The sequence below is a fragment of the Brachycentrus maculatus genome, unplaced genomic scaffold (genome assembly GCF_059751285.1).
Source record: "Brachycentrus maculatus isolate JH-2025_06_01 unplaced genomic scaffold, ASM5975128v1 h1tg000741l, whole genome shotgun sequence".
NCBI lineage: Eukaryota > Metazoa > Arthropoda > Insecta > Trichoptera > Brachycentridae > Brachycentrus > Brachycentrus maculatus.
In genome coordinates this window covers 139,226-211,314 of record NW_028281472.1, presented here as the reverse complement: position 1 = coordinate 211,314, position 72,089 = coordinate 139,226, and positions in this window count along the sequence as shown.

The window sequence follows — 72,089 nt, the reverse complement described above, 5'->3', positions numbered from 1 at the left end:
CTGAAGGTTTTTTTCTCCATTTGAAAAATATTTATTGAATTTAGAAAAAATATTAAACAATACCCTTTCTTCAAAATGCAAAAACAAAACATTCTGCCCTGTAGCGGGTAAATATTAAGTTAAAAATATGCCTCTTTTGCTGGGATATAGTACATTTTCTGGGCATTCGGAAAACATGCACAACTGAAAATTGACGATTTTTGATTTATGACGTTCTTGAAAGGAGTGAGCGATATATAGAACTTCCAAGAATTTGAGTAGTTTGGTTGTGAATGTTACACGTGTATAAAGTGATCACTTTAACCAGAACAAGTATTTGCACACACTCAAAATATTGTAATTTCATATCTTTATGAAATTTAATTCGACATTCAGTTTTTACCATCCACTAATCTTAAAGAAAAAGCCGTTAGCTTCGATACGGGGGATATTATGATTGAGTAATAAGGTGAGTTTGTAATAGAATATATATTGTAACCTACGCAACAATTTCGTCCGTCTCCGTAGTGTAATGGTCAGCATGAGGTCCTGGATTCGATTCCCAGGGGAGGGTCAAATAAATATAAGTGATTTTGTCACTCTAAGATTTCGTAGTCGTACAGGAGAAAGTGACCAAGTGCATTTGTTTACAAACGCGATCATTGACTATTTGATATCTTACTAGCTTAATATTGCCCTGAAAAATATCCCAAAGGATTTTAAACTTAAACATGAAGTATAATGTATTGACTTGTTAAAAATGACTAACTGCATTGATGTTTATTTTCTTGCCAAACAAAAGTGACTTAAATGGCCCTCCTGAACTATTTATATTGTTAGCTGATCACTTTCTCCTGTACGACTACGATTTATTCAATATTTCCCTGGACTGGTACCTGAAGCGGAGTGCTGATCACCTTTCCTTCATGTGTTAACGATCAAGATAACATTGCGTTTATATGATGCAGTGCCGTATGCACCATTGGGGTTCGCGGATAAAAGTTTTTTTTGAGGTCATCTTGCATCCCTTATGTAACTGGGACCATATTAGGTCTATTGTGACCAAATAAGACGATAAGGGTTTGTGAAATGTAACAATTTGTTTAACTTCTTAATACTTTGACTGTTCTAATATTATACTAACTTAACTATACTATATTATACTAGCTAAACTGGCAGTGCACAACGGAGTCCTGGTTCCAACTCTAATGTATGGAAGTGAAACATGGAGTTGGCAAAAGTAGGATGAAAGTAGACTGAATGCAGTCGAAATGCGATCTCTCAGAAGAATAGGCGACAAAACGATGTATGATAGATGGGCGAATAGTGAAATAAGGAAGGAATGCAAAGCTGAGATAAGCATTATCGATAAAATTAAGAAAGGTGCGTTGAGATGGTTTGGACATGTAGAACGGTAAAACAAATTTATGAGGCTAATGTAATTGGGAAAAGAAGCAGAGGAAGACCGAGAAAAACATGGCACTATCAGGTATGCCAAATACTTGAAAGTGGTCAGGTTAGGAGTCGTAACAATCGGCGGGTATGTATGAGGACATGCACGAACGTGGAAGAATGTTTGCAAGGACAGAGTGGTGTGGTGCTCTATTCTCTCTGCCTACGGATGGATGGTTAGTTTTTTCTAATATTATGACGTTATTCACTCTTTCGTCAGCTGCCACGATTTTCTGTCGTTTCATAAACGCAGTAAGTCCGAGAAATAACAGTTTAATGCACACACTCGTATTGGGGTCATGTTTGTGCAGTTAGACTCTAAGTTAGAGCATTACTCAATGGGGTTCTGAGGCATTGTTGCTCGTGAAACGGTGACTTTGTTCAAATTTCGATGTCGCAACTTTGCACACCTATGTAAACACGTGTCGCTCACACCGCGACACGAGTGTGTGCGTGCGTCTTGTTTAGAGTCTAACAATGACTCTTTACTTGATACAAGGTGGACCAAAAACAAGTGTCATTTTAACAACAACAAAAAAACTTGCAAAATTACATCTTCTTCAAACCATCATCCGCACCCGTGCTGCATAGGGCACTGCATCATATAAACGAGTGTTATCTTGATCGTGAACTTCTTCCATTTCATGTATCTTCTCAAACATATAAATAATAAAATAAATAAAACCCCTTTCCGCACCCCAATGATGCATAAGGCACTGCGTCATATAAACGCAATGTTATCTTAATCGACTTCTAATGAAACGAATTTCATGTATTTGAATACATGAAATTCGTTTCATTAGAAGATAACACTGAGAGATAACACTGCGTTTATATGATGCAGTGCCCTACGCACCATTGGGGTGCGGATGAGGGTTTTATTATTATTATTATGTATGTAAATATACGTTACTTTTTTATAATAAAAATATATTGTAACAGCCGTCGCTGTTTGTTAGTAAAAATACTTAAGGTTTGTATCACAAGGTTTATTTCACAACACCAGCGCTATACAACTTTATAATAAATAATAATAATAAATTTGGATAACTTATATAGCGTCATTTTCGTAAAAAAATACCTCAAGGGCGCTTCACGGTGAATGAATTGATGAAATGATTTAGCAAACAAATGTGTGACTTTATGTATGATCTTCATTGGTCTCGATCCAGGGAAGAAGTGCGGGTTGCCAACGGTCGTTTTCCAGTACACGTGCTCCAGGCAACCTGGCGGGCATCCATCGGCTGACATCATTCCCCACTCCTTGACATCAATATTGCCATGTTACAATATAAATAAAATTCTGAAGAAAGAATAAAAAAGTGTACTTGTTTTTTTTGGTCACCTAGTTCATTACTTACAAAATTCTCACGTGTACAAAACGATACTACTTTATTTGACAGAATTGTTGAGTAATTTTTAAGAAAATTTAAACATACAACGTAATTTTTTTTATAATACATCATTGTTCTCCGATTCCATTCAAATGATCAATCCAACGATTATTTTAAATTGTTAACATTTCTATTCATTTTTAAAAAGGAAGGAAAAGTGTTGCGTGTGTAGAAAAATAAATTGAAATAAAATAATATCAAAATGCGAATCAAAGGGTCTCTGTTAAATGAAGAGATTTCTCATATTATTTTTGACATCTCATCAAAGATGAAGTCTGGGCATTTACGGGGCTGACGACCGTCATAGGCTGGTTTAAGTGATCACTTTACACACGTGTAACATTCACCAATTCTACCCATTATTGACAACCACACTACTATAATAATGGGTAGAATTGGTGAATGTTACACGTGTGTAAAGTGATCACTTAAACCAGCCTATGACGGTCGTCAGCCCCGTAAATGCCCAGACTTCCATATTCTTCTTCATCTTTGATGAGATGTCAAAAATAATATGAAAATAACTCCTCTAATTGGAGATAATCCTGATTTTGTGAACAAGTATTTGGACACACTCAAAATGTAGTAAGAGATTTTTAATCTAACAAAGATGCCTGCTGTGAACTCATATGTAGCTACTCGGCAGTCCAAATTTGAAACACAGTAAGGGACATTTTTTTTGTAGTAGGTTTTTTATATATATATATATATATATATATATATATATATATATATATATATATATATATATATATATATATATATATATATATATATATATATATATATATATATATATATATATATATATATATATATATATATATATATATATATATATATATATATATATATATATATATATATATATATATATATATATATATATATATATATATATATATATATATATATATATATATATATATATATATATATATATATATATATATACATATATATATACATATATATATACATATATATATATATATATATATATATATATATATATATATATATATATACATATATATCGTGCTTCTCTGCCTGCCCCTGTGGTGGATGGGCGTGATGGCAGCAGTAGCATTTGGAACAATGCTCGTCATTATATTCGGCAACTTGTCGAGACAGTCACGCACTTGCTGCGACAGCTACAGTATTGCCGAGAAGTCGACATCCGTTGCATAACCCAATTATTACATTGTCTCTCGTACAGCACTTAGCCTCTAACTGTAAAGTGCGACCCACAGACGTACAAGGGGTAATGGATCCTATTACCGATGCTATTTGAGACAAACTAAAGAAAGTTTTCTTTTTTAAAGATTTGAGTTAAATTTATTGTTTACCTTGCTTATAATATACAGGGTTTATACATCATTTAGTGGGTTTTTGATTCTTTTGACTAAATTATTCTTAAATATATAATGTGTTTATTTTATATGTGTTTTATAGCCTGTTTCATAGCCTGGTTTAAGTGATCACTTTAGACAAGTGTAACATTCACCAATTCTACCCATTATTGACAACCACACTACTCAAATTCTTGGAAGTTCTATATATATGAACCAATTTTTGAAACATTCTTGAATCACTAGAACTTTACTAGAGACATCTATTAGTGAGATGAAAATAACTCCTGTGATTGGAGATAATCCAGATTATGTGAACAAGTATTTGGACACACTCAAAATGTTGTAAGCATCATGCCGCTTACTGCAGGGGAGTCAGAGAGAATAGAACGCCACACCACTCTGTCTTACGCAAAAAAGTGGACTGCATATGACGTATATGACGGAGAGAGTCGAAATGATTCTTCCACTCTTTCCTTTCAACTGCCTGTTGAATTCAAGGAAAGGTAAGCGTTTCACTTTTTCCTCTGATCCGGGCAATTTAGCTTCCACGCCTGAAAAAGTTCCACATGTTCGATAATAGGAGCGCTACCGTCAGAAGGCGCAATACTAATTGTTATTCAAATAGTAACGGTGAAAAGGTGGTAAGGTGCACTATTTAGCGTTCGGAGATAAAGGCGATTGTCTCATCGCCGATGGAAGTTAGGCCGGGTTTACATTGAGCAAGTAAATGACTTCAAACACATCGCTCACTCCTTTCAAGAACGTCATAAATAAAAAATCGACAATTTTCAGTTGTGCATGTTTTCCGAATGCCCAGAAAATGTACTATATTACAGCAAAAGCAGCGTATTTTTAACTTAATATTTACCAGCTACAGGGCAGAAAATTTTGTTTTTGCATTTTGAAGAAAAGGTAATGCATAATATTTTTTTTAAATATGCTAAATATTTTTCAAATGGAGAAAAAACATTCAGGTTTTATCTTAAAAGTTCTGTTGCACAGTAAAAAGTTCAGTAAGTGGCTTGATATTTATTTTTAATACATTGTATTATATTTTTTTACTTTAAAAACGTTCTCCTGAAAAATCAAGTATTTTGATTTATGACGTTCTTGAGAGGAGTGAGCGACATGGCAACTCCAGTGCTTATTCGGTTCTGCTATCGCGTAAATTTATATTATTAGTATTAGTTTGGTTATTAAAAAAAAAAATTGTAACTTTATTATTTGTGTTCCAGTCTTGTTAACCTTAATCCCACGTCCCAAAATGAGAGATAGAAATTACTCATCGGGAATATTATATGTATATATGACTTATGTATGTAATATGTTTTGAAATAAATAAATAAAAAAATTAATAAAAATATCACGACAGTACAGCGGTGTCGCGTTAGTGCTGACGTTCAATATTCCCAGTCTATACATTCTTCTTCTAACCCCTATCCGCAACCAATGGTGCATAGGGCACTGCATCATATTGACACAGTGTTATCTTGATCGTTACTAACATGAAGGCAAGGTGATCCAAGGACTCCTGCGCTTCAGGGACCAGTCCAAGGTAATATAAAATAGATATTAGAGTATAAAATCAGTAATATTTTTAACCCCCTCCCCCACTGGGAATCGAACACGAAAACTCCAGCACGGTAGCTAAACACGTTAACCATTACACCACACCATCTTGTACCAAAAATTCGTATTAATTCAATTTCGATTCTATTAAATTTATTTATTTCAATTAATATATACGTTACAAACTTTTAAAATATTTAATCGTATACATTAAATTAAAATATATGCAAGAACTATTGCTTAAGGTGTAAAAGAATCCCGCTTCGGAAAACTCCTTCAGACACATGGAACAGATCAATATCCAATGAGATATTGTTCAACATAGCGGTAGCTCTTCCTACAGGCATAACCATCGGCAGGTTGGTCCTGTGTATAGGAATTTGAATGTTTCAATATGTATCATTTCAATAGATCTCTCTTAATGATTGTTTTTCATTTGAGTATGCGAATTTGGGGTAATTTTTCAAATGAAGTAATTCAAAATAAAATAAGGGTGTCCTAACAGATGTGACGTTCTTACGAATTTTTCTATGTACGCATTCGTTGCTCGCGAATAAGACATGTAGGTAAAATCAGGTATTTTTTTTGTTTTAAATACACTAAAAATATCTCAAATAATCTGAACCTTTTATCATTATCAACATATCCCTCAGGGTGGAGACTGACCGGAGCATTTTGTCGTAACCTAACGTCGTAACATCGCTCGCGGCGAGCATCAGCGACCATCCCAAACTATGGATGGAGCGCTCGGCTCGCTGTACTGACTATACGAATGCTCGTATCGTAACGTAACACGTTACAACGAAATGGCTCCGGTCAACCACCACCCTGAGGGCGTTTGTCCACTACACGGAATCACACATAATTTTACAGTCCGGCACGTCAGTTAGCGTTTTAAAACGACGATTTTACGGTCGAATTTACGCACATTGCGTTCACGCACCGATCAAAGAGCTCCGATCCGAAGAAAGATGGACAAAGGCAAAGCCACTCCAAGCCAATCGTCGTTTTAAAACGCTAATTGACGTGCCGGACAGTAAAATTACACGGAATTCCGGGTAGTGGACAAGCGCCCTTAGGGATCGAAAAACTAATGTTTGTATAAGGGAAAATACCAAGGGAATTCAAGTGACTGGGCAGGTCATGTGGCACGTATGTATGTCTGAGGATAGATGGACCAAGCAGGTGCTCGACTGGACGCCTTTTGCTGGGATATAGTACATTTTCTGGGCATTCCGGAAACATGCACAACTGAAAATTGACGACTTTGATTTATGACGTTCGTGAAAGGAGTGAGCGATTTGTGTAACGTTCCCCATTCTGTCCATTGTAATTAACTAATTAACAACAATCTATAACGCCGCTTTTCTGCAGGGATAGGCAGAGGGATAAGAACGTCACACCAATCAGTCTTTGCAAACATCTTTTCCACATTCAAGCATCTTCTTATATATCCCTGAAGTTTATTTCGACTCGTGACCTGACCACATTGAAGTATTTGAAATACTTGATCATGTCAAGTTTTTCTCTGTCTTCCTCCGCTTCTATTACCGACCACGTTCACCTTTTCATAATTTCTAGTTCATGTATTTTTTAAACTAATATTTATCATTCATTCATTTCACGTGCCAAAACCATCTCAACTGAACTTTATTATTTTATTATAACGTTTATCTCAGCCTTAAATTCATTCCTTACATCACCATTGGAACATCTATCATACACGGTTTTGCCGCACTGAGAGATCGCATTCCGACTGCATGCAGTCTACTTTCATCCTTTTTTGCCAACACCATGCTTCTTTGCCATAAATTAGCCCTTTTTAATTATAAAAATATTTTAATTAAAATAACATTCCGCTGCGCGCATCACCGCGAGCCAGCGCACATTTCAACGGCTCGGGTGAGTCATACGCAGAGATATATTTTAATAAGAAATAAAATGTGGGACAAAACGATTATTAAATACGTTGGGAATTTAATAACAGAAGAGAATAATATTTATGAAACTTTTTGTAGTAAAGTGTGTTCGTATTGTTGATGTTTTCCGATGAATCACTATATGTCAAAAGCAGGCACATCCAAAAAAGTTAAAACGTGCAAAAAAAAATAAAGTATTGAATTTTAGTATTCTCAAAATGCAGGTACATTTAATACAAAAATAAACTAATAATAATAAATCCCTTACCGCAACCCAATGGTGCATAGGGCACTGCTTCATATAAACGCAGTGTTATCTCGATCGATTACACATGAAGGAAAGGTGATCAGCCCTCCACTTCAGGTACCAGTCCAGTGTAATATTGAATAAATATTAGAGTGAAAAATTCACTTATATTTATTAAACCCCCCTGGGAATCGAACCCGGGACCTTCAGAACGGTAGCCGAGCATGCTGACCATTACACTACGGAGGCGGACGAAATAAAACGTAACAAAAATAAAGCAGTCGAAATGCGATCTCTCAGAAGATGTGCGACAAAACGATGTATGATTGATGTTCGAGTAGTGAAATACGGAAGGAATGCAAAGCTGAGACAAGCATTATCGATAAAATTAAGAAAGGTGTGCTGAGATGGTTTGGACATGTAGAACGAATGAGTGAGGAAAGAACGGTAAAACAAATTTATGAGGCGAATGTAATTGGAAAAAAAGAGCAGAGGAAGACCGAGAAAAACATGGCACGATCAGGTATGCCAAACACTTGAAAGTGGTCAGGTTAGGTCGGCTGTCCAAATTTAAAACACAGTAAGGGACATTTTTTTGTAGTACGTTTTTTTTTGCATTTTTGGACTAAGTAGAGTCTACTTAGTCCAAAAAGTTTTAAATTTGGACAGCCGAGGTGTCGTAATAACGCAAGTCGCACTATGATTGACGACCATACATACTACTTTAATTTTTGTAATGTGTATAAAATAATCACTAAAACCAGCCCATGACAGGTTCCAAGCTCTGTAAATTCTCAGACTACAATAACCTCCAACATACCTCATTATAAAAGATTACTAACGTTACAAAATATGTATTTTAAGCCGTAATATGGAGAACCAAAGGCCGCGTAGATAAAACGGCGTTCTATGCGCCGGATTATTAGCGATATTACAGTCCATAGAGTTCAGGAGACAAAGGGTTTATGGCTGAACAACGGTCTGATGTCTGCCGCTATTGTCCAGAGGATAATGGAGTGCGAACAACCCTTTCATCCACGATATAACGAAGTACATAATTAACCCTTTCGTGTATATTAAAAAAAATGTAATCAATATCTATTTGCAACTTATTTTTTGACATCTCATCAAAGATGAAGAAGAATATGGAAGTCTGGGCATTTACGGGGCTGTCGACCATCATAGGCTGGTTTGAGTGATCACTTTACACGCGTGTCTAGTGAAATTCTAGGGATTCAAGCACTATGTTTTGAAAATTGAACCATAAATAAGTATATAGACGTTTTAAATGGTGTAGTTGTCAATCATGGGTGGAATTGAATGTTACACGTGTGTAAAATGATCACTTAAACCAGAAATTTTTTTATTTATTTATTCTAATAAACTCAATGACACATCTCTCACTCCTTTCAACAACGTCATACAATAAATGAAAAAACTAGATTTTTCAGGAGATCGTTTATAAAGTTTAAAAATATAATAAAATGTATTAAAAATAAATATCAAGCGACTTATTGAACATTTTACTGTGCAACAGACCTTTTGAGGTAAAACCTGAAGGTTTTTTCTCCATTTGAAAAATATTTCAAATATTTAAAATAATTATTAAAATATACCTTTTCTTCAAAATGCAAAAACGACACTCTCTGTCCTTTAGCGGGTAAATAAAATATGCCGCTTTTGTTGGGATATAGTACATGTTCTGGACATTCCGAAAACATGCACAACTGAACATTGACGATTTTCGATATATGACGTTGTTGAAAGGAGTGAGCGATATGTTCTTGTAATAGAAGAGGAATATAAATTAAATAAAAGTGGTCATATCCCACCCGGGCAAGTCTGCATTGTGCTTTTAGACTGCTAAAGACAACGTCGGTACAAAGGAAGTCTCTTCAAGCTAAATATAACGCATTAGAGCTACATACATTCATTATACGTTAAGTAACACTATGAAATAACGCGTGATGATAAATTAGTAACTCACCTCTTAACCTTTTGGCGTAGGATTCCATATGTCGCTCACTCCTTTCAAGAACGTCATAAATCAAAAGTCGTCAATTTTCAGTTGTGCGTGTTTTCAGAATGCCAAAAAAAATGTACTATATCCCAGCAAAAGCGGAATATTTTTAACTTAATATTTACCCGCTACAGGGCATAAAGTGTTGTTTTTGCATTTTAAAGAAGAGGTATTGTTCAATTATTTTTTGAAATATACTAAATATATTTCAAATGGAGAAAGAACCTTCAGGTTTCACCTAAAAAGATGTGTTGCACAGTAAAAAGTTCAATAAGTGGCTTGATATTTATTTTTAATACATTTATTATATTTTTAAACTTTAAAAACGTTCTGAAAAATCAATTTTTTGATTTATGACGTTCTTGAAAGGAGTGAGCGATACATAAATTAAACATGAGGGATTTTAAATTTTCTTGTACATTTTTTTTAAAAGAACACAATACCGAAAGGGTTGAGAATTATTATCAGGCACAACACTGTTCCTTAAGTAAACACAAAGCTGGAGATAATACTAATTATTTTATGCAAATTCCACTAAATCGCTTTGAAATTACACTTTATATTAATTATTCAGCTTTTTAAATATTTATTCTTATACTAAGATAAGTCTACTTTCGCAGTGTCATGGCAAGCACGTTAGCCTACCGTTCTGGAGGTCCCGGGTTCGAATTAGTCCCGGGTCGAATAAGTAATTTTTACACTCTAATACATATTTACAACGTTTTGAGTGTGTCCAAATACTTGTTGGCAAATCTAGATTATGTCAAATCTAGATGAAAAAGATTGTAAAAATCTGGGCATTTACGGGGCTTACGACCGTTATAGGCTGTTAGAAGTGATCACTTTACACACGTGTAACATTCACCAATTCTACCCATTATTGACAACCACACTGCTCAAATTCTTGAAATTTATATGAGTATACATTGTTAACATTCGAAACATAGTGCTTGAATTACTAAAATTTCACCAGAGACATCTAAAGTGAAATACAAAAAGCTTTTTTATTGAGTAGAAACACTTTTCATCTGTATGTGAGGTCCATATTCTTCTTCATCTATGTTGAGAAAAAAATTATATAATAATCTGTGCACACTACCGCTCGTGCGATAATACCCTAATACAACTCATAAAAAATGCATAAAATTCATCTTTAAGCGTTTACCGAAATAGATGATTAACATATATGGAGGTCCTCATCAAAATGTTGCATTTCTATTAAGTGTAAATTATTTTAAATAACCAGGAATTCCAGTTTGTAATTTTTTTTACGTTTTAGTGCGATTTAATGATTTCATATTTGTTTAACACAGGATTGGTCACGTTTCGTCGCAACTTTAATTAAGATATTTTATTTATTGTTTCGGCATTAACTTTGTGGTAAGACATGTTACAATGATTAAAGAAAACACTTGTTCTATACTAATTGAGTTTTATTATAGACTACATGTTTCGGAAGTTGAACTTTAGTTATTATACAGACCTGAATGATGGAAGTTTAACTTCTGAAACATGTAGTCTATAATAAAACTCAAGTGGTAAAAAACAAGTGTTTTCTTTAATCATTGTAAGTATAATAATAATACAATAAAACCCTTATCCGCACCCCGATGGTGCATAGGGCACTGTGTCATATAAACGCCGTGTTATCTTCATCGTTTTTAAACATAAAGGAAAGGTGATCAGCCCTCCGCTTCAGGTACCAGTGCATGGTAATATTGAATAAATATTACAGTGAAAAAATCACTTATATTTATTTTACCCCCTTGGGAATCGAACCCGGGACCTCCAGAACGGTAGCCGAGCGTGCTGACCATTACACTACGGAGGCGGACATTAAGTATAAATGATTTTAACTAACCAGGAATTCTAGTTTGTAAAATTGTTACGTTTTGGTGCGATTTAATGATTTCATATTGGTTTAACACAGTTTTGGTCACATTTTATCGGAAATTCAATTAAGATTTTGATAGAGTACAGTAAACAGAACAGATTTGCATTTAAAGGATTTTTTGATATTTTATTATAGGATATTGGAAATGTAGCGTTTAGGTGAAGACCTCTACAAATACAGACTTCCGTAATGATTCCAGATAAACCGTGTTTCTCAACACAACTCACTTCCTCAAAGGATGATAAATCCATAAATATAGTCCGTACAAAGACCTTTGGCATTTGAACCTTTGTCTCACTAAGTTCACGGCCTAATTTCCGACAAAAGAATCCAATATTGTAATCACAACAGACTATAAGGCCTGCTTTATGAAAATTAGAGTTGTTCAAAGGGGGAAGGCGCGAGAACGGAAGGAATTAAAGGTATTTTGTAAGTAAGGGAAGAGGGTGAAATGGAATTCAATTAAGTCCTGTTTTCAGAAGTATGCAAGGTCGCACTCGCTGAGAATTCATATGTCGGCTTTCCTGTTTTATCGCAGAAGATTGTGGAGTTATCATAAGTAATTGTCGAGTATGAAACTTTTCTAAAACGATTTGTAAATAGTATGAGCACATTACACTTTAGGTACCAGTCCAGTGTAATATTGAATAAATATTAGAGTGAAAAAATCACTTATATTTATTAAACCCCCCTGGGAATCGAACCCGGGACCTCCAGAACGGTAGGCGAGCATTACACTACAGAGGCGGACAAAAAAAAAATGTATATATATATATACTACTACTACTACTACTACTACCATCACGCCGTTTCCCCGCAGGGGTAGGCAGAGAGGATGGAACGCCACACTCTTCTGTCCTGACATACACTCCTAGCCTCCTTCACATCCATACATCTAGTCATACATGCCCTCCGATTACGCAGACTTTTGACACCGCCAGATTTTAGGTTCTGATTAATCTGATCGTGCCAAGTCTTTTTCGGTCGTCCACGTTCTGTTTTCCCTCTCACATTCGCCACATATATTTTCTTAGTCATTCTCTCGCTATCCATTCGCTCCACATGTCCATACCACCGCAAAGAGCTCTTTCTAATCTTTTCAATTATTCCTCGTTCAGCCTTACATTCCTTTCTTATATCGTCGTTTTTAATTCTGTCATACAATGATTTTTCACACATTCGTCTGAGGGAGCGCATTTCAACAGCATTCACTCTGCTTTCATCCTTCCTTTGCCAGTTCCATGTTTCGCTTCCATACATTAGTGTCGGTACTAGCACGCCGTTGTGAACCGCTAGCTTGGCTTCCATGGACATATTCTTATTCCCAATCACTCTGTTAAAAGCACCATTTATTCTATTCCCTGCATTCACTCTTCTCTCAATATCCTTATCCACTTTTCCATCCCTTGTGAACATGCTTCCTAGATATAAAAATTCTTGCACCTGTTCTAGGGATTCATTGTGCACGATAATCTTGCATTCTGTCAAATCTTTCTCTCTTTCAAACACCATGACCTTTGACTTACCTTCATTCATTGCCAGATCATTTTCCATACATACATCGTACATTCTTGACACTATTAGTTGCAAGTCCTCCGCGCTGCTCGCTAGCAGTACGGCGTCATCCGCATACAGCAAGCAACTAACAGTTATATTCATCATTTTCGCTCCGACTCCCATACTTTCAATCTCTTTCATACAATGGTCCATATAGAGATTAAACAACCATGGTGACATTACACATCCCTGCTTTACGCCTTTGGATATTGCAAACCATGATGTAATGTCCCCATTCACTCTTATACTAGCTGTGCTGCCCTCGTAGAGGGAAGCAACTGCTTGTATAAGTTTATTGTCTACTCCATATTTTTCCAGCACGCTCCATAATTTTATCCTATCAACCTTATCATACGCTTTCTGCAAATCCACGAAAGCACAGAAGAGTTTCTGATTTTTAGCCAAAAACTTTTCCGTCAGCATTCGTAGTGCAAAAATTTGATCTGTGCAACCTCTTCCACTCATAAAAGCACCTTGCACATCCCAAATCCGTTCTTTCGTCACCATTCTAACTTTTCAATTATAATCTTACTATAGAGTTTACCGACAGAGCTTAGCAGGCTTATCGCCCTATAATTCCCACACTCTGCGCGAGATCCCTTTCCCTTGAATAGAGGCATGATTACTGCCCTTCTCCAATCCAGAGGTGTGTATCCTTCCTCAAGACACAGGTTAAATAGTCTGTGAATCCATGTGAGGGTGGTCAGTCCACCACATTTTACAAACTCTATAGCAATATTATCATACCCAACAGCCTTACCGTTCCGCATTAATTTTAAGGCATTCGTTATTTCTGACATACTTATCTCACATACCATACCGTCACTCACCCTTGCCTCTATGGGTGTCTCGGTGGAGACATTGCCGTTACTTTCATAAATTTCCATAAAGTATTCTTTCCATCTTTCTTTCACTTCACTTTCATTCGTCAATATTTTTCCATCATTTGATTTGATAACTTTCATACCTCCATTTTCAGTCTCATTTTTTGCGTTCTTTACCTCTTTCCAGAAAAGCTTAATGTTTTCTTGAAAGTGGGTTGACATTTTCATACCTTCTTCTCTCTTTAGACGATCTTTCCGTTCTTTTACTCCCATTTTCACTTTTCTCTTACATTCTTTATACCGATCTTTCATTATTTTAAAAAGTTCACTCTTAACATCGTTAACTGCTAACATATTTAGCCAAGCATTCTTCTTCTCAGAGACAAGTCCTTTCATGCCCTCATCCCACCATGCATCTCCTTTTTTTCTACCTTGGATCGCAACTCCACATACACTCTTTGCTGACTCATACATACACGATTTGATGTGCTCCCAGGTATCGTCTACATTCATATCCATAATCCTTACATTCAATCTTTCATTCACTTCCCTTTCATACGACTTACTTACATTCTCGACTTGTAGTTTTTCAACTTTGACTCTAGATGAAACCGGAACAGTTTTGTTCCTGGACCGCCATCCACGGAACAGAATTACTCTCGATACGACGAGGAAATGGTCCGACTCCATTTCAGCCCCTCTAAATACTCTCGTATCGATTGTATTTCTCCTCAATCTCGAGTCAACAACAACATAATCGATTATGGTCCTTTCATTCCCTCTCTCCCACGTATACTGATGGATCCCCTTGTGATCGAAAAAAGTATTCGAAATAAAGAGGTTCCATTCCAGACACAACTCGAGCAGACTATTCCCATTACCATTCGTTCTGTTATCACCAAACATACCTAAGGCTGATTCGAAGCCATCCCTCCGAGTGCCTACCCATCCGTTAAAATCACCTGCTAGAATCACTCTTTCATTCGATCTTCTATTCGTCAGCACTTCTCTTACACTCTCCCAGAACTCTCGTTTCACATCCTCAGAAGATGAGTTCACAGGAGCATACCCTATTACGATAAGGATACTCGTGACTCCAATCTTGAAGGAGATCCACATGAGCCTGGCACTTATACATTTGTATTCTTTCATACACTCTACCATTCTTGGGGATAGTAGCGCCGCGACGCCCTGACTCGCCCGCTCTGTGTCCTGTACTCCAGACCACAGAACAAGCGTGTCATTATGCTCCAACGTGCCACTTCCCCTTTTCATGCATTCGCTTACACACACAATGTCTAGAGCTTTGCTCTTCATACTTTCGCACAACTCATTCATCTTCTTATCCATTCCTCCTCGGATATTCCAAGCGCCTATGCGGCATTCCATCCTCCTCTTTGCACCCCCGCGAGAGACGCTGCATAGTGGGTGGTGAGCCTCACTGCTACGTAACGGCATTCTCTCGCACAACTTTTATTATCCTATTTGCACATACTTAAACTTATAAATTCATTAATTATTTAATTATAGATACACTAATATACAAAGAACATGAACTAATATAAGCTTAAAATTATATCAAAAGTAACCCTAAAAACAAAACTCAAATCATCCACTTATCCCTTAACACACTGTTTATAATATATTGTTTAAGTTTATGGTCTAGCCTAAAACGTTCACTGTTTATTTTCACTTTTTTGTTTATTTAATTTAATTTATGACGGTCATCAGCGGGGTAGGGGCGGGGGTGTGGGGAGGGGGTCCATACTGGGCACACGTGTATCGTCTCCATCCCTCTCGGCGTTCCATTTCTTAAACGTTGTAGCTTCGGATGTAGCAACGGATTGGAGATTGCATCCAAGACTTTGCATCCCTTTCCAAACAAATCTCCGCTTTCGCTGGCGGTATCCCAGATGTACGGATTTGGAAAGGAATTCCGGGGCGCTCATACGCCTCAAATTCTTGGTTGAGAATTATGGAACATATAATCCTTCACTTTACACTACTACCATAAGGAATCTTTACACTTTTACAAATTTATATTGTCACCAAACACAACACTTATAAGTATGTAAAATTTTACGGATCTTGGATGCAAATATCCGCCAGAAATTAATTAACTGATGGAGCGGGCTTACAAAGCAGCCACTCTGTGTGGCGTCCGAGGCCGATATATATATATATATATATATATATATATATATATATATATATATATATATATATATATATATATATATATATATATATATATATATATATATATATATATATATATATATATATATATATATATATATATATATATATATATATATATATATATATATATATATATATATATATATATATATATATATATATATATATATATATATATATATATATTTATATATTTATATATAAAGTCTACCAAACTCAGTAGTATGTCTAATAAATCTAGGAGTTCTGAGAATCTGAGTAGAATTGAATCATGGGTAGAATTGGTGAATGTTACATGTGTGTAAAGTGATCAATAAATCCTTTGCCGGTCGTACATGTATTCTTCTTCAACTATATCAAGATATCAACTAAACATAAAAAAATATATTGTATAAATAAATATATAAGTTGTAAAGTAGTAAATTTTTCTTTTAAGAGAGAAAAATTCTCTCTTGTAAGGAAAATAAGGAAAAAAAATTGTCAATACAAAATAGTATGCTATTTTTTCTGAATATTTAAATTGATGTATATCATAGGGGCGATCAACGTCTAAAGTACACTGCTCTAATGTAACAACGCACGTCTTTCCTGATATTTTACATCGCTCACTCCTTTCAACAACGTCATATATCAAAAATCGTCAATTTTCAGTTGTGCATGTTTTCGGAATGCCTAGAAAATGTTCTATATCCCAGCAAAAGCGGCATATTTTTAACTTAATGTTTACCCGCTACAGAGCACAAAGTGTTATTTTTGCAATGTGAAGAAAAGGTTTATTTTAATATTTTTTTTAAATATTTTTCAAATGGAGAAAAAACCTTCAGGTTTTACCTTAAAAGATCTGTTGCACAGTAAAAAGTTCAATAAGTGGCTTGATATTTATTTTTAAAACATTATATTTTTAAACTTTAAAAACGATCTCCTGAAAAATCAAGTTTTTTGATATATGACGTTGTTGAAAGGAGTGAGCGACATCCCCACCTATTATTGTCTTGAAACTGTGGCCTGACAAGTTTCAAGTATTTCAAGTTCTTGGTCACGTCAAGTTTTCTTCGGTTTTCCAAAAATTTACTCTGCTCCGATTGAATTCAATTTTCCTCAGTCTTTCTATGCATCTATTTCCAGCTACATTCGCCTCAAAAATATATTTTACTTTCGTCACTCATTCGTTCCACGTGTCCAAACCATCCAAACGCGCATTTCTGAATTTTATGTAGTTATTTTTAATTTTTCAAGTTTTCCTATTCTGCTATAACCAACTACATTCGCCTCTTAAATTTATTTTACTGTTTTCCTTCCCACATTCGATTCATACGCCAAAACCATTTCAACACGCATTTCTTAATTTTATCGAGTTCTTCATCATTCTCAAGTTTTTCTCGGTCTTCATATGCTCCGATTACCAACTACAATTGCCCAATATATATATTTTTTATCGTTTTTTTTTTCATTCGTTCCACATACCCAAACCATCTGAACAAACCTATCCTAATTTAATCGTTAAAGCTTATTTCAGCCTTGCACCCTTTCTTTATATGACCATTGTAACATCTACCATACAGTGGAACTTCTCATGTCGAGTACTTCCCATAACGAGTAAAAAATGCAAAAAAGTTGCTCACTTAACGAGCGACATTTCGCATAACGAGTTACAGAGAAAGGGCAAGTTCCTCTTGATTTGATAATAATTTGTGAGCAGGGAATTCCGCGCCAGTCAAAAAAAATGTTTCGCTTAACGAGTAAGATTCTGGAACGAATTATGCTCGTTATGAGAGGTTCCACTGCACATGGTTTTGCCGCACTTAAGAGATGGCATCCCGACTGTACCTCATCCTTCTCTTACCAACTCCATGGCTCACTTTCATACATTAGGGTTGGAACCAGCACTTCGGATACTTTTAATAGTAAAAATAGCCTGACAACATGCTGTTTGACTGACAGCCTACCTAATTTAAAGCCTCTCTGCATGCCACCGGGATGTACAAATGTACATATATGGCTCGTGATGTCAAATAGAAGGAGCGCCCGTTAATTGATAATTTTAATTAAACGCGTGACACCACGGCGAGCCGACAAAGCGACCAATTACAAACTTTGCACGAATTTCGATTCGAAATTGGATTTTTTTTTTAAATTACTTTGTCGTCATGCCAAATTAATTTAATAGATTTGACGTTTATCCCGAAACGGGTTTTAAACCTTTTTCGATCTAGCGCCTAGCTGACCTATTTTTTTTTGACCAAAGTATTTTTTTTATACAATATCGTTTAAAATATTTTTAACCCTTACTGGTACAATGTCGAATCTCATTCGACATCGATTTTTTCCTCTTAGGTCCCACGTCGGATTTTATCCGACATTTTTTTCATCATTAGTAATTATATATTTAAATTCCAAGCTTACATTTTTGACACTCGTATCTATTACAACAGTATGTGGAGCAGAGGACGAAATATTTTTTCCCAATTAGAGTGTTATTGTCTACCTAGATTTTTCTTAAATTCTGGTGGACCGGAAAGGGGTAAGTGGTATTACATAAAGTGAACGATGGATGATAAAGAGAATGTTATAATAACTGTACCACAAAGTCAACAATGCTTTTAATAAACAAATACAATTTCATTTTTTGGCATCTCAACATAGATGAAGAAGAATATGGAAGTCTGGGCATTTAGTCTGGGCTTACGACCGTCATAGGCTTGATTAAGTGATAAATTTACAGAGTGTACATTCACCAATTTTACCTATAATTGACAACCACACTTCTCAATTTTGGGAACTCCTAGATATATTGATCAGACTTGTGACGATACATGTGAGTTCACAATTGCCATCTATGTACGAATAGGGAAAGCTTTTATTAAGAAAATACTCTTTCTATTTGTATGTTAAGTCCGAATTTTAGATTGAATTCACATACTTTAGACCCGCCAGAAAACAGATATTCAATTTTTTTTATGAAGCTTATATTTTCACCGGTTATTTTATTTACAACATTTTATGTTAATAAAATAACTAATAAGAGTGTAATATATTACCATACAAAAAGTTAACAATGCTTTTAATTTACAAAATACATTCCAGTTCTTTTGACAGCGCGTCGGAATTGCGTCAGGCAACGTGCGTCAGGCAAAGTGCGTCGAGAAAAGTGTGCCAAGCAAAGTGCGTCAGGAATAGTGTGTCAGGCAAAGAGCGTCAGGCAAAATGATTCAAGCAAATTGTGACAGAAAAAGTGCGTCAGGCAAAATACGTCGGGCAAAGTACAACAAGCAAAGTGTGTCACGCAAATGCGTCAGTCAAAGTGCGTCAGTCAAAGTGTGTCAGGCAAATGCAACAGGCAAAGTGCGCCAGGCAAAATGCGTCAGTCAAAGTGCATCAGGCAAAGTGCGTCAGGCATATTGCGTCAGGCAAAGTGCGGCAGGCAATGTGTGTTAGGCAAAATGCGTTAGGCATATTGCGTTAGTCAAAGTGCGTCAGGCATATTGCGTCAGGCAAAGTGCGTCAGGCAAAGTACGTCAGGCATATTGCGTCAGGCAAAGTGCGCCAGGCAATGTGTGTTAGGCAGAATGCGTTAGGCATACTGCGTCAGGCAAAGTGCATCAGGCAAAGTGCGTCAGTCGCTTCACAGGAATGCGACCATAAGAAAACATAAAACTAATGGTATTACATAACATAAGTATAAAAATATTCAAATATACCTACCGAATGGATAGAAATTTAGATTCTTCACACTCCACATGGGCCGATTTCCAGTTGGATAAACAAGAATAATGAAAAGGTAACACAACTATAATGGCTGTTTTCAGAGGGGCATGATAATTTCATTTAATAAGCGGCTCAGAAATATATTGACGCAAGTAATCGTTTTTTTTTTCAAAATTAATTATAAACATTTGATAAGGCTTAAGGACCAAGAGAAGAATAAAAAGGATATCCACTATATGTCTATAGAAAATTTGTTATTCTTCTTCTTCTTCTTCTTCTTCTTCTTCTTCTTCTTCTTCTTCTTCTTCTTCTGCTTCTTCTTCTTCTTCTTCCTCTTCTTCTTCTTCTTCTTATAGTCCTTGCGGCCTGTTTTTAAGAGGGATTAGCCTCCTGCGACATCGATTCCCAGCTATCGACCCATCTCTTAGGTGGTCTGCCCGGGAGTCCTCTACCATGGGGTTGGCCGTACAGTGCGATGTGGGGGAGTCTGGATGGTTCCATTCTCCTCCGTTCCATTATCTTGGATCTCGCATATTTCCCTGATTTGTTATTAATACTTTTATTATTTCATAAGATTTTTAGATATTGAGATGGACATGTGAATCGAATGATAGAAGTAAACATAATAATATAATAATAAAACCCTTATCCGCACCCCAAGGGTGCATAGGGCACTGCGTCATTTAAACGCAGTGTTATCTTGATCGTTTACACATGAAGGAAAGGTGATCAGCCCTCCGCTTGAGGTACCAGTCCAGGGTAATTTTGAATAAATATGACAGTGAAAAAATCACTTATATTTATTTTACCCCCCTTGGGAATCGAACCCGGGACCTCCAGAACGGTAGCCGAGCGTGCTGACCATTAAACTACGGAGGCGGACATGAAGTAAACATAGTAAAATAATATTATTTATTGATCCGGCATAAACTTTGTGGAATGCCATGATTATTTTATTAAAATTAAACACTTGAATTAAACACTTTGCCGTCAAAATAATTCACAACATGGTATAAAAAAAAGTTGTATTTTAGTATACCATATTTCTCCACAATACATTTACAGTGAAGTGACATTTTCTTTATAATGGTTCTCAAACTCTAATCCATAACATCTGTCGTTTTCGAAACTAGTCGTAAATATAAATAAAACTCATTAAAGTGGTATATTTAAGTGTTTAATTTCAATAAAATAGTCAAATAAATTTATGAGGCGAATGTGGTTGGTAATAGAAGCAAAGGAAGATGAAGGAAAACTTGACATGTTCAAGTAATTAATATTTTTAAAAAATCGAGCCTAAGAAAGCGATCCGTAATAGAATGTCGATGAACTGCTCCGTGACTGTTTGCTGTGCTGGTCGGTGTTGTGCAGGCGTCTATGCACCGGCCTAGGTCGGGTCAGAATCGGATCTAGCTGACTAACAGAAACAACTAAGTACCGATCCCTCTCTCTGCCTACACCGGGGCACTTCTAGAAACTTGTATTATTTAGATTGGAAGTGACAGGGACATTGATAGCTACTACATAAATGTAAATTCACAGTTATACAATATATTTTAAAAATTCACAAATAGTTCAAAAATTAAAATTGCTTTGAAAGAGAGGTCTGTCGGGAGGCCTAGATGCTTGTGTATCAGATTTGAGAATGCAGTTGGGACATCTTTCAAATAAGAAAATATTTTTTAAAATACGTTATTTCGCTCTCGACTTGTATCGCTATAGTCCTGAGTGCAGGACTTACCAGGCAGTTTTTTGATTCTATGTGAAACCCTCCTGTTCAGGATTTTTCATTCCCACGGTCAATCTGATATATATATACAATAATAATATTCTAGTAACATGTCCGCCTCCTTAGGATAGTGATTAGCAAGTTTGACTGTCATACATTAAGTCCGGGATCGATGTGTAAATATATATTGTGTGTGTGTAATTAATTTGACATCTTAACATATATGAAGAAGAATATGGAAGTCTGGGCATTTACGGAGCCTATGATCTGTAATAGGTTGGTGTAAGTGATCACTTTACACACGTGTATCATTCGCTATTCTTCCCATGATTGACAACCACACTACTTAATTTTTTGGAACTCTTTCATATGGTTATATCATTGTCAATAAGTATTTGGAAATACTCAAATTATATAATTATATACATATATATAATTATATATACATATATATATATATATATATATATATATATATATATATATATATATATATATATATATATATATATATATATATATATATATATATATATAAATATATATATTAATACGGCTTGACCTGTCATAGTTTTTTATTACTACAATGGCAGCTGGTGTCTTCAACATCAACACACTCACTACTAATCATTGTTCATGGCAGACAGCGTGTTTCTTGATTGCGCAGTGAAAAAATCACAACAATTTAAATGTTCAAATACTCTGGGTTTTCTCCACTAGGGAGTTTTTTTTTATATTTTTGACATCTCAGCATGGATGAAGAAGAATATAGAAGTCTGGGTATTTATAGAGCCTGAGAATAGCACAAGGGATTTCCAGTACGGTAGTCCAGCGCGCTGACACTACAGAGGCGGACTCATCTTATTTCAGCAAAACTTCAAATATTTGGCAATCAAACATTTCAATAAACTCCCTAAAGAAATAAAAAAAATAGATGATATAAAAATCCTTAAGAAAAAAATTAAAGCTCTATACATTTAAGTCCTTAAAAAAATATATAAAAAAAAACTATTATATCTTTTATTATATAACATTAAACCACGAGTGTAAGTCCCTTTCCAAGCACAAGAGCACAGACTCTTTTATGGAGAGGCACAGCGAATCGAAATATAAAAGTTCTCCATATGTATAAATGATTCAAATGTTATTATGTTATAAATAAAAATGTAAATATATTAAATGAATAAAAAAAAATAAAAAAAATCTCTGCATAGAAACTGATTAAAAGTACAATGGGTTGTAGGACGTTTCTCAGTAACGGAACGTCTCCACGGCTGATTTGTAAATTCGAGTATGAAGCAGACGCAGCCGCAGTCACTGTGAATGCGGACTGCGTGTCAGTCCGCGCGCGCTGAACCGCACTTCCGGTGCCGCTCGTTCCTGCCGACTTCCTGTCGGGCCGTGTGGAATCGCTGCACTCTGTTTGGTCATCGAAATAACTGTCAAGTCCTCATCAGAATTCAATCAACGTCAACATATTGGGACCATAAAACCGTTTAATATACATTATATACTCGTAAAACGCGGACTAAGTATACTGAGATAAGAATTACAGATGAAATTGAGAACGGTGTGTTGAGATGGTTTGGTTATGTGGAACGAATGGTATGGGCACATAGGACGCAGAGAACCTGATCATATTGTGAACCAGGCAATCGCCATGGATCTTCCTCGAAAGGCATTTATAGGAAGACCGAAAAATTCATAGATGCTGCAGAAAGATAACATGATACGAAGGCATGGCCTAGGTGACGTTGTCCATGATAGAAAGACCTACAACCTGAGTACGAGAACTAATCCCAACAGTCTACAAAGACGATAAGTTGGGATGGAGCTTGGAAGAGGAAGGCAAAGACTTGACAGACTATAATTCAAACGTAACTTTGTTTTAAAATCACTTTAAATATTTTATTATAACTTAATTATAATGTCTACCGGTTTCCAACATAACCGCTTCTTTTAAGTATTAATCAGCCTTGATAAAGAAGCCGTTTGCTTCGAAACCAATAGACATTGTAATTATATAATAATAATAAATCCCTTACCGCACCCCAATGGTGCATAGGGCACTGCTTTATATAAACGCAGTGTTATCTTGATCGCCTACACATGAAGGAAAGGTGATCAGCCCCCCGCTTCAGGACCAGTCCAGGGTAAAATTGAATAAATATTACAGTGAAAAAAATCACTTATATTTATTTGACCCCCCTGGGAATCGAACCCGGGACCTCCATAACGGTAGCCGAGCATGCAGACCATTACACTACGGAGGCGGACATATATATATATAATTATATATATATATATATAAATATATATATATATATATATATATATATATATATATATATATATATATATATATATATATATATATATATATATATATATATATATATATATATATATATATATATATATATTTGTAATTAAGTTATAATAAAATATTTAAAATGATTTTAAAACAAAGTTACATTTCAATTAAAAAATGGAAAATCACGAAGTAAGTGCTTCGAAAATAAATTATACTTAACAGACTATTTCTATCATATGCAAGCATGTAAATTTGGTAGTAGTGGCTTCACGTTTGTTTTTCAGAATTTTCGGATGTTGTGATTGAACTTATGCACTTTTTCACGCGGTTGAATAATTCAGATAGCTGGGAAGATCACCATTTACATAACTGGTCGGCTTTGAAGAACTAACGCCGACAATGGGAAGAAAGTTAGTTATTCTGGCAAAACTGTGGGAAAATTGCTGCTGCATAATGATGGCCGGTGTCGTACGGATAAGGTGGCGAAACGAACAGATAGCGATTACAAACAACATATAAAAACGGCATGGCATATAAAGTTTTTCGTAATTATTATCTATTAATGATCGAATTGGAAAATGTATCTGATGTGCTGGTCGAGGCTGGGGAGGTGTTATTCTCAACAAATTTCAGTACAAATTGTATGTTTTTTTGCGTTCAAGAATACTTGAAAAAACGTGATTATTTTTGTGATATAAAACAGGACTATGTTTGAATAGCATAAACATGTATTACGTATATATGTATACATATAAATACATATATACATATATACATATAAATATATATATATATATATATATATATATATATATATATATATATATATATATATATATATATATACATATATAAAATAAATAATAATAAAAACCCTTATCCGCACCCCAATGGTGCATAGGGCACTGCTTCATATGAACGCAGTGTTATCTTGATCGTTTACACATGAAGGAAAGGTGATCAGCCCTCCGCTTCAGGTACCAGTCCAAGATAGTATTTTAATAAATATTATAGTGAAAAAATCACTTTTATTTATTTGACCCCCCCTGGGAATCGAACCCGGGACCTCCAGAACGGTAGGAAAGGTAGGTAATTTAATTATCCATGACAGTAAAAATGGTTAAATTTCTTACCAAACATGAATTTTAGAGATGATCGTTACATTGAGGTTACAAATCCTTATTACCTGTAACAAATAAATAAATAAACATTAGCACTAATAAAAAAAACAGATATAAGTATGTTTTAAATATTTTAACAACTGAATGTTTTTTTTTATTCGACATTGACCGGGTCATCTTTACCGAAATCATCAGACTGGTGGGTGGTATGACAAAATTTTATTTTATATAGACAAAATTGCAGGGGATAAAAATCATGATTCAAAATAATAATAAAAAAATTACAGAATAGATTTAAATTGAATGAATTTAAGTAGTGTAGAAAAAGGCTTACCACCGTCATAGGCTAATTATGTGATTATAACCCAGGATTCGGACCTCATATACAAATGAAAGAGTTTCTGCTTAATAAAAAAGCTTCTTTCATCCCACCATAGATGTGTATATGTTTTGAATTTGAACTATATATATATATATATATATATATATATATATATATATATATATATATATATATATATATATATATATATATATATATATATATATATATATATATATATATATATATATATATATATATATATATATATATATATATATATATATATATTATAAGGTCCAAGAATTTGAGTAGTGCGGTTGACAATAATGGCTAGAATTGGTGAATGTTACACGTGTGTAAAGTGATCACTGAAACCAGCCTAAGACGGTCGTAAGCCCCATAAATGCCAAGATTTCCATATTCTTCTTCATCTATTTTGAGATATCAAAAAATAACACATACTTTTGTAGTGCAAATTAATATTTAATATCTTTCAATTTTCTACTTTTTTTTTTGTAAAAACGCAGTAGATGTTTTTTTCAATAATTATTGCATATTTTTATTTAGTCACTTATCAGTTTTCCACCCAGTTTGCCGATCGCATTGAAACTGAAGTAACCGTTGCGTGAAGCCATGATAAGTTTTGCAATGAAAGAAGGGGAAAGCAGTTAGATAAATGTTATATTGTAATAGGCAATATATTATACATAAACATTGCTCTTATACATACATAGCATAATGTATCGTCATGCCAACATATCAAAAAAACATAGTATTATAATATCGTAGTCGTACAGGAGAAAGTGCCGTGTCTAAGCTAGACAAAATCTGGAAAGACCGGGGTGTGAGTAACGACACCAAGATGAAGCTTGTCAGGATCTTGGTCCACTCCATTTTTCTCTATGCTGCTGAAACATGGACCATAAAAGCAGCAGAAAGGAGAAAAATCGTGGTGTTGGAGGCGCATGCTCCGAATTCCATAGACAGCTACACCAACGAGTCCATTCGCCAGGAACTACGCTTGGATGACTTGACTCTGGCCAATATCTGCATCCGACGGATTCTCCAGTTCTTTGGACACGTTGCGCGTGGCAACGATGATAGCCTGGAACGACTAGTTGTGATCGGTAGCCTGGAGGGAAGGAGAGGGAGAGGAAGATCTCCACACGATGGACCGATCAAATTAAGGCAGCAGCAGGCACCTCGGTGGTTGGAGCGCTACGTGCAGCGCAGTCAAGGGATAACTGGAGAAGAGTCATTGCTTCTGCAAGGGTCACAACCCTCAGCAATGAGGAATAAGACGGAGAAGAAGACAGAAGAAAATGACCAACTAACAAAACGTAAAATGTTCAGGAGGGCCATTTAAGTCATTTTTGCTTTGCAAAAAATTAAATATCAATGCAGTTGGTCATTTTTACCAAGTCAATATGATGCAGTGCCCTTTGCACTATTGGGTGCGAATAAAGGTTAGAAGAAAGAACAGTTTACGTTATTGAATTTTGTTATTAAAACACCGTTTTTGTATTGAAAAAATTAGTTTTTCTTCGGAATAAATATATGGTTTTGAAAAGGAGAGAGTTTTTGAAAGAAGAGTTAAAAAAACATATAAAACAATTTTTTCAATATGCCGTAGTCGTACAGGAGAAAGTGACCAACTAACAAAACGTAAAATGTTCAGGAGGGCCATTTTAGTCACTCTTGCTTGGCAAGAAAATAAACATCAATGCAGTTAGTCATTTTTACCAAGTCAATATATTATTTTTTGATCTCATCAAAGATGAAGAAGAATATGGAAGTCTGGGCATTTACGGGGCTGACGACCGTCATGGGCTGGTTTACGTGAACACTTTACACACGTGTAACATTCACCAATTCTACCCATTATTGCCAATCACACTACTCAAATTCTTGGAAGTTCTGTATATATGAACCAATTTAGAAACCTTGTTCTTGAATCACTAGAACATCACTAGAGACATCTAAAATTAGTGGTATTTATATATATATATATATATATATATATATATATATATATATATATATATATATATATATATATATAATATGAAAATAACTCCTGTAATTGGAGATAATCCAGATTTTGTGAACAAGTATTTGGACACACTCAAAATGTTGTAAGTCAATATATCATACTCCCAAGTTTAAAATCCTTGAGGACTTTTTTCAGGGCAAAATTAAGCTAGTAAGATATCACCTTTCCTTCATGAGTTAACGATCAAGATAACACTGCGTTTATATGATACAGTGCCCTATGCACCATTGGGGTGCTGATAAGGGTTTGAACAATAATCGAATAATGTTAAATTAGATATTCCTCCCCAGTGATAATACCCTATTAATGAAAATGATAGATATTTTATCTCAAAGTGTGTCGATAAAGAATAATTGTATCGTAAATCGGTTGGTAAATTGCAGAAAGTCGGTCGATGATATAAAAGTGGTCATTTAAAGAAATGTTAAAATAACCGACAATACAGTTGTAAGCCGGGTCTAAACACGGTTGATATATTTTCAATATTATTAATATTTGAAGCATTTACTTTGTGGTTAGTCATTTTTACTTATTTATTTTTTTACAAAAATGTTAATAAAATTAGTATATAACCACTCACCGAGATTTTTACGTCTACCGGTTTCGAGACGTACCCGTCTCTTCGTCAGGATAATCACTAACACAGCATGCAAACAATACTACCCTTCACCACCATAGCACCATTTACACACTCAAAACTACAGAAACTACTCAAAACTACTCAAAACTACAGTAGTTTTGAGTGTGTAAATGGTGCTATGGTGGTGAAGGGTAGTATTGTTTGCATGCTGTGTTAGTGATTGTCCTGACGAAGAGACGGGTACGTCTCGAAACCGGTAGACGTAAAAATCTCGGTGAGTGGTTATATACTAATTTTATTAACGGTTGATATAGCCAGGTAAGAAATTGCACAGAAGTCAATGTAGGCTAGATAAGTGCAAGCGAGACAACTTGGTATTACAGACACGTTTTTTAATTTTTTTTATCATATACAGTCAGGTTTTTCAATCGTTGTTTTACTTTAAGTCCCAGCATTCGTTAAGTCGCAAATTAATTTTCTCTAAATCCAGGTAAAATTTTATATAATTGATTTTATTCTTAAATATCGTTTTAAAAACTAACTAACTAACCATCACGCCGCATTAAAGTATTAAAAATATTCTTTCTATCTCTCTTTTATATCTTTTTCATTCGTCACCATTTTTCGGTTTTTTTTTCAGGAATTGATTTCACCCATCCATTCACGCTTAGACTTCGTTTTTGCATTGAAAAAATAACATCGTTTTGCATCGAAATAATACGTTTTTCTTCCGAATACTTATTATTATTATTATAATTCTGTTTATTTATTATTAAGGCTGAACAAGGAATAATTGGAAAGATTAGGAAGAGTTCTTTACGGTGGTATGGACATGTGGAGCGAATGGATAACGAGAGAATGACTAAGAAAATATATGTGGCGAATGTGAGAGGGAAAACAGAACGAGGACGACCGAAAAAAACTTGGCACGATCAGATCAATCAGAACCTAAAATCTGGCGGTGTCAAAAGTCTGAGCGTGTATGACTACATGTATGGATGTGAAGGAGGCGACGAGTGTATGTCAGGACAGAAGAGTGTGGCGTTCCATCCTCTCTGCCTACCCCTGCGGGGAAACGGCGTGATGGTAGTAGTAGTAGTAGTAGTAGATGGTTTATCTAAATTCTTTCTAACCTTTTTTATGTAAAATCGGTTACATATATTTTATGTTTCTCTCTGTCCATATATCGCTCACTCCTTTCAAAAACGTCATATATCAAAAAACTTGATTTTTAAGTAGATCGTTTTTGATGTTTAAGGATGTAATGTAATGTATTAAAAATAAATATCAAGCACCTATTGAACTTTTAAGTCTGCAACAGATCTTTTAGGTAAGAGTGTGGCGTTCCATCCTTTCTGCCAACCATATTCTATTTATTGTCTTGGGGCACTCGTCTTGAAGTGACGTTTCTGTTTGATATCGACTCAAACTCTGTGAGGGCTCATTATTATATATTGTAATTATGTGAAGGAGTTGGCAAAAGAAGGATGAAAGTAGACTGAACGCAGTCGCAATACGATCCCTCAGTGTGGAAAAACCATATATTAAAAAAATATATTTTAAAGAAATGAGAAATATTTGTGTTTTCATTACATACTAAAAATACTTGCCTTGTTTGTAAGCCTGCGATATAATCAATATTTTCATTCATCATTTTCTTTTGCAAAAATTCGCCTTTGTGAAAACGTTGTTTTCGCAAGTAGGTAACGAATGACATCACAGAAACGAATCCACATTACTATTATTACAGATCTATAAAGCAGATACATAAAGAGATATGCCCCATAACACACCCGATGATGTACAAATTGATGACGTATAGCGGTGTCCTTCGTTGGTGTTTTTCGTTTTATAAAAATATCTAAAGTTTAAACCTTCATATAGTAGTCGTACAGGAGACAGTGACTAACTAACAAGACGTAAAATGTTCAGGAGGACCATTTCAGTCAATTTTGCTTGGCAAGAAAATAAACATCAATGCAGTTAGTCATTTTTAACAAGTCAATATATTATACTTCCAAGTTTAAAATCCTTCGGGATTTTTTCAGGGCAATATTAAGCCAGAAAGATATCAAAATAGTCAATGATAACGTGTTTGTAAAAAAACGCACTTGGTCACTTTCTCCTGTATGACTACGATATCTCCCTTAGTTCTCTACAGATTTCAATAAGAATGTTACCGATAGTCTTGTGATTTTTTATATTAATTTATTAGTCAATAATACACGTCAAGAGAATGATCCATTTTTCGACTTGTAGACTGAAATTGACAAACCAGACCTCGAGTACAGTTTTTCCCAAGAATGCGGCCCGAGCGAGACCAATGGTCGATTGAGATTACATTTAGTGTTGCGTACTACGGTATGTACGACTACCTACCGCGCATGACAAAATTTGCAATTGGCATAGTTTTAAAGTTGAAGCCTGAGTAGGGACATGATAAACGGTGTTGCATAAGCCGTAGCTAGATTTCAGAGTCACTTGGACGTTAGGTAATTCAAAAAAAAAAAAATGCAATTGGCGGATACCTTGCTATACCTCACGCCCCTCAATACGGAGGTAGGTACTTATAGTATTGTGCCAATTTTTTTGTAAATGGAAGCGAGTGTTTTTGCCTAGAATTTTCACTCATGAATTACATGAAATTATAGTAACTTAAAATTAATGTTTAAAACGTAAAGAGTAAATCCACTCTAGAACCAATAATAATAATAATAATAATAAACCCTTATCCGCACCCCAATGGTGCATAGGGCACTGCTTCATATAAACGCAGTGTTATCTCGATCGTTTACACACGAAGGAAGGGTGATCAGCCCTCCGCTTCAGGTACCATTCCAGGGTAATATTAAATAAATATTATAGTGAAAAATATGTCCGCCTCCGTAGTGTAATGGTCAGCACGCTCGGCTACCGTTCTGGAGGTCCCGGGTTCGATTCCCAAGGGGGGTAAAATAAATATAAGTGATTTTTTCACTGTAATATTTATTCAACATTACCCTGGACTGGTACCTGAAGCGGAGGGCTGATCACCTTTCCTTCATGTGTAATCGATCAAGATAACACTGCGTTTGTATGATGCAGTGCCCTATGCACCATTGGGTGCGGATAAGGTTTTTATTTTATTATTTTTATTAATATTTTGAGTACTCTCTTAAGGAAGTGTATTTTACGAAAATGGCGCTTTATGAATTGTAAAAAATTATTGTTATTTTTGCTTGTTTAGACTGTTTCCATTTGTATTTGCTCAGCGGATGAAATTAGCCCTAATAAAGGCTATTAGTCAAACGCTGCAGGATCCTTCCGAGGGAAAATAATCAGTTTAAGAACACAATAACGCGAGCGAGCTTTACTTCGAGGGCTCATTGGCAGAATGCGTTAAGTTAAATAAACACGTTCGTGAAATACTGGAATTTGAAGGAAAAAAGCGTTTTGTATGCTTTGTTATTCACTTCTTTTTAATTAAATGAAATTATTTCACATCAATTGATATGAGTATGATTTCGGGTAAACACATCCATAATAAAACCCATGAATAAATTCTTAACAGTTTTAAATCATGTAAATTTGGGTCCGCCTCCGTAGTGTAATGGTCAGCACGCTCGGCTACCGTTCTGGAGGTCCCGGGTTCGATTCCCAAGGGGGGTAAAATAAATATAAGTGATTTTTTCACTGTAATATTTATTTAATATTACCCTGGACTGGTACCTGAAGCGGAGAGCTGATCACCTTTCCTTCATGTGTAATCGATCTAGATAACACTGCGTTTATATAAAGCAGTGCCCTATGCACCATTGGGGTGCGGTAAGGGATTTATTATTATTATATTTATTTAGACGAAAAACGAATTCTGTAAAACAAAAACGGTGTTTAAAGCAAAAATTCCATGGCGTTAAATTTTACCTGGCTCTCTCTCTCTCGCTATTTGTTTCACTAAATAAATCTTTTTATTTTTTATTTAATTTAATTTTTTTCTTGTGTGCGGTAATGTGCAAGTGTGCAGTGCAAAATATTTTTGCTATAAAAAGTACATTATTTTAATCGATAAGCAACAAAATGATGCGAACAAATAATGTAATAATATGAACGAATTCTTAAAAAGAGCTTTTGTCCTTCAAATTCCATTATCCGGGAAGATGTTTGCGTGACTTAACGCTATCTCCCAGCACGCTCTCGATTCGTTCTTTATATTCGGTTTACAAAACATCGCGAAACATTTACCAGACTTTTATTCAGAGAATGGTCTATTTTTTGTTCGGGCCGACTTATTTAGCGCCACATAAAGCGAGGAGAGGAAAGCCAGCGTCGATACGCCTTGTTTTCCCGGAACCCGCCCGCTTCCGGCAGATCCTTCGCTTCCGGCCGGCGCGGACCGGAAATACGGCCTAAAAAAACATCTCGGTTTTTATCTGCCTAGCGTCTTTGGAAAATGCTCCCTTCGACGTAAAAGGAGTACGAGCAAAATGATAGCAAAAGTCGATTTTTATCGACGAATCGATTTTTAATTAATTTTATTATGATTAAACCAAATTGAGTCATTAATGTATGGCTGGATGTAGCAAACATTTATATATGTGTGTGTATATATATATATATATATATATATATATATATATATATATATATATATATATATATATATATATATATATATATATATATATATATATATATATATATATATATATATATATATATATATATATATATATATATATATATATATATATATATATATATATATATATATATATATATATATATATATATATATATATATATATATATATATATATATATATATATATATATATATATATATATATATATATATATATATATATATATATATATATATATATATATATATACATATGTATGTATTACATAGGTGTACCAGTCCAGCGTGTTATTACTAGCTTGCTAGGTAACCGATCATCACGCAGCTCACCGCAAGGGTAGGCAGAGAAAACAGAACGCCACACCAATCTGTCTTTGCAAACAATTTTCGCCTCACAAACTAGACTAAAATATCGAAATCCTTTAGTACACAACCATGGTACACGATTTATACACAACGAGGGTTTGATAGTCCCGAGAATTAACAATAAATATGGGAGTCCAACACTGCAATATATCGTTACGTACATTTTCAATTTGTTGCCGACGGATGTTAGAGGTCAAAATAAAATATGGAACAAAGGCAAAGTGAATGGGCAAAATGAATGATCAAGAGTTAATTTTATGAAAATTGTAAAATGTTTATATTCTTTATTATTTCCTTACCTTACCTTACATTACCTTAAAATAGTTAAAAACAATAAAAAAATGTATTAAAAAAGAACTCCACCGACAAGACACAAGGTGGCTTGGTGGGTCTCTGCAAAAAAATCTAAATATGTAAAAATTGTGATTTAAATAAATGTATACAAATAATAAAAAATAATAATAATAATAAATTTAAAAAAATACATTCATGCATCTCCTCATACCATACATAATACCCGCCGAGTCCTGACCCGATCACATTCAAATATTCGAAATACATACTTGATCTTGACAAGTTTTTCTCAGTCTTCCTCTGCTCCCGTCTCTAACTGCATTCGCCTCATAATTTCTATATTCTCACAAAGTCTTCCCTCAATCGATTCACAACCAAACTATCTCAATAGACTTCTCTAAATTTTATCGATAGTGTATGCATCGCTTCTCAACCTTTTTTTAAACTTCTTATTTTTGGGTAATATATCCAAAATAAAACGTTTTAAAAATAAAAAAAGTTTTAAGTTTTAAGTTTTTGTTAGATTGAATTCTACATTGATTTACGTATATCTTAATACGTGACGCTTTCGTCTTCTCAGGACATTATCAAACACTGAGTAAAAATATTTACAAAATGTCCTTATATACTAACAATAATTGCTATTATTAGGTCTAGGTATATATATTTTTTTTTTTCAAACCCTTATCCGCCCCCCAATGGTGCATAGGGCACTGCATTATACAAACGCAGTGTTATCTTGATCGTTAACACATGAAGGAAAGGTGATCAGCCCTCCGCTTCAGGTACCAGTCCAGAATAGGTTCATAAAATTTTTGAATTAATTGTTTAATTAATCCGAGGTTTTTTTGAGACATGGAACGATCAGATCAATCAGAACTTAAAATCTGGCGGTGTCAAAAGTCTGCGTAATCGGAGGGCATGTATGACTAGATGTATGGATGTGAAGGAGGCGAGGAGTGTATGTCAGGACAGAAGAGTGTGGCGTTCCATCCTCTCTGCCTACCCCTCCGCAAAACGGCGTGATGTTAGTAGTAGTAGGTTTTTTGAGTCTACCAAGTTGTATTTTATTATTTAAAAACACATAAAAATTGATATTGTGACTATTGTTTCGCCTAGTTATGGCATTTTCATTTTATTTATTTATTTTTATTTTTTGACATCTCATCAAAAATGAAGAAGAATATGGAAGTCTGGGCATTTACGGGGCTGACGACCGTCAAGGCTGGTTTAAATCATCACTTTACACACGTGTAACATTCACCAATTCTACTCATTATTGACAACCACACTACTCAAATTCTTGGAAGCTCTATATATATATGAACCAATTTAGAAACCTTGTTCTTGAATCACTAGAACTTCACTAGAGACATCTATTGGTGAGATGTAAAGAAGCTTTTTACTAAGCAGAAACTCTTATTTTAGTATGTGAGGTCCGAATCCTGGATTATAATCACACACATGAGAAACGCCAGAAAATACCATTTTCATTTTTATCAATAAAGCTTATAATTTGACCAGATAATTTATTTACAACATTTTGAGTGTGTCCAAATACATGTTAACAAAATATGGATCATCTCCTATTACACTTTTAAATGTGCAGCAATAATTTAATGGAGACAACAATCGTTAATGGGGTATGTAGGTACGTAATGCCAAATCTTGGTGAGATGAAAAGAAGCTGTTTTTTAGCAGAAACTCTTTTATTAGTATGTGAGGTCCGTATTTTATTGTTAAAAAACACATAAAAATTAATACTGTGACAATTGTTTCGCCTTATTATGGCATTTTCGAACTAATGTAGCTTAAATTGCCTTAGCCTTCACTAGCCTTCACCATCGTGTCTAGTTGTGCTTCAAGCGAAACTCCATGAAAATCGATGCGTTTTTTCAGTACAGTCTGAATACTTTCCTGAATGTTTTGGCGAAACACACCCCCAATGACGCAGTGTGCTCAAAGATGAGTCACTCAGACACCCTGTAATTCGTCGGATAAAACACCCCTATTCTGGGAATATGAGACGATTGATATTTCGCCAATAAATGTATGAATCATGGATTCGCAAAGTGAGTAATATACATAATATATTAAAATAATAATAATGTTTGTTTTTATATCTCAACATAGATGAAGAATAATATGGAAGTCAGTGTATTTACAGGGCTTACGATATATAATAGGCCAGCTAAATAATCACTTACGACATTTTGAGTGTGTTCAAATACTTGTTCACAAATCTGGATTATCTCCATTAAGAAGTTATTTTATATATTATTTTTTGACATCTCATCAAAGATGAAGGAGAATATGGAAGTCTGGGCATTTACGGGGCTGACGACCGAATTGAGTAGTGTGGTTGTCAATAATGGGTAGAATTGGTGAATGTTACACGTGTGTAAAGTGGTCACTTAAACCAGCCTATGACGGTCGTCAGCCGCGTAAATGCCCAGACTTCCATATTCTTCTTCATCTTTGATGAGATGTCAAAAAATAATATTTTTAATACATTTTATTATATGTATTTTTAAACAAAAACGATCTCCTTAAAAATCAAGTTTTTTGATACATGACGTTGTTGAAAGGAGTGAGCGATATGTATGTATATATCGTCAGTCTCGTGACACTTTATCATTGAGTTCACAACAGTCATCTATGGTTAGATTGATAATGTTTTTATTAAGATGTATGCAAGATGTTTACACCCAGACTCCATATTCCTCTTCATCTAGGTTGACGTGTCGAAATGTAAAAAAAAAACTGCGGAAAAAACTAAAAATAATAAAAATAATTTTTTAAAAAGTACCCACTTCATGTTCACAGATCTGGGCTTCCCCAAGCCCAGATTTGTGAACAAGTATTTGGACACACTCAATTTTTTCTGATCAGATTTCAACATGTAAACTGTAAGGCTGAACGAGGAATAATTGAAAAGATTAGAAAGAGCTCTTTGCGGTGGACATGTGGAGCGAATGGATAGCGAGAGAATGACTAAGAAAATATATGTGGCGAATGTGAGAGGGAAAACAGAACGTGGACGACCGAAAAAGACTTGGCACGATCAGATCAATCAAAACCTAAAATCTGGCGGTGTCAAAAGTCTGCGTAATCGGAGGGCATGTATGACTAGATGTATGGATGTGAAGGAGGCGAGGAGTGTATGTCAGGACAGTAGAGTGTGGAGTTCCATCCTCTCTGCCTACCCCTGCGAGGAAACGGCGTGATGGTAGTAGTAGAAGTAGATTTCAACATCCTGTATATTGAATATCACGTCACGCGTGTGTTTACCTAATATACATATAAGTATAATAATTGGCTAATTTAGTATGTAGTGAATATCACAGCGATAGTCAAAATAAACTGCTAAGATATTCTGCACGGGAATCTAGCGCCATCTCTCGAATTACACAAAAGACGTCATTTGTGGAAAAAGCCAGGAGAATGTATATCTTGAGAGCTTGAACGCGTTGATGTCTACGAATTTATCACGGTCAGGGCTGATCAAGTGCAGCAGATAGAGGGCCGCGGTCCAAAAAAACATCAAAATAACTTATTCTATTCTAAATTAAGTAAATGCTTTAAATATTAATAATATTGAGAATATTAATATATTCTCAATATTATTAATATTTAAAGCATTTACTTTGTGGTTAGTCATTTTTACTTATTTATTTTTTTACAAAAATGTTAATAATATTAGTATATAACCACTCACCGAGATTTTTACGTCTACCGGTTTCGAGACGTACCCGTCTCTTCGTCAGGACAATCACTAACACAGCATGCAAACAATACTACCCTTCATATAATGTAAATTTTACATACTTAATATAATGTAAATTTTTGACATCTCAACATACTATATATGGAAGATGAGAAAGAATATAGATGTCTGAGTATTTTCAACATAGATGAAGAAGAATATGGATGTCTCGGTATTTAGAGGAGGTATGACCTATCATAGGCTGGTTAAGTGATAACTTTACACACTTACAACATTGACGATTCTACCCATGATTCACATTAGCCAAATATACACACTTAGACATTCTTTCGTTATCCATTCGCTCCGCATGTCCATACCACCTTAATAATTTTTCTTCATCTTTTCAATTATTCCTAGTTTATTCCTTTCTCATACCTTCGTTTTTAATTCTTCCAGACATTCGTCTGAAGGAACGTATTTCAACGGCGTTCACTCTGCTTTCATCTTTTTTGACAGTTCTATGTACCGCTTCCATACACTAGTGTCAGTACTAGCACTCCGTCGTGAACCGTCAGATTGCTTCCATGGACATATTTTTATTTGCAATCACTCTAATCAAAGGACTATTTATTATATTTCCTGCACCCTACTCTCAAAATCTTTTATTTATTGTTTCGGCATTAACTTTGTGGTAAGACATGTAACAATGAATAAAGAAAACAGTTGTTTTTTACCACTTGAGTTTTATTATAGACTACATGTTTCAGAAGTTAAACTTCCATCATTCAGGTCTGTATAATAACATCGAAATGTCATCAGTTATTATACAGACCTGAATGATGGAAGTTTAACTTCTGAAACATGTAGTCTATAATAAAAAACAAGTGTTTTCTTTAATCATTGTCTCAAAATCTTTAGCCATGTTTCTGTCCCTATAAACGAGTATACACATAAATGTTCAAAAGTTGACTTGTTTTTTTTGCTGTATACATGATTATTTTCTTTGTGACCTAAAAATACCAGATAAGCTTAGGGGAAATGTCTACCAAACAATTGTCAGATCCGAAATCCTCTATGGCTTCGAATGCCGAACAATGTATAACAGCTACTCTAGGCAACTAGAAACTGCTGAAATGCATATGCTTAGCTGGTCAGCTGGAGTGTCCCTTAGAGACAAAATAAAGAGTTCACGCAGTCGTGGAGGCCTGAATGTAACAGACATAGTAAGGTAGAGGTAGAGGAAGAGGAAGAGAAGAATAGTAAGGTAGAGGAAAGGCAATCTAGATGGTGTGGCCACATAGGACGCAGGGAACCCGAACATAAGAGTAGGCCCTTGGTGTATGTAAAAAAAAAATTATTTAGATATCACAGACAAATGGGTCTAAAAAGTTGCATTTGAATTGCACATAACTCAAAAAAATATTTAAAAAATATTCCATACTACTTTTAGCCCTAAACCATAGCTCAGAGTTTTCGGAAAAGCCATTTTTTGCGCTTTACCAGCTGTCATTTCGTAATTTAGTCTAGTCGTAATATAGACAGTCTAATTAAATGTTACGATATGTAATTTTACTTAATAAGCACATAAAGGCAAAAGTTTGCCAAAATAAGCACGAAATAAATAAAAAATAAAAAAAAGTTTGTCAAAAATAAGCACATAAAATGTTTGCCATAAAGGCAAAAGTTCGCGAAAAAACGTCATCGGTCCACCCTACTGAACATATTGTTAACCAGACGATTGCCATGGATCTTCCTCGAAAGACGTCTAGAGGAAAACAGAAAATTCATGGTTGCTACAGAAAGATAACGTGATTTGAAGGTCCTAGGTGATGTTGTATATGATAGCAGGACCTACAGCCTGAGGACGAGGAGAACTACCCTAACAGCCTACAAATACGATAAGTTGGGATGGAGCCGGGAAGAACAAGACATGATTTAAAAATAATAATAAAATTCGAAAATAAGTACGGACCGCGGGCCTTGCCTTGCGCAGACAGGAATCGAACCTTATAACGTATAAAATAGCAGTAGATAGTGGATTCTTGCAAATTCTCTCTCAATGGGATAGAAAAAGAGACTAATGGGGTCATTTATCTTGAGACAGAACACTTTTTGCAACTACTGAATTGACACAAGCATCGATTGCTACTCTGCTACTCCCGCCGTTAGGGAAAGCGATAGCGACCTGCGAAATGTGCTAACTTACTAAACGTCATGCCGCTTTAGCGGTCGGCAGAGAGGATAGAACTCTCTGTCATTGGAAATCAAAAATATTGAAATTTTAAATAGTATTTTGATGAGTAAAACAATCACATTGATCATTTTAATGGACAATGTATATGGCGCTGTTTTCTTGAAAAATCATCCCAAGGGCGTTTTGCACCTTATAGTTACTTCAATGTTTAAAACAGGATACGTTATGACTATTTTAGTCATGCATGTATATATATATATATATATATATATATATATATATATATATATATATATATATATATATATATATATATATATATATATATATATATATATATATATATATATATATATATATATATATATATATATATATATATATATATATATATATATATATATATATATATATATATAATAATAATTTTCTGGCATTTCTCATGTGTGTGATTATAATCCAGGATTCGGACCTCACATACTAATATAAGATTTTCTGCTCAATAAAAAGCTTCTTTTCATCTCACCAATAGATGTCTCAAGTGAAGTTCTAGTGATTCAAGAACAATGTTTCAAAATTGGTTCATATATAATATATAGAGCTTCCAAGATTTGAGTAGTGTGATTGTCAATAATGGGTAGAATTGGTGAATGTTACACATGAGTACTTTATTGAGCAGAAACAGACTGTTACACTTTTTACTGAGCAGAAACTCCGTTATTAGTATGTGAGGTCCGAATCCTGGATTAAAATAATATACTTATGTATTATAATCCAGGATTATAATACATAAAGTATGTGATCAAATACATAAGTATCACTTTAAAGTGATGACTTAAACCAGGCTATGACGGTCGTCAGCCCAGTAAATGCCCAGACTTCCATATTCTTCTTCATCTTTGATGAGACTTAAAAAAAAATATTAAAAAATAAAAATAAAATAAAAATAAATAAAAAGTATATTTTAGCTAATAACGGTGAAATGGCTATTCCTTACAAATTTATTTTGATTTTTTCAACCTTAACATCGTATATTTTTGACTTTTTACTTAAAATATTTTCACGTTACCTTGTAAAATATGAATTGAGTGGTGAAAGTCACCAGTAATGAGTGGCAGAGTGTAGTCAACCTTGCCAGCCTGTAATTGTGGTCATTCGAGAATTAATGAAGGGTGGAGGTTTGTACAGAATCATGGTGATTGTCGGGAAATTTTGGAAATTTCGTCACTCGACTGGAAATTATGTGATTTTGAGAAAAAAAAAACAAATAGCATCTGTCGAAGAAGCAATCAATCTTTTCACTACATAGTAAGATGAGAGAAATAATTGGCTGAAGCGAAATAAAGGAATGGGTAAATGATCAAGAGTTAATTCTATGAAAATTGTAAAATAGTTTATATTTTTAATTTTTTCTCTCTTTTTTGTGTGTATATTAGGTCAAAATATATAAAAATAATACAAAATGTATTTAAAAAGAACTCCACCGACAAGACACACAAGGTGGCTTGTTAAGAATTAAATAAAATATATAAAAATATTTTAAAACCAACTAACTAACCATCACGCCGCTTCCCCGCAGGGGTAGGCAGAGAGAATCGAACGCCACACCACTCGGCCTTTGCAAACATTCTTCGGCTCTTCTAAATTCATGCATCTCCTCATACATACCCGACGATTTTTACGACTCCTGACCCGGCCGCTTTCAAGTATTTGACATACCTGATTGTGCCAAGTTTTCCTCGGTCTTCCTCTGCTTATTTTTCCAACTACATTCGCCTCATAAATTTGTTTAACCGTTCTTTCCTCACTCACACGTTCCACATGTCCTAACCATCTTAACACACCTTTCTTAATTTTATCGATAATGCTTATCTCAGCTTTGCATTCCTTCCTTATTTCACTATTCGTACATCTATCATACATCGTTTTGTCGCACATTCTTCTGAGAGATCGCATTTCGACTGCATTCAGTCTACTTTCATCCTTCTTTTGCCAACTCCATCTATCCCAGCCTTGCATTCTTCCCTTATTTCATCATTCTATAAATATTCAAAAATATTTTTCCTATATACTTATATTCGAAAAAGCAAAAAAAATATTATTGAATACATTCTTTGAAAAAATTGGGTATGGAAGGACGTGTTACCTCTTTGGCGGTCAGCCAATGAATGAATTCTGTCTTGCGTTTTATTACCTTAATGTCGAATCAATAAATAACACCATCATTGTGTCGGGCTGTAGTCCCGTGGTTAGTGTCGCGTACTCTTAAAATCAGAGTTTCTCGGTTCGAACCCACTCAGCCACAATTTGATACCTTTTTCTTATAATGAGCCGCTTAGGCTCACAGAAATAGTATGAAATTTAAATATTTGTGTAAATAATAAAAACGACGATATAAGAAAGGAATGTAAGGCTGAACGAGGAATAATTGAAAAGATTAGAAAGAGCTCTTTGCGGTGGTATGGACATGTGGAGCGAATGGATAGCGAGAGAATGACTAAGAAAATATATGTGGCGAATGTGAGAGGGAAAACAGAACGAGGACGACCGAAAAAGACTTGGCACGATCAGATCAATCAGAACCTAAAATCTGGCGGTGTCAAAAGTCTGCGTAATCGGAGGGCATGTATGACTAGATGTATGGATGTGAAGGAGGCTAGGAGTGTATGTCAGGACAGAAGAGTGTGGCGTTCCATCCTCTCTGCCTACCCCTGCGGGGAAACGGCGTGATGGTAGTAGTAGTAGTAGTAGTAGTACATTTTATTAAAATTGAACACTTGAACATACCACTTTATCGGGTTTTATTTTTATTTACGACTGCGATAAAAAATATACTGGCCAAACTGCGAGAAGTCTAAGAATTAGAATAAGAGGACATCGCCGTGGACTAGCAAGTAATTATTTTTCGGAATTTGCAAATCATATCATGGAAACTAACCACTCATTTGAATCTCATACAATTAAATTATTACACTCTGTTACAAATAAAGGTCAAGTCATGAATAATTTAGAAAATTTAGAAAAACATAAAAATTTAAATTCAGATAAAACAATAATTAATAATAATATAATAATAATAATGAAACCCTTATCCGCACCCCAATGGTGCATAGGGCACTGCGTAATACAAACGTAGTGTTATCTTGATCGTTTACACGTGAAGGAAAGGTGATCAGCCCTTCGCTTCAGGTACCAGTCCAGGGTAATATTGAATTAATATTACACTGAAAAAATCACTTATATTCATTTGACCCCCCCCCCTGGGAATCGAACCCGGGACCTCCAGAACGGTAACCGAGCTTGTTGACCATTTCACTACGGAGGCAGACATTCTGCTTCGCATTAATAATATAATAATAAATAATAAAACCCTTATCCGCACCCCAATGGTGCATAGGGCACTGCGTAATACAAACGCAGTGTTATCTTGATCGTTTACACGTGAAGAAAAGGTGATCAGCCCTCCGCTTCAGGTACCAGTCCAGGATAATATTGAATTAATATTACAGTGAAAAAATCACTTATATTTATTTGACCCCCCCCCCTGGGAATCGAACCCGGGACCTCCAGAACGGTAGCCGAGCGTGTTGACCCTTACACTACGGAGGCAGACATTCTGCTTCGCATTAATAATATACTGTTTCAAAATACGTTACCATTATTATCTATGTTTCCTTTTACAAAAAAATGTTGTTCCTTAACCCCCCTACCTATATTTACTAACCTATATATAAACCTAAATATATTTTTTTTCGTTGGTTTTAATTTGTACTAGAAGATGAAAACAACTGTCGTTTTCGAAACTAGTCGTAAATAAAAATAAAACTCGGTAAAGTGTATATTCAAGTGTTTAATTTTAATAAAATAATCATGTCATTCCACAAAGTTAATGCCGAATCAATGAATAATAACACAGATATTACTCTTTTTCTTTTAAATATCGATCGCGAAACCGGTCTTATTTAAAATAATAAAAAATAAATGAAAAATGGTTTTATATAAGTGTTTTATTATTTCAACATTTAAACAATGATCAAGCTAAGCATCATCAAGGTATTGCTATAGGTATTCCGGTCTTTTCTCTCCTTCGATTTGCCACGGCTGGTTTTAAGAAGTGACATTCGTCGACTGTCATTGTCGTCCAACAATGCACTTTTACCGTGAATAATTCAGATGATTGCCCTTGCATTCTTCCCTCCCCCCTCCTTTACAGTAAACCCCCGTATAATGCTGAGATAGTTACAACGTTATCGGAGAAAACGTTATAGTGGGTAAATGATTGTATTTTAATTTAATAATGACTCATTTATGTCATTTACGGACTCTAAAGTCAGGGTTTCTCGGTTCGAACCCACTCTGACTCAATTTGATTCCTTTTTCTTATAATGAGCCGCTTAGGCTCACAGAAATAGTATGAAAATAAAATGTTTGTGTAACTAATAACAACACAAATATTTCTCTCTTTTTTTAAAATTAAACATTTTTAATATCTCAACGTTATAGGGGAGTTTACTGTACTTCCTCTTGGAAATTTACACATATCGCTCACTCCTTTCGAACGTCATAACTCGGAACGTCAGAACGTCATAAATAAAAAAACTTGATTTTTCAGAACGTTTGTAAGGTTTAAAAATGTAACACAATGTATCAAAAATAAATATCAAGAAGTTTTTACTGTGCAACAGATCTTTTTAGGTAAAACTTGAAGGTTTTTTCTCCATTTGAAAAATATTAAGTATATTTAAAAAAATAAATAAACAATACATTTTCTTAAAAATGCAAAAACAACACTTTCTGCCCTGTAGCGGGTAAATATTAAGTTAAAAATATGCCTCTTTTGCTGGGATATGGTACATTTTCTGGGCATTCCGAAAACATGCACAACTGAAAATTGACGATTTTTGATTTATGACGTTCTTGAAAGGAGTGAGCGATATGTGCATGTAGGAATTCCGTTTCGTTGCAGTGAGTATTGGGTGTGTCACGTCTAGCGGAGTATGAGTGCATATCCGAAATTAAACGGACGCGACGCGCATTTTTTCGCCTTATTATTTTTTTATCATACATTTTCAGTCAGAAAAGCTACATTAGCCAGACATATTTATTCACGCATTAGTTCACGGGCGTTCACGTTCATATCGCACAATCATTTTAAGAACGTCATAAATCAAAAAACTTGATTTTCCAGTAGAACGTTTTTAATGTTTAAAAATATAGTATGTACAAAGTATTAAAAATAAATATCAAGCCACTTATTGAACTTTTAACTGAGCGACAGATCTTTTTAGGTAAAACCTGAAGGTTTTTTTCTCCATTTGAAAAATATTTAGTATATTTGAACAAATAATTAAACAATAACTTTTCTTCAAAATGCAAAAACAACACTTTCTGCCCTGTAGCGGGTAAATATAAAAGTTAAAAATATGCCGTTTTGCTGGGATATAGTACATTTTCTGGGCATTCCGAAAACATGCAAAGCTGAAAATAAACGATTTTTTAAATATGACGTTGTTGAAAGGAGTGAGCGATATACACTTGGAGTTGGTAAAGGAAGGATGAAATCGGACTGAATGCAGTCGAAATGCGATCCCTCAGAAGTATTTGAGACAAAACCACGTGTGGAAGATGTTCCTATGGAGATATATAAGAATTTAATAACTGTGTTGAGATTGCTGGTTAAGCGAGTGTTTTTGCCTAGAATTTTCACTCAAGAATTACATAAAAAACTCCTATTTGGAGAAAATCAATATACGTGAAAAGTATTTTTTTAAAGTTTAAAACCCTTATCCGCACCCCAATGGTGCATAGGGCACTGCTTCATATAAACGCAGTATTATCTTGATCGTTTACATATGAAGGAAAGGTGATCAGCCCTCCGCTTCAGGTACCAGTCCAGGGTAATATTGAATAAATATTACAGTGAAAAAATCACTTATATTTATTTGACCCCCCCCCTGGGAATCGAACCCGGGACCTCCAGAACGGTAGCCGAGCGTGCTGACCATTACACTACGGAGGCGGACGATTACAAATAATAGTGCTCATATATTTTATTTTATTTTTAGTTCGTAGTAAATATTATTTTTAAATGAAAATGTTCAAATTTGAAACAGATATATATAAGTATTTATACTTATAGATATAAGTATTTAAACACAATTAAAATGTTTTTCACACTTAAATTTACAACATTTTGAGTGTGTTCAAATACTTGTTCGCAAAATCTGGATTATCTCCAATTACAGGAGTTATTTTCATATTATTAAAAAGCTTTTCATCTCACCAATAGATGTCTGTATTGAAGTTCTAGTGATCGAAGAACAATGTTTCAAAATTGGTTCATATATATATATATATATATATATATATATATATATATATATATATATATATATATATATATATATATATATATATATATATATATATATATATATATATATATATATATATATAGAACTTCCAAGAATTTAAGTAGTGAGCGAGTGTTTTTGCCTAGAATTTTCACTCATGAATTACATGAAATTATAGTAACTTTAAACACAAAGAGTAAATCCACTCACGAGTACGCATAGGCTATGAAACTTATAAAGTTGACGCCTGAGTAGGGACATGATAAACGGTGTTGCATAAGCCGTAGCTAGATTTCAGAGTCACTTGGACGTTAGGTAATTAAAATAAAAATTGAGATGGTTTGTACGTGTAAATCGAATGAGTGAAGAAAGAGCAATACAACCTTTCCTTCAAGATAACACAGCGTTTATATGATACAGTGCCCTTTGCACCATCAAGTGTGAATAAAGTTTTAAGCAATATAAAAATAATAAATATGTATATATATATATATATATATATATATATATATATATATATATATATATATATATATATATATATATATATATATATATATATATATATATATATATATATATATATATATATATATATATATATTTATATAAGTAAGTTTTTAAAGGATTGGAGAGTTGATATTAATTTATGTACATAATTCATATCCGCTAAGGACTTTTTTATATCGAAATAATGAATGCAGCTCTCGTGTCCTTTCTGTCATTTTTGTGACAGGCGTATGCCAGATGGCGCGCTGTCTGGCAAAGTCGGCTTCAAAAATATTATAAAAACTAAATAAAAAGAATTTTTATATCCTGGTCGCATTTTTTTAGGCGCGTCTGTGAAAAGCTCGTATCTTAACAAATACAAGTTTATTACTCATTTATTTTTTTACAAAAATGTTAATAATATTAGACTCACCGGTGAGTGGTTATATACTAATTTTACTAACATTTTTGTAAAAAAAATAAATAAGGAAAAATGACTTACCACCAAGTAAATGCTTTAAATATGAATAATATTGAGAATACAAGTTTATTATTTCATTAAAAAATTGATTTTTCAGGAGATCTATTTTAAAGTTTAAAAATATAATAAAATGTATTTAAAATAAATATTAAGCCACTTATTGAACATTTTTCTGTGCAACAATCTTTTTAGGTAAAACCTGAATGTTTTTTCTCCATTTGAAAAATATTTTGGACATTTAAAAAAATAATTAAACAACACATTTTCTTCAAAATGCAAAAACAACACTTTCTGCCCTGTGGCGGGTAAATATTAAGTTAAAAATATGCCGCTTTTGCTGGGACATAGTAGATCTTCTGGGCATTCCTAAAACGTGCACAACTCAAAATTGACGATTTTTGGTATATGACGTTGTTGAAAGGAGTGAGCGATGTATAATACATAGTTTTGCCGCACTGAGGGATAGCATTTCGACTGCATTCAGTCTCCGTTCATCACATACATTATACACTAAAATAAAAATATAATAAACTGCTTGCATACAAATACTTTTAAAACAACGAGTCTCAAGATAACGGACCGTTAGATGAAAACGCGGTTCAACTTGTCATTACGACAGTCGGTCAACTGTGACCGGTGACAACAGTTGGCTGTTGGCTCGCCTGGACTGGAGAACGACGAACGTTAGCTGAGCTAAAGCTGTGAATGGAGAAATCGTAAGAGGTTGCTGGCGTTGGATCTAAGTGGGTCATAGTTGAAAGTGGATTTGAGCAGATACTATTCTAAGTATTTACCATTGCAGGCCTAACACTTCGCGACAGAGTAAGAAACTCAGTATGAAAAATCTGCGATGTTGAAGATGTTGTGCGATGGGGAAGAGAAAGAAGACGTTTCTGGAGAGATCATGTGAGAAGAGCGAGTTCGGATCGAGTGGTGAGGGTGGCAGCGGACAGCAGCATAGGCGGGATCAGACCCCCAGGAAGACCACCTAAAAGATGGAAGGATAGCTTGTTTTCCACCTCCCAGGAGCGACCCGAGAATGACAGGACCTAGTCTTAAAAGAAGAAGAAGAAGAAGAAGACTATTCTAAGTAAAAGGAATCAAGATGGACCTCGCAAAAATGCACCGAAAGCAACCGTTTATTTTTTTTTCATTCATTGTCCCTTAGGATTACAAGGCGATTGTCGAAAGTGGTTGGTGAAAATACCAAAAATTAGAGTCGTTAAAAACAAATGTTTATTAACAGATTTCGCGTTTAATTTGTAGAACTATATTCAAATTTATATATCAATTTTTAAATCAAACACTGATTTTTTGAGTCTACTAAGTTGTATTATATTTTACTTTATTTTATATTTTATATTTTAGTTATTATACAGACCTGAATGATGAAGTTTAACTTCTGAAACACGTAGTCTATAATAAAACTCAAGTGGTAAAAAACAAGTGTTTTCTTTAATCATTGTAACATGTCTTGCCACAAAGTTAATGCCGAAACAATAAATAAAATATTTTACTTTAATTAATTAATTCGGCAGTCACTTTGTGGTGAAATCTACCCATGCTTACTAAGTAAAACTTGTATTTTAATTATATTATATTTTTCATTTCATATTTTTTTGTTAAAAAACGCATCAAAATAAGTCTTATGACAATTATTTCGCCTAGTTATGGTTCGCCCAATACTTTCAAACATTCGTTTGAAAATGCCATAACTAGGCGAAACAACTGTCAAAATATTACATGTTTAAAAAAAAATTTAATACAAGTTAGTAGACTCAAATAATATGTGTTTGATTTCACAATCGATACAAAAAAACAAATGTTTTAGTTATTTATTTTTTTACAAAATGTTGATAAAATTAGTATATAACCACTCACCGAGATTTTTACGTCTACCGGTTTCGAGACGTACCCGTCTCTTCGTCAGGACAATCACTAACACAGCATGCAAACAATACCACCCTTCACCACCATAGCACCATTTACACACTCAAAACTACACAAAATGTCTAACACATGCGATTTTTGGTCGACCCGAAGACCAACATGCACTATAGTTTTCAATACAGACATGCGTTACGAGCCGAGGTTAAACGTATATAAATAAATGTTTTAGTTTAATTTTGTAACGTTTCATACACCTTTCTAAATTTTATTGATAATGCTTATCTCAGCCTTACATTGTCCGACTGAATTCTGAACACATTATCTACGATTTCTTTTATTCGCTTTTTTTGCTAAATCTCGAACTAATAAATACAAATTGACATTTAGAAGAAAGTTATAATAACGCATCGAGTCGATGTTTATCATTTAAACCGGTAGAAAATGACAGCCGGCAACTTTCGAAGAAGCCGACCGGTTATTTTACCTTCAATCAGTATTCGGGCGACGTCCGTGACCGCTGCATTTGCAAACAAAGAAAACCATTTGCCGAATTCGATACACCAAGTATCTGGTATCTTTTTTTTATACCAATATTCCGACGGTGTTCGTAACAGTTTTTTATTAAAAAATGTTTTTTGACCCTGTACATTCTAATGGTGCATAGGGCACTGTACTTTTTTATGTGTATATATATATATATATATATATATATATATATATATATATATATATATATATATATATATATATATATATATATATATACATATAAAAAATATATTTAAATGAAATGTGATCTGTGGGTAATGGTAAGCGAGTTTATCTAACGTGCTGGAGGTCCCGGTTGGATTCCCAGGGGGAGAGAATAAATATTGGTGATTTTACAACCTAATAATTATTTAATATTACAACATTTTGAGTGTGTCCAAATACTTGTTCACAAAATCTGGATTATCTCCAAATAAAGTCAGCCCCGTAAATGCCCAGAATTCCATATTCTACTTCATCTTTGATGAGATGTCAATAAATAATGTTACCCTGGATTGATCCCTGAAGCTTAGGAGTGACCATCTTTCCTTCATGGAAGTAACGATCAAGATAACACTGCATTAATACACTGCATTGGGTGCGGATAAGGGTGAAAAGGGTAATCAACCCTGCGGTGTCGATTCCATTATCAAAGAAGTGGGAATGAAAGTGGAGAAGGAAATGTGAAATAGAGGAGACAAATACCAGAATGTTTTTATTTAGCAGAAAGATCAACTCTGCCAAAAAAAAAACTTTGGGAACTCCTACAAATATCGTGAATCTTTCTTTAATCAAAGTTTTCTCAAACCAACCATATATGACTTCAGTGAACTCACACGTAAAAGCGATAAATTGAGATGTACAATATATGTAGGAGTCCCGAATTTTTCAAAAATACTGTGATTGTTAATTATGGGTAGAATGGTGAACGTACCACGTGTGTAAAGTGATCACTTAAACAGCCTATGACGGTCGTAAGTCCCGTAAATGCCCAGACTTTCAAATTATTATTCATCTTCGTTGAGATGTAAAAACATGTAAATATAACTCTTAAGTTAAATTTAGCTGTATTATAGTCAAGTAAAGCAAGCGCCATAGTGTAGTTGGGTAGACGCTCGACTGAGAAATTAGTGTCAAGGGTTCGATTCCCACCAATTGTAAAATAAATTCATGAAAGATTTATTTTCAATTGGTTTGGGTGTTTGTAATGCATTTTTCACATTTACCTTCCCTATTCTTACTTTCCTACCTGCAGACAAGTCTCTAACAGTAGGCGGGTTATTCCTTAAAAAAAAAATATAAACTAATGTGAGCTTAACCATAGCATTGATCTAGATCATTATATTACTCCACAGAGATAATAATACCAAATCAGACAATAACCATTTGCGGTCATCCGGTCAAGTTCAAAACTGTCCACATTTGGACAGCGCTCGCAAACGTTCTAAATTCAAACTGGAAACGTCATCGCCGTACATCACGCGCGTCCGAATTAAATCTAAAGCGGCAACCGGTATCTTTCAACGTTGTCGGACTTTGGGGAGCGTTCGCTACTGTACAAAGGGTTTTTAACCGCGATCGCCGGCAAGGACGGCGCGACGAGTGCGTTGACCCTGACACAAAGCTCTAAGCTTAAATATGTATATATTTATATATATATATATATATATATATATATATATCGAGTAGCAGTAAGTGAATTTTACTTACTACACTAACGCGATCAATAAGTTGAATAAGATTAATTTAACATGAATAGGAGCAAATGGAGACCGAGGCTAAGTTGGCAATTTTGACGAAAGTATGAGGCGAATGCGGTTGGCAATAGAAGCAGACGAAGACCGAGGAGAACTGCATACAGTAAAATATTTCAAATACTTGGGCGTGGTCAGGTCAGGAGTCATAATAATCGGCGAAGGTACGTATTAGGAGATGCATAACTGTAGAGGCGAATATGTTTGCAATGACAGATTAGTGAGGCGTTCTATTCTCTCTGCCTACCCCTACAGAAGGAGTCGTGATGATTAGTCAAATAGATAGTTAATAAACGCACAATAAACGAATTCGTTTGCGACCAACACGAACACATATCGCTTACTCCTTTCAACAACGTCATATATCAAAAATCGTCAATTTTCAGTTGTTTCAGTTGTCAATTCTAGGCAAAAATACTCACTTAAAAAACAATTAACGCATAAATTAAAACAATCTTTATTTATATCCTTTCAAAACGCTTACTTGTATCGCGTCGATTTTGTAGATATGACATTTTTAGCGGGGCGTCTATAATCGTCGCGCCAAATTCACAGTTCATGTAGTTCGGCTAATAAATCTGAAATTGCCTGAAAAATGTCTAAAGAGCTCGGATTTCCAGCAAATCTGTACTTTTCGCGCCAAAGGCTTCACAGGCCGGAAAAGGAAGTCGACCGGAAGACTGCCTCCGCAGACTTGACCGGAAATTCGTCGCCGGAAAAATGCACTAGGGAAAATTCTTAAAATAATACTGAATTTCCTGTGTCGACCGCATTCCTCAAAGGAAAATCTCGACGGTATATATGTCGTTCACTCCTTTCAACAACGTCATAAATAAATAAAAAAGATTTTTCTGGAGATCGTTTTTAACTAACTAACTAACTAACTTACCATAAGGCCGCTTCCCCGCAGGGGTAGGCAGAGAGAATCGCAATCCACACCACTTTGCCTCTTCTACATTCATGCATCTCCTCATACATACCCGACGATTATTACGACTCATGACTCGGCCGCTTTCAAGTATTTGACATCATAGATCGTTTTTAAAGTTCAAAAACATAATAAAATGTTTTAAAAATACTTAATATCAAGCCACTTATTGAACATTTTACTGTGCAACAGATCTTTTTAGGTAAAACCTGAAGGTTTTTTCTCCATTTGAAAAATATTAAGTATATTAAAAAAAAAATTAAACAATACCTTTTCTTCAAAATGCAAAAACAACACATTCTGCCTTGTAGCGGGTAAATCAAATATGCTGCTTTTGCTGGGATATAGTACATTTTCTGGGCATTCCGAAAACAAGCACAGCTGAAAATTGACGACTTTTTAATATATCGTTCACTCCTATGAACAACGTCATAAATCAAAAATCGTCAATTTTCAGTTGTGCATGTTTTTGGAATGCCCGGAAAATGTACTATATCCCAGCAAAAGAGGCATATTTTTAACCTAATATTTACCCGCTACAGGGCAGAAAGTGTTGTTTTTGCACTTTGAAGAAAAGGTGTTGTTTACTTATTTTTTAAAAATACTAAATATTTTTCAAATGGAGAAAAAACCTTCAGGTTTAACCTAAAAAGATCTGTTGCACAGTAAAAAGTTCAATAAGTGGCATGATATTTATTTTTAATACATTGTACTATATTTTTAAACTTTAAAAACTTTCTCCTGAAAAATCATGTTTTTTGATTTATGAAGTTCTTGAAAGGAGTGAGCGATGTGAGTTCTCGGCACCATCTACAGTTGATTGAGGAAGCTTTATTTAAATTTCTTTAACAGAGACTTTATGTGAATATTTGTGAATAAATATAAAATGCTTAGTATCTCGAAATAAATCAAAGTTGGTAAAGTTTGACGCGGCAAATTGGTTTTAAAAGCAACTAAATACGACAAACAAATCTATTAGGTGGGAACAAACATTTTGTTTGCAAGACTGACTAAGTGTTTGCGCAGTACAAGTTGAATTCCGTAATTAATTACGTTACGATTTCCTGCGTAAACGCTGAAACCAAATAATCGGCACGAATTTGCAGCAAGGGAGATTTGAATAATAATAACGATAAATTTAGTTGTAGTATTTTTTGACATCTCATCAAAGATGAAGAAGAATATGGAAGTCTGGGTATTTACGGGGCTGACGACCGTCATAGGCTGGTTTAAGCGATTTCACGCGTTTAACGTTCACCAATTCTACCCATTATTCAAATTCTTGGAAGTTCTATATATATTTGAACCAATTTTGAAACATACTTCTTGAATCACTAGAACTTCACTAGATACATCTATTGGTGAGATGTAAAGAAGCTTTTTACTAAGCCGCCTCCGTAGTGTAATGGTCAGCACGCTCGGCTACCGTTCTGGAGGTCCTGGGTTCGATTCCCAGGGGGGGTAAAATAAATATAAGTGATTTTTTCACTGTAATATTTATTTAATATTACCCTGGACTGGTACCTGAAGCGGAGGGCTGTCACCTTTCCTTCATGTGCATACGATCAAGATAACACTGCGTTTATATGAAGCAGTGCCCTATGCACCATTTGGTGCGGATAAGGGTTTTTATTTTATTATTATTATTTTTTGACATCTCATCAAAGATGAAGAAGAATATGGAAGTCTGGGCATTTACGTGATTGACGACCGTCATAGGCTGGTTTAACTGATCACTTCATATGTTTAACATTCACCAATTCTACCCATCATTGACAACCACACTATGAAGATTCTTGGAAGTTCTATATATATTTGAACCAATTTTTAAACATAGTTCTTGAATCACTAAAACTTCACTAGAGACATCTATTGGTGAGATGAAAAGAGCTTTTTATTGAGTAGAAACTCTTTTATTAGTATGTGAGGCCGAATCCTGGATTATAATTACTTACATGAGAAACGCCAGAAAATATCAATTACATTTTTTTAATATTTAAGCTTATAATTTGACCAGATAATTTATTTACAACATTTTGAGTATGTCCAAATACTTTGTTCGCAAATCTGGAGTATCTCCAATTATAGGGGTTATCTTTCATATTATTTTTTACATATTTATGTCAAAAAATAAACTAACTTTCGTAGTCGCTTTTATTTTAAAAAACCGGACTGCCGGACGGTGAAATCCCGTATAGTGGACAAGCGCCATAAAGGTTAGAAGAATATCTAGGGTTTTGTTTATTACGAGATTCGCTAGTATTTGAACACTCAAAATGTTGTGTATAACTGTTGAAATATAAAAATATAATAAAAGCTCTTTACCTGATATTGCTGTGGTCAAAGTTAGTAGAAGAAGCAGGGAGAACCATTTTCCCGCCAAAACGCCGTCCGCCATCTTGTTTTGGCTCCAAAACTAATTCAATACACGAAATATTCCACTCACAAACACTCCAACACTCACAAATGAACAAGGAATGTGTAAATTCACTCAGAAATTAACACCACGAACTATTGCAGTATGTAAGATTCGATTCCTCACTCTGATATTACACTGGGGCGACGGTAGGGATGTTCAGGTAGACATTCCTTGAAGACTCTGCAAAAAAAGAAGAAGAAAAAGTTCTTTAATATTGATTATAATTTTTTTTATTCATTTAGTTTTTCAGATAATATTGAAATTGTCGAATTGGAGAGAGCTGTACACTTGATTAGAACAACCAATGGCGGCGCCATCTGTTAAAATACCACATTTATTAAAACGATACTTTTTTATTCTCAAGTGAAACAGAATTTCTTTTCTGATTTTTCAGAAGGAGTTGGTTCATTTTTGCATAACGTTTCATTTTTGAATTCCAACCATTTTCCCTAGATTTATAAAATCATCTTACATAACGCGGTCGTAGGAATCCCAAATGGTAGAAGATAAACAATTCAACGGAAGGGGATAGTATCAATCCAAAATCTGGTATTAAATATAAATATATATATATATATATATATATATATATATATATATATATATATATATATATATATATATATATATATATATATATATATATATATAAATTACAAAACTGCCAACCATAAAAATAAAGCCACTTGAGGGTTTCAGTCTTGATAAAGAAGCGGTTAGCTTCGAAACCGGTAGACATTATAATGAAGTTATAATAAAATATTTACGGTGATTTTAAAACAAAGTGTCTTTTAATAATAAAATATTTATTTATTGATTTGGCGTTTAATTTGTACAACTACATTTTAATTTATGTATTCATTTTAAATCACACACAGATTTACTAACAAAAAATCTGTGTTTGATTTAAAATTAATACATAAATATAAAAAAATAATTTCTAATTAAAAGTTTATTAAAATACCCAGACTTTCATATCGTAGTCATACAGGAGAAAGTGACCAAGTGCATTGTTTTACAAAAATGTGATCATTGACTATTTGATATCTTACTAGCTTAAAATTGCCCTGAACACATCCCAAAGGATTTTAAACTTGGAAGTATAATATATTGACTTGTTAAAAACGACATTGGTGTTTATTTTGTTGCCAAGCAAAAGTGACTTAAATGGCTCTCCTGAACATTTTACGTTTTGTTAGTTGGTCACTTTCTCCTGTACGACTACGATATGTTTCTTCATCAATGTTGAGATGTCGCTATATAAAAAGAAATAAATGTTTTAACAAAATTTCAAACAAAATGGCTCGTTAAAAAAGTCATGGTGATATGAAAATTGTATGTATAACATCGTCAGGGGAGTTCCTCGAGAAGCTTGAAGACGAATTCGACCTCGATGCATTATTAAATAGGAATAATTTGTTTCATTTGAAGTCGCTCCTCGGTTTGCATTACGGGAAAGTCTATATTCCGAGGAGTAAGTTTCTTTTTTCCTTGTTATCCCGCCTTTTCTCGCTCGCATTCCCTTTACGTATTCCTTCAGGACGCGTTGTTTGTTTTCCGCCGAGCGCGTCCGCCTTGGCTCGTTCAACCCATTCCAGACCAAACTACATAATTTACCAAGTTCAATTTATTTACAACATTTTTGATGTGTCCAAATACTTTACTTTCCATTTTACAATTAAAATGTAACTTTGTTTTAAAATCACTTTAAATATTTATTTTTTTGACATCTCTTCATATTCTTCTTCATCTTTGATGAGATGTCAAAAAATACGTAAGTAACTCCTGTAATTGGAGATAATCCAGATTCTGTGAACAAGTATTTGGACACACTCAAAATGTTGTAAATAAATTATCTGGTCGAATTAAAAGCTTGAATAATAAAAAATTCCTATTGTGTTTAAAACGATGATGATAACACTCAGTTTATATAAAGCAGTGCCCTAAGCACCACCAGGTGCAGGTAAGGGTTTTAATAATAAATGTATGAGAAAATGTATGAATGAGGAAGAGGCGAAGATTGTCTGCAAAACCCGATTGATTTTGCGTTATATTATCTCAGCCTAGGCGTTGTGACGGTTTGTTGGCAAGTTTTAGTGAGATATTTAATAATTTTCATTATAAACCGGTTCGCAAAGTGTTCGAGGCATTCTTGAAAAACGGGTGTGCGAGAGAGATGTACGAGAGTCGGAATGAGAGGAAGGAATATTCAGCTACAAATCAAGCACACATCACGATTTTACATTCTCCCAAATACTATCAAAACAAGCGTCATCAATGTGATCATACCTAATCTTGAACAGGCGTTGAAGATGATACAGCATACACTGTTTCATATGTACATAGCTGATGTACACAATCCGAGATATGATACCTCTCAGATCACTTCGTACTTCCCAAGAAAGAACACTTTCCATTCCTCGCCATAACACATCATTCTTCAGTAATTCCTTCTCTGTCCAAGCGGCCAGACCATGGAATGAATTACCTCTCCGCGTAAACAAATGCACCTTCTCTAATAACTTGCAAGAAACGTCTGAGACATTACTATCTATCATTAGTATCCTAACTGTCCATCAAACCTCCTCCCTCTACCTCCTTCCCTAAACTCCCTTCTTCCTTTGCCTTCCTTATTAGCATCAATTTGTAACTTATGTTTTTTTGAAGTGTTCAAGTACTATCTACCCTCTGATTGCAAACAGCTATATATGGTATCAAACGTTTTGACCAATATCGCTAGTCTGTTTTTGATCGGTTGTAAGATATTAATTTCTTATTATTTTTTGACATCTCATCAAAGATGAAGAAGAATATGGAAGTCTGGGCATTTACGGGGCTGACGACCGCCATAGGCTGGTTTAAGTCATCACTTTACACACGTGTAACATTCACCAATTCTACCCATTATTGACAACCACACTACTCAAATTCTCGGAAGTTCAATGCATATGAACCAATTAAGAAACCTTATTCTTGAATCACTAGAACTTCACTAGAGACATCTATTGGTGAGATGTAAAGAAGCTTTTTACTAAGCAGAATCTCTTATATAAGTATGTGAGGTCACCAATAGATGTCTCTAGTTAAGTTCTAGTGATTCAAGATATATATATATATATATATATATATATATATATATATATATATATATATATATATATATATATATATATATAAATATATATATATATATATATATATAAATTTAATCCTAAAAATGTCATTTAGGTACATACTAGGGTGTTTATATTGTACATATATCCATATAGGTTAAGGCGCTGGTAAAATGACCATGATATAAGCATACCGTTGTGTGTGTGCTAGGTTCTGGTCAACTCTGATGGATTCGCCTGTCCATAACAGTAAAATTTGTAATAATAATTATTAGAGGCGTTGTGAAATAATTTTGAATCAACGGAATGAGAACGTATATTGTGTGCCTCGATTCAAGGCTGCCAGCATCGTGGCTTAGTAATTGGCGGGTCGGAGAATCGATATAAAGGTCGCGGGATCATATCCCAAGCGGGTCGGTTCTTACTGCGATTACTCAGAGCCAAGCTAGGACGAGCCTGGCCGTGAAGGATTTATCAAATTGGATAGAATTCTTCGCAGAGATTAATTCCAGTAATACAATCTCTTTTGAAACTTAAATATACTACATCTAAGACTCCTGACCTGACCTCGTTCAAGTATTTGAAATAATTGATCTTGCCAAGTATTCCTCGGTTTTCCTCTGCTGCCAATTTCAACTACATTCGCCTAGTAAATTTGTTTTACCATTCTTTGCTCACTCATACATCGCTCACTCCTTTCAAGAACGTCATAAATTAAAAATCAACAACATTTAAAAAAAAAACAAATTACAAAAGATGAATGCTTAGACTTACATATTTTTTTTCATCATCTATGTTGAGATGTCAAAAAATAGTACTTATATGTATATAATAATGAATTCTGTCATATATCTAACTCCTTTTAACGTCATATAAATAAAATAAAAACTTGATTTTTCAGGAGGTCGTTTTTAAAGTTTAAAAATATAATAAAATGTACTAAAAATAAATATCGAGCCACTTATTGAACTTTTTACTGTGCAACAGATCTTTTTAGGTAAAACCTGAATAATTTTTCTTCATTTGAAAAATATTGAGTATATTTAAAAAAATAATTAAACAATACATTTTCTTCAAAATGCAATAACAACACTTTCTGCCCTGTAGCGGGTAAATATTAAGTTAAAAATATGCCGCTTTTGCTGGGATATAGTACATTTTCTGGGCATTCCGAAAACATGCACAACTGAAAATTGACGATTATTGATATATGACGTTGTTGAAAGGAGTGAGCGATATGTTATATCATTGTTTGTTGCCTAAAACTAGCCCGTCTTCAAATTACACCTAGCGTAAGGTAACTTGTTAAACAATACACATCATGTCCATACAAAATTGTGATGTAGGCGTTCTCTGTAGTCTGTCCGAGCGGCCAACTGACGGCGAAACCGGTCCTCCTGCCAGCCGAGTGCGTGTGTACCCGCGTAGAGCGAGACGGCTACACGCGCGACCGTTGCGAGGGAGAGAGAGGGGCGATAGATAGAGACGGCCATATGGCCGCATGGCAGGGCAGAAGGTGGGCGAGGCTACAGGGCGGTTAGGAAAGATTGATGGGTCGATATGTTCGTAATGTATTGAATGTATATAAATCTTTGTTCATAAATATGGGTTATATATATATATATATATATATATATATATATATATATATATATATATATATATATATATATATATATATATATATATATATATATATATATATATATATATATATATATATATATATATATATTATATATATATATATATATATATATATATATATATATATATATATATATATATATATATATATATACATACATATATATATATATATATATATATATATATATATATATATATATATATATATATATACATATATATATATATATATATATATATATATATATATATATACACATATATATATATATATATATATATATATATATATATATATATATATATATATGTATATATATATATATATATACTACTAATATTGCATCGTTCCCCCGCTGGAATAGTCAGAGAGGATGGAGTGCCACACTCTTTTGACCTGAAAAACACTCCTCGCTTCCTTCACATCCATACATCTAGTCATACATCCCTTCCGAGTACGCACTACTTAATTAAACAATACAAATAAAATTTTAATTTTGACCAAAAAAAAATATGTTAAAAATTCATTACGTTTTTGGGCTATTCCATACGTGGTTGTTATTTCGAGTTGCTTCACAATACACGATAAAAAAAGTTTTTTAATCATATTTTTTTAAATCATATTTTCATATGGTGTACGGAGTGTGTGGAAGTTTTTGGTAAGGGAATATAATTAACTATGAGTATTTCAATGTTTTGGAATTTAAAAAAAAAACTCTGATGATGACAAGTTTCTTGTCGAAACCGGTAGGATAAAGTGCACTTATAATAAAAAAGTGGTTAAAACAAAGTTGTTTAATTTAAAAACATTCAAGAAAAAAAAACATTAAATGTTGCCTGGGTTTTAAGAAAATAAAACATAAAATTTGTTTTCCGGTTATACTTAATTTAAACAATTTAGTCGCACTGATGTGCATTCCTGCACGCAATATGACGAGGAAGAACGGATTCATAGCAATGCAATTATTATTTTAATTCACAATTACGTGAATCATTCTGTCTGCAATTACCAATTCTGCCATATTATTTGCGATGATGTCTCGAATTACGATAAACGCGATACCTCAATTTGCGTTTCCCTCAATTTACGTTTTTTTTTACCTGCCGAAATATACTGCAAATGTAACTTCTCATCAAAGCTGAAGAAGAATATGGAAGTCTGGGCATTTACGGGGCTGACGACCGTCGTAGGCTGGTTTAAGTGATCACTTTACACACGTGTAACATTCACCAATTCTACCCATTATTGACAACCACACTACTAGAAAAACTTGGCACGATCGGGTATGCCGAATACTTGAAAGCGGTCAGGTTAGGAGTCGAAACAATCGGCGGGTATGTATGAGGAGATGCGTGAACGTGGAAGAGGCAAAGAATGTTTGCAAAGACAGAGTGGTGTGACGTTCTATTCTCTCTGCCTACCCCTGCGGGGAAGCGGCGTGATGGTTAGTTATTAGTTAGTTAGTTAATAATAATATAAATTTAAAATGAGACAGTTAGGGTCGTGTAACCCTGTGCAGCCCGTATACCTGTATGGGGTATATTTAAAAAAAAAACACCTGTAAAATTTTCAACGGTCTTCGGTATGACTGTTGGGTTCGGTCAGGGACATACAAACGTTGGCTGACTAACCATCACGAATTATTATAACTAATTAACCATCACGCCGCTTCCCCGCAGGGGTAGGCAGAGAGAATAGAACGCCACACTACTCTGTCTTTGCAAACATTCTTTGCCTCTTCCACGTTCACGCATCTCCTCATACATACCCGCCGATTGTTTCGACTCCTAACCTGACCGCTTTCAAGTATTTGGCATACCCGATCGTGCCATGTTTTTCTCGGTCTTCCTCTGCTCTTTTTTCCTATTGCATCCGCCTCATAAATTTGTTGTACCGTTCTTTCCTCACCCATTCGTTCTACATGACCAAACAATCGCAACACACCTTTCTTAATTGTATCGATAATGCTTATCTCAGCTTTGCATTCCTTCCTTGTTTTTACTATTCGAACATCTATCATATATCGTTTTGTCGCACATTCTTCTGAAATCAGAAGAACTTATGAAGTCATACTTATAAATAACAAATACATTTTACAACATATAAAAATATACCGGAATGGAGAAAGAGGTGACATTTGTGGCTGCAAACCAATCCACAAGATTGAGACCACAGAAGAAGATTTAAAAATGATTTTATATGGCTTTTCAGTAAAAAATAATGTTAAAAAAAAAATATTAAAAACTTGTGAAACTGTTGACAGTTTGTCGTAATTATCAAAGAAACTAGTTTTAATTTTTATCTTTCATGCCCTCGATTGTTTTTTTTTTCATGTACATAACTTTTTTTAAATGTATTAACATTGTTTTTCATATTTACACATGGTTTTTTTCATGTATAATCATTTCAATGCGTGGCCGAGTACTGCCAGTATTAACAAAAAGGTTTAAAATTTCATTAATTAATTTGTCAGTTATATTGCTGTAATATCAATCCATTTTTGCTTGGCAAATACCAGTATTTCTTAAAATCGATTGTGACACGCGTTTCGATGCATTCCGCATCATCTTCGAACACGGTATGCATTTGAAACTGATGCGGAATGCATCGAAACACGTGTTACAATAGATTTTTAAGAAATTAATGGTACATACTTACAAAGTAAAACGTATTTTTTTATTATTTGTATACATTTATTTAAATCACATTTTTACATATTTAGAACATTTTTTTGTAGAGAAACACCAAGCCACCTTGTGTGTCTTGTCGGTGGAGTTCTTTTTTAATACATTTTTATTGTTTTTAATGATTTTAACCTAATATAAACACAAAAAAGAGAGAAAAATTAAGAATATAAACATTTCAAAATTTTCATAAAATGAACTCTTGATCATTCACCCATTCCTTTATTTTGCCTTTGTTCCATATTTTATTTTGACCTCTAACATCCGTCGGCAACAAATTAAAAATGTTCGGAACGATATATTGCAGTGTTCGACTCCCATATTTATTGTTCATTCTTGGGACTATCAAACCTTCAAATTAAAAAAGGTTTACAAAACCTGGGAGCAAAAAACTGTGTCGTCGGAGTATAAGGACTTGGAAGGTATAGAAGAAAAAAATGTAAGAAAAAAAGGAACCTCTTTAACAACACTTGACTTAATCACATAGGAGATATTACAATTTCAACGACTTGAAAAATAGTGGTCGCGTTGGCAGGACTCCAGTGTGATAATGACTGATATTACATATTATATATATATATATATATATATATATATATATATATATATATATATATATATATATATATATATATATATATATATATATATATATATATATATATATATATATATATATATATATATATATATATATATATATATATATATATATATATATATATATATATATATATATATATATATATATATATATATATATATATATATATATATATATATATATATATATATATATATATATATATATATATATATATATATATATATATATATATATATATATATATATATATATATATATATATATATATATATATATATATATATATATATATATATATATACTACTACTACTACTACCATCACGCCGTTTCCCCGCAGGGGTAGGCAGAGAGGATGGAACACCACACTCTTCTGTCCTGACATACACTCCTCGCCTCCTTCACATCCATACATCTAGTCATACATGCCCTCCGATTACGCAGACTTTTGATACAAGATATATATATATATATATATATATATATATATATATATATATATATATATACATATATATATATATATATATATATATATATATATATATATATATATATATATATATATATATATATATATATATATATATATATATATATATATATATATATATATATATATATATATATATATATATATATATATATATATATATATATATATATATATATATATATATATATATATATATATATATATATATATATATATATATATATATATATATATATATATATATATATATATATATATATATATATATATATATATATATATATATATATATATATATATATATATATATATATATATATATATATATATATATATATATATATATATATATATATATATATTATATATATATATATATATATATATATATATATATATATATATATATATATATATATATATATATATATATATATATATATATATATATATATATATATATATATATATATACATCTTCTTCCTAGCTCCATTCCAACTTATCGTCTCTGCAGACAGTTGGAATCAGCTCTCCTCGTCCTCAGGTTGTAGGTCCTTCTGTCATGGACAACGTCACCTAGGCCATGCCTTCGGATCATATTATCTTTCTCCAGCATCCATGAATTATTTGGTCTTCCTCTAGATGCCTTTCGAGGAAGATCCATGGCGATTGCCTGGTTCACAATATGATCAGGTTCTCTGCGTCCTATGTGCCCATACCACCTCCAATTGCCTTTCCCCTACCTTACTATTGATGCCTATTACAACCAGGTTTCCACGAATGCGTGAACTCTTTCTTTTATCTCTAAGAGTAATGATCATCTCTCATTTGCAAACATTATTCGCCCCTTCCACATTCATACATCCATCTCACACTTGCCCACCGATCATTCTAACTCCTTGACATCTGACCTGATCTGAGTATTCAAAATACTTGGACATGCCAATCTTTCCTCGGTCTTCCGCTGCAATTTCTACTATTTATGTTTCATAGACATATTTTGTGTTTATCCATTTTTAGTACGGTAATAAAAGATAACGTCGTAAACATGAAAACTGATAAGAAATTGACAAATATCCGTTTTTTATCATTAGAACCACACCTGTCGTCATATCTAAAAATTCCTACCCGTCCTACAGCTACATAATATTTCTCACTCCTTTCAACAACGTCATATATCAAAAAACTTGATTTTCAGGAGACCATTTTTAAAGTTTAAGAATGTAATAAAATGTATTAAAAATAAATATCAAGCCACTTATTGGACTTTTTACTGTGCAACAGATCTTTTTAGGCAAAACCCGAATGTTTTTTCTCCATTAGAAAAATATTTAAAATATTTAAAAATAAAATAAAATATACCCTTTCTTCAAAATGCAATAAAAACACTTTCTGCCCTGTAGCGGGTAAATATTAAGTTAAAAATATGCCGCTTATGCTGGGATATAGTACATCGGAAAACATGCACAACTGAAAATTGAACATTTTTTATATATGACGTTGTTGAAAGGAGTGAGCGTTATGACTTCAAGAAAAGTCTACCCTGACAAGGTTTCTCCCATGGGCGATTCATTTTTTATTATCTTGGTCATCCAGACAAGCTAGCTCCGCAGGAATACTGCATCCGATTTTAAACTATTTTTTTGTTGTAAGGAATAACCCGCAGCCCTCTGTATTTATTTAGAGGCTTGTCTGCAGGTAGGATAGTAAGGATAGGGAAGGTAAATGTGAAAAATATATCACAAACACCCAGGCCAATTGAAAATAAATCTTTCTTGAATTTATTTTGCAATTGGTGGGAATCGAACCAGCGACGCCAGTTTCGCAGTCGAGCGTCTACCCAACTACGCCACGGCGCCTGTCTTGCGAATGAGAGGTTTTCTTAACTAGCTTACTAAACAGCACCCTGCTTCCCGCAGGAGTAAGCAGAGAGAATAGAACGCCACACCAATCTATATTTGGTAGCAATTTTCGCATTTCCCACATTTATGCATCTCATCATATATACCGTATATATAGACCACGCCCAAGTAGGTATGTGAAAAACTTGATAATGCCAAGTTTTCTTCGGTCTTCGTCTGCTTCTAATACCGACCACATTAGCCTCATAAATGTGTTTGACTGTTCTTTCTTCACTCATTCGATTCACATGCCCAAACCATCTCAACACACTTTACTTAATTTTATCAATAATTCTTACCTCAGCTTTGCATTCAATCACCATTGGAACATGTATCATAAATGGTTTTGCCGCACATTCGTCTAAGAGATGAGATGGAATTCAGTGGCCTATGCACCGGTGGGTGTGGCGATAAACGAGAGAGAATTCAATATTGCCCAAGAATCAGATTCACGTTACACGTGTATAAAGTGATCACTTAAACTAGTCTATGACAGGTCGTAAGCCCTGTAAATATCCAGACATCCATTTTCTCTTCTTCGTCTTTGTTGAGACGTCAGTATGAAAATTTACATATTTATTTATATAGGTATAAATATGAACGATACACGTGTATAAAGTGATCACTGAAATGGGTAATAGTCTATGACATGTCGTAAGCCCTTTAAAAACCAGACTTCCATTTTCTTCTTCATCTATGTTGAGATGTAAAATACCACTTATTTAGATTAATACAATTAACAAAGTTATTCATGCTATTTTTAGTATTTTTTTTTCATTATAACCATATTATTTATGGTTTTATGTTTTCTGCACATTTTTCTTACAACACAAATATTGTAGCAATTTAATTTTAAATGTTTTTTTTTTATGAATAATTCAATACATCTTTTAAATATAAAATGGTTGATTAAAAAAAAGCTAGTGTTTAAAACGTGTTTAAAAAATAGTGCTGCGTGAATTTATTGCATAAAAATAGGAAAAACTCGTTTTCAAATCAAATTAAATTTAAAATCTTTGTTTTAAAGCAAGCGATTCTGATTTTGTGAGATTTAAAACAATGTTTCTAAATTTAATTCCAATTTAAAACCACTTTTAAGTAGAACGATTAAAAAGTAAATGAAAAAAGTCAACTTTGATTCGTTTGAATTCGTCTCAAATGGCGGCAAAAGTAAAAATATTGTTGTATTTAAATAATTACGCGCCTAAATAGAAATAAGTTGATACAATATGGATTCATAATAGAAATATGTAAAGATAACTGTTGCATTAATGTGGTATAATAATCTTATCTCTACATCAGATAACCTAAATCGTGCGCAACAATAAAAAAAATGACCGTTCATCTTGGAATTTCAAAAAAATAGTCAAATACCTTAACTCCGAAATCAAGGCAAACTACTTGCCGGCAATCGAAAACTTCGACAACAGCTCGCGTCATCAATATTTCAATAATTTGTACACATCTCGAAACAAAAATGGCGATTGTGTAGCGGTAAACAAAGAAACACACCTGTAATTCCTGTAAAAACTTTTTTCCAAGCGTAAAACTTTGCGACGACACTCTACGCGGACGGAACCACTCGCGGCGGCCGAGGAACGAAACTGATGTATCGTCAACTTTCTACGCCCGGCTCGGAAGGCTTCGTGAAAGTTCGGCTGTTTCCGGAGGCCCAAACTTCGTGCGCGGCGGGAAAACATTCAAAACCGCGGAGTAAAATTATGCTCACAAATAAAAATAGTCTACTCAAATTATAAATCCAAATAATTCACCCACTAAAACAAAATACTCTTTTTACTCGAATCATTTCGTCTTATATATTTTAGTAAAAAGTTTATACGTTAAAATATTCAATGTCTCCTTTGATTATGATTAATTATTGCATAGGTTTAGTTTGACTTTTTTAGTAGTGCGTACATTTTGTCAGCCATTTTCCTTTTCAATATCGTGTATCTCTTTCTAGGGCGTGCCTGTAGAACGACTTTTGAATTTACTGTCTCTCTCTTAATTTGTTAGTTAAATATAACACTTTGAACGCGGTGGTCTTATATGAAGAGTCGCCAAATAAAAGTGTATTTATATGTAAATTTTATTCATTTTTTTTATTCTGAATTTTAGATAAATGTTTGTGTCATTTTTATATACAAAACTATACACAATAAATTACATATGTAGCCTAAGCAGCTCATTATTAGGAATAGGTATCAAATTGTGGTAGAGTGGGTTCGAACCGAGAAACTCTGACTCAAGAGTTCGCGACACTAACCACGGGACCACAACCCGACACTTAAATCAAATGACTTATAATGGGAACATTTTAGTTTGAATCCAATTAACTAACTTACCATCACGCCGCTTCCAGGGGTAGGCAGAGAGAATAGAACGACACACCACTCTGTCTTTGCAAACATTCTTTGCCTCTTCCACGTTAATGCATCTCCTCAGTTTGCAATTTTAATATTATTTTTAAAAGTTCGTAAAAACACTTTCCTGCACATTTTTTGTCTGCAGCTATGATAGATAGTAAGGAAAGGGAAGGTAAATGTAAAAATACATTACAAACACCCAGACCAATTGAAAATAAATATTTCTTGAATTTATTTTGCAATTGACGGGAATCGAACCCGCAACGCCAGTTTCGCAATCGAGCTGGCCAACTGAGCCACGACGCCTGTCACTGCGCATGAATGCAGAAAAGGCGAATAATGTTGCCAAAGACAGAGTTGTGTGGCGTTCTATCCTCTCTACCTTCCCTTTCAGCGAAGCGGTTATTTGGATGGTTAGTTAGTTAATTATTTAGAGTAGTGTGGTTGTCAATCATGTGTGCAGTATTGAATGTTGCACGTATAGAAAAAATTTTACTTAAACCAGCCAATGACGCTCCGTAAGAACCCTGACATCCATATATTCTTCATCTATGTTGAGATATTAACATACTTTATTCTTTAAGTATTAATTTTCATATATATATATATATATATATATATATATATATATATATATATATATATATATATATATATATATATATATATATATATATATGTAATATATATATATATATATATATATATATATATATATATATATATATATATATATATATATATATATATATATATATATATATATATATATATATATATATAAATATATATATATATATATATATATATATATATATATATATACATATATACATATATATATATATATATATATATATATATATATATATATATATATATATATATATACATATATATATATATATACTGATTATGATTATAAGCGTTAAATAATCGCATTCAAAAACCAAAATATGTAACGACTCATTTCAAAGAAGTCCTTATATTAATTCGGTTTTTTAATTCGACCGCCTATACTGTTTGCTTATGTAAAATAATTGCTTACAACTTTTATAGAAAGCACCCATGTTTACTCGAATAATAAAACCAATGGGTACAAGAAAAGTCTTAAATATGGAAAAGATCTTAAAATGATACCTTGAAAGTAAATTGAAGGTAATATAAAATTGTTTTTATGACTCCAATAAACATCTTCAAAAAGATTTTATATAAAAACATTTTTAAGATAAAAACGTTTGAATGGATTTCTCTCTCAAAAGGTTGAACGAAACATTTTTTGTAAAGACTGAATAAAATACATGATATATAACTTTAATATATCTAACTAAGTAACTAACCATCACATCGCTTCACGCGGGGGTAGATAGAGATAATAGAACGCCACATAGCTCAGTCTTTGCAAACATTTTCCCCTCAAAAAACCTTCTCCTACTAAGCCTAATATGATGTATAAATTGTTAAAAAGTACTTATCTAACAAAATGTGTCGGGTTGTGGTCCCGTGGTTAATGTCGCGGACTCTTATGTCAGAGTTTCTCGGTTCAAACCCACTCTACCACAATTTGATACCTATTTCTAATAATGAGCTGTTTAGGCTATTTTACAGAAATAGTATGAAATGAAAATATTTAAGTAAATAAAAACATTAAAAAAAATCTTTTTTATTAAAAAAAAAAGGGAGCTGGCAGCCGACAAAAAAGCCTGGAGACAGTTTGTGGACTCCATAATTTGTATTTGTACAACTTTTTGTCCGCCTCCGTAGTTTATTAGTCAGAACGCTCGGCTACCGTTCTGGAGGTCCCGGGTTCGATTCACAGGGGAGATAAAATCAATAAATGTGATTTTTCCAATCTAATATTTATCAAATATTACCCTGTACTGGTACTTGAATCGGGGGGCTGATCACCTATCCCATATATATTAACGATCAAGATAACACTGCGTTTATATGATGAAGTGCCCTATGCACCATTGGGGTGCGGATAAGTGTTTGATGGTTTGAGTCTTATTACCATATTTACCATTTTAATATTTTTTTTAAATATCTACCATGGGGTTAAAAGTAAGCTAGAGTATGTAGGCACTGATCTTCTGCCTATATAGAATGCACGCCCATGGCTATTCCACACATATACAACAATGCAACACACATACACATCACCTGTGTCAACTTTCAAAGCTGTATTTTTAATAATACTTTGAAAGAATCCTAGAAATGTAAATTAAGACGAAGTGTTTCGCCCACTTTTAAAATCCGCCAGATCCACGTTAGTCGATTTTCCAAAAAACGCAAAATTCTCTGGGTAACATTTATGTTTAAAAGATTTGTCTATCTTTAGATAAAATATTATGAAATAGAGAAGAACTTTTTTCAGTATTTAAAAAAAACACGAGACACAAACCGATAATGACGTCATCTTAATTTTTGACATATCGCTCACTCCTTTCAAGAACGTCATAAATTAAAAAAAACTTGATTTTTCAGGAGAGCGTTTTTAAAGTTTAAAAATATAACGCAACGTTTTAAAAATAAATATCAAGCCACTTATTGAACTTTTTACTGTGCAACAAACCTTTCAAGGTAAAACCTGAAGGTTTTTTCTCCATTTGAAAAATGTTTAGTTTATTTAAAAAAATAATTAAACAATACCTTTTCTTTAAAATGCAAAAACAACACTTTCACCCCTGTAGCGGGTAAATATTAAGTTAAAAATGTGCCTCTTTTGCTGGGATATAGTACATTTTCTGGGCATTCCGAAAACACGCACAGCTGAAATATGACGATTTTGGATTTATGACGTTCTTGAAAGGAGTGAGCGATATCCCCACTCTCTGATTGGCCGATATGGGTCAGAAGGCAAGTTCCATGAATTTAAATTACAACGCTGTTTTTAAATATTTTTTAGTTATTAGCAGGGGTATATAAGTATTTTATTTTTCATTTATTTATTTTAAAACATATTACATACATAAATCATATATACATATAATATTCCCGATGGGTAATTTCTATTTCCCATTTTGGGACATGGGATTAAGGTTAACAAGACTGGAACACAAATAATAAAGTTACAAAAAAGATTTTTGTTTTAAATAACCAAAACTAATACTAAAACATGGCAAAATATAAAAACAATAAACAGGTATAATAAATAGGCACAAGAAGCATATTTAAAAGAAATAATTGAGAAAACACAAGGTAAGAAGCATATTTAAACTAAACAAATGAGAAAATATAAAAATTTAAGAAAAAAAATGATAATAATAAAACCCATAATTGGCATTCCGATACAGTATTTATTTTAAAATCTTATAAAATTGGATCTGGCGGATTTTGAAAGTAGGCGATACAAGTATATGTATACAATGCTTCCAAATTATTACCAACTAAGTCAACAATGTGTAATTGTTAAGTGATTCAAAAATGACATGTCATAATTTTTTTGCTTCAAAAACATTGAAAAGTATTTTACGAGGGCTATTCAATTAATCTTTATATCGCTCACTCCTTTCAAGAACGTCATAAATCAAAACACTTGATTTTTCAGGAGAACGTTTTCAAAGTTTAAAAATATAATACAATGTATTAAAAATAAATATCAAGCCACTTACTGAACTTTTTATTGTGCAACAGATTTTTTAGGTAAAACCTGAAGGTTCTTTCTCCATTTGAAAAATATTTAGTATATTTCAAAAAATAATTCAATAATACCTTTTTTTCAAAATGCAAAAACAACACTTTCTGCCCTGTAGCGGGTAAATATTAAGTTAAAAATATGCCTCTTTTGCTGGGATATAGTACATTTTCCGGGCATTCCGAAAACATGAACAACTGAAAATTGACGATTTTTTTATTTATGACGTTCTTGAAAGGAGTGAGCGATATGGGATATTTTTTTAGATGGGAATTGCATTTATTATTTACCTTGCTTATTATGTACAAGGTTTATAGATCATTTAGTGGATTTTTGTTTCTTTTAACTAATTCAATATGTTTTATTTGATATTATTTTTTGACATCTCATCAAAGATGAAGAAGAATATGGAAGTCTGGGCATTAACGCAGTGTTATCTTGATCGTCTACACATGAAGGAAAGGTGATCAGCCCTCCGCTTCAGGTACCAGTCCAGGGTAATATTAAATAAATATTACAGTGAAAAAATCACTTATATTTACTTTACCCCCCCTTGGGAATCGATACCGGGACCTCCAGAACGGTAGCCGAGCGTGCTGACCATTACACTACGGAGGCGGACATAAGAAAACATAAGAATAGAACTTAGAAGAATAGTAGAATTTTATTATTTATTTATATATATTTCATAACATAAATGAAAAATATGGAGGTCTGGGTATTTACAGGGTTTACTGCCTTTCATAGGCTTGTTTAAGTGATCACTTTACACATATGTGAAATTCACCACTTCTATCCATTATTGACAACCGCACTACTCAATTCTTGGGAGTTCTAAATATAAGCACCAATTTCGAAACTTTGTTCTTGAATTACTAGAACTTAACGAGAGACATCTATTGGTGAGATGAAAAGAAGCTTTTTACTAAGCAGAAAATCTTTTATTAGTATGTGAGGTCTAAATCCTGGATTATAATCACACACATGAGAAACGCCAGAAAATATCATTTTCATATATACTACTACTACTACTGCTCCTACCATCACGCCGTTTCACTACAGGGGTAGGCAGAGAGGATAGAACGCCACACTCTTCTGTCCTGACATACACTCCTCGCCTCATTCACATCCATACACTTAGTCATACATGACCTCCGATCACGCAGACTTTTGACACCACCAGATTTTAGGTTCTGATTGATCTGATCGTGTCTTTTTCGGTCGTCGTCCTCGTTCTGTTTTTCCGCTCATATATTCATATACAGGTGTCCTCTCTGCCAATTCTTGAGAAAAAGTATGCGTAATGGCTAGTTTGTTAATTAAACACACACATATATATATATATATATATATATATATATATATATATA